The sequence below is a fragment of the Pipistrellus kuhlii genome, unplaced genomic scaffold (assembly GCF_014108245.1).
Source record: "Pipistrellus kuhlii isolate mPipKuh1 unplaced genomic scaffold, mPipKuh1.p scaffold_m20_p_2, whole genome shotgun sequence".
In the NCBI taxonomy this organism is placed as follows: Eukaryota; Metazoa; Chordata; class Mammalia; order Chiroptera; family Vespertilionidae; genus Pipistrellus; species Pipistrellus kuhlii.
The window spans coordinates 46,086,229-46,158,317 of NW_023425515.1; the positions used below are offsets into that span (position 1 = coordinate 46,086,229).

The window sequence follows — 72,089 nt, forward strand, 5'->3', positions numbered from 1 at the left end:
AGTTGTACAACAAATTGAGTTCATTAATGTAACTTTTCTAATCTAGAATCTGCAATTTACTTTTTAAACAAAAGTTACATATAAAGAACATATAAAGAAAACCATTGTTAAACAAAAAATAAATATATACTTATCATACAGAAAGTATTACAGAATTCAGACAACAAATGAAATTAGGCTGCCTCACCTCAAAGTTCTGAATGATTTAAAAGTGCTTAAATATAAAGGGTTTATATAAGCAAAGAAGGGCTTTATCTATACATTGTTCCTTCCTTTAGCCAACCCTCCTCATCCCTAGTGATTCTTCTTGGTCCAAATAGTCCTGGTGAGGAGTAAAATGAGATGCAGATCTGCCAAGAGTCCTCCATCCACACTCTGCCATCTGCATCCCTGCCACCCTCCAAAGTGTAGGCACATAAAACCCAGACTGGGCCAAATCAGAGTCCTTGGGATTTTTGCCAATCTGTAGGGAAAGAATCCTCTCTCTCTCTCTCTCTCTCTCTCTCTCTCTCTCTCTCTCTCTCTCTCTCTCATCTCATGCTTCTGAAAAATGCTGTGCAACAGGTACCAGCAGCCAGCTCTACCATTAGCTGGAGAGAATGAAGGCCAACACAGAGAGAAGTAGAGTCAAAATGTGGAGACAGCCTGGCCAAGAATTCAGCCATAGCTAACATCAGATCTACCTCTGTTACAGGAGGCATAAATTCTATTTTGATTAAGAATTTGGTTTCTGTCACTTGCACCAAATGTGACACTCTTGATATATATACTTTCTATGAAAGACACTCTGTTTTTCTAAGACATCTGCAATAGTCTGTGTCTATACAACATTCTTTATATAATGCTTCAAGAATTGGACATTTTTTAAAAAAAATCAATACTGACATGCACAATGAACAGATAAAAGCAAAAAATCTACTTTAAGGCACAGACTTTGTCAGTATTGTTGTTAGCCCATGTTTTCAAACCTACAGAGGACCTCATGCTAGTATTGAAGGTACCTTAAGAATGATCTAAGTCATGTCATGCTTTCACTGTATTTGTTACTATTTAGGAAAAATGACTTCAATTCCATGTAGAACCATGGCCGTGCTTTCTGCCATCTCTGTGTAACAATAAAAAGGCACCATCTGTTTTCAATAGTGCAATGTGCACCCATATCCACAAATCTACCATAGTCCATGTTTTTATAACTTCTCCCTTACTTTTAAAATATTTAGCAAAGCCTAATTTTTTCAGTTTGAATATAGGAAGGAAATTAGAGTAATGTGTAATTGAAGCAATCCAGGCTGAGAACAAAACTATTCTAAAACCCAGTTGCCAACCAGCTACTCAATCACCTACCTTACGTAATTTGTTCTTTTGGTATCGAATAGCAGCCAAAAACAAATTCTCTTCAAAACTGGATCAAGATGCATGTGGTATGGATTAAAAAATGCTATTAAATAAGTCTTCCCATATAAATAAATAGCTTAAAATGAACTAGGCAGAATAAAAAGCCCTGAGGATTTATGAAAATTTGGCAGAGATGTGTATCATTTAGGTTATGTAAGAAACTATCTCGATAATAAATAAACACAATGAAAAATTCCTTGGGTAAAGCACAGCATGTTTTACCACTTGAAAAAGCACGTAAAAATGTTTGTTTTTTATTTTTAACCTTTCTAAATTCAGGCACCCACTGCCTTCAATAAGCTATTTTTGGTGACAGTACAGTGTTCTGACACCTTTTCTTTGAATAAAATAGACAAATCTGCTGAAATTAACATTTAAATCTCCATGGACCCACACATCACTTAAAAATATAAAATATCATTGTGTTTTTCCTCTAACCAGCATTTGGAAGCAGGCGGCTGTTCCAGCCAAGCCTACTCCAATCCTGAGAGAGAGACCATGTCATCACTATTCCCTACCTCCACGGATTATAGCAAGGCCTTGCACAAGGTGGAAAAACTCAGCTCAATTTAAACTGAATAGATGTGTCTGCGGTAGCCCAAATCCATCTGTTGGAATCTGCATATAGATAATACCTTGAATCTGCATATAGATAATACCTGCTAGTTTGCTTGGTGTTCGAGATCTAGAGAAAAGAGGATGGAAGAGGCATGGAATTGTAATTTTTTTTTTTAATTTTTTTTTTACATCCAATAGAAAAACAGGTTCAAGGTATTAGAATCTAAGAAACCCTTCTTCTTGATCCCTCCACTTTTATCCAGCTGTAAACTGACTCTGGGCTCTGTCATTACAGATTGGTGTCACATACTAGTGCTTCACTCGTCAATATACCTCAAGACTCATAATAATTGAACATCTATTGTGCACCTTTGTATGTGTTAGAAAATATAAGAAAGATGTCATTAGTCCAGAGGAAGAAAAGACAGGTATACAAATAATTATAACATGGAGCAGAACAAGATAAGGGAGAAATAAGCATGCTATATACTGGGGACTCAACGGGGAATAACATATATTAGAAAGTTCGATGAAAGAGGTGGAATTTGACCTATAAGTCAGAAAAGATCATGATGGAGGGTTGATAAAGAAAAGGAAATCAAGAAAGTAAGAACTATGTTAGATAAAAAAGAGCAGTCTAATTTTAAATATATATACTTTTTTATTGATTTCAGAAATAAGGGAGAGTGAGAAAGAGATAGAAAAATCAATGATGAGAGAGAATCATTGATCAGCTGCCTCCTGCATGTCTCACACTGGGGTTGGAGCCCGCAACCTAGGCATGATCCCTGACCAGGAATTGAACCATGACCTCCTGGTTCATAGGTTAACAGTCAATTGCTGAGCCATGCCAGCCGGGCAAGCAGTCTAACTTTATCCAAACCCAGGGACATATAGAGGTTAGCAATATGGCTGGAAGGTGGACCAGCACCATAATATAAAGGATCTAAAAGCAAACTATTTAGATTTTATCCTGCAGGTGTAAAAGATCCAGGAGCTTCTGAACCAGGAATATTGCCTTTTAAAAAAATATTTTTTATTGATTTTTAGAGAGAGAGGAAGGGAAAGGAATAGAGAGATAGAAACATCGACGAGAAAGGAAAATTATCTGATGGCTGACTCCTGCACACACCCCTATTGGGGATTGAGCCCGCAACCCAGCATGTGCCCTGATTGGGAATAGAACCAGCAATCTCTTAGTTCCTGGGTCAGTGCTCAACCACTGAGCCACAGTGGCTGGGCTAAACCAGGAATATTGTAATATATTATTACATCTAAGAGGAAATTAACATCTAGGAACAGACTGGATGTGGCTTAGCAAGGGTAACAGAATCCTATTTAATAAAAGGCTAATATGCAAATTGTCCCCTCAGGAGTTCACGGCTCACTATGACATGTGCTGACCACCAGGGGGTGGTACAGAAAAAAGAGCTGGCAGCTGGAGAAGGAAGGCCCGGGCCAGCAGCCGGAAGGTCCCAATTGGCCCTGATCGTGGGCATGAATTTCATGCACCAGGCCTCTAGTAGTTATATAATAAAGGACAGATTTGCAGAGAATCTGTAAAAAGGACAGATAAGTGACATTTTGAAGGTAATATTGACAGCTTAGTGATTGATAAGATGTAAGGGTGAAGTCAAAGAGGGCATAAAAATTGAGTTCGCATGGTAACATGACAGGAAGACACTGCTTCACGACTTCGGTGTTGTTTAGTAGAGGAAGTTTATGTTTAGTTTTGTACACATTGAGTTTAAACAAAAGAATGTAAGCTTAAAATCTGCTTTTTCTCAGATATGTCTTTGAAAAAAATCTGCTTTGATTATTGAGTTCCAAAATGAGCTCCAAGCTTTATAGCTGTGCTCAAGTGTCTTGTTTTGGGTATATACTCCTTTCTCTAAGACCTGACACTTTTACTGTCCGAAACTTCATGTAACAAAAATAGGGGGTGGTAATTGTAAATGTTTTTCTCAATAGCCTTTTTTCCCCCCAACAGTAAATATTTTAATTTTAACTAAATTTTTGATGCAATAACTTTTGTTAATAAGATGTGTGAACAAAGAACCATAAAATTTGGGGTTCTAACTTAATATTATATACTAAAGCTTCTGACCCTAAAATTAATTTTTCAATTGTTGTGCCATCTGTTTAGAAACTAATTAATGGTTTAAAAATAGATGATCTTTTGAAGGCACACAACATGAAAAAAATGGAAAATATTAATAAATCTCATAAACCCACACTATCTAAAAACACTAAGTAAACCTGAACTGCATTATAATGTGCAATGGTAAGGAGGGAGCTACTTAGAAAAAACAAAAAGCAGTAAAGCAAGGTTATTGATTAGGTACTTTCAGAGGTCTCTTTCAAAATGTTATTGCTGATGATTAATTTTATGTATTTTTTAAAAAATGTATCTTTATTGTTGAAAGTATTACAGATGTTCCCATTTCACCCTTCCATTGACCCCTCCACCCCACTCTCACCCCCTCCCTAGGTCTTCACCGCACTATTGTCAGCGTCCATGGGTTATGCATATCCTAGATAATAAAAGCATAATATGCTAAATGTCCAACTGTTCATTTGACCATTTGTTCGATCATTCCACCAGTCACTATGACCACCAAGAGGCAGACGCTCTAACCTAGGGGTGTCGAACTCAATCAGAGAAGGGGCCAAAATCTAAAATCCAGCCTAAATCGCGGGCCGAATGGTTTACTGAACAGTCATAAACTGTCATTGTGATGGAAACGCAGCGGAGTGCAGTGATGACAGCGCGGTGCGGGCCACATTGCAAGGCCTGGCGGGACAGATTTGGCCCGCGGGCCTTGTGTTTGACACATGTGCTCTAACCGATAGGTTAGTTTGCTGCTGGAGTCCAGCCGATCAGGACTGGGCAAGATGGACTGGACATGCCCTGGAGCCCTCCCATGTCCCCCCCTAGCTGGCCAGCTCCAATTGGCCCCAATCACTGGCCAGACCTAGGGACCCCTCGGGTGCATGAATTTGTGCACAAGGCCTCTACTATGCATGTAAATTCTTTGGTTAATCTCCTCCTCCACTCTTTTCTCTCTAAAATATGTTAGTCTGTTGCATGCGTCAATGTTTCTAGATCTATTTTGGTCATTAGACTCCACCTATAAGTGAGATCATGTGAAAATTGTCTTTCTCTTACTGGCTTATTTCACTTAGTACATAATACTCTCCAGGTCCCTCCATGCTCTCTCAAAGGGTAAGAGATCCTTCTTTTTTATAGATGCATACTATTCCATTGTGCAAATGTACCACAGTTTTTTATCTATTCATCTACTGATAGGCACTTGGGCTGTTTTTAGATCTTAGCTATTGTAAATGCTGTTGCTATGAAAGTAGGTAGAGGTGCATATATTCTTTCTGATTGTGTTTAAGGCTTCTTAGGGTATATTCCTAGAAGTGGTATCACAGGGTCAAATGCCAGTGCCATTTTCAATTTTTTGAGGCGACTCCACACTATTTTCCACAGTGGCTTCACCAGATTGCATTCCCACCAGCAGAGTCAAGAGTTCCTTTTTCTCCGCATTCTTGCCCGCACTTGCTATTTGTTAATTTATTTAAATATATTTTTATTGGTTTTAGAGAGGAAGAGAGAAAGAAATAAAAACATCAAGGATGAGAATCATTGATTGGCTGCCTCCTGCACACCATCCTGCAACCTGGACATGTACCCTAATTGGGAATCAAACTGTGACCTCCTGGTTCATGGTTGATACTCAAACAATGAGCCACACTGGAAGGTTCTTTTAATTTGCATCTCTCTGATAATTAATGACATTGAAGATTTTTTCATATGGCCCTTGGCCATTTGTGTGTCCTCTATAGAGAAACACAATAGAGAGTGTCTATTCAAGTCCCTTGCCCATTTTTAAATTGAGTTGTTTTCCTTTTGTTGAGATGTTTGAGTACTTTATATATTTTGGAAATTAACACCTTAGATGTATCATTGGCAAATTTGTCTCTCATACAGTAGGTTCCATTTTCATTTTGATACTGGTTTCTTTTGCTGTGCAGAAGCTTTTCAGTTTGATGCAGCCTCATTGCTGATGATTAATTTCTAAACTTTATCTTGTAATGTGCATTCATACCTATATACAAGAGACAAAATTCCACTTCCTAACCCCTAAATCAATACTAAAAAATTTGTTAAATGTAAACATACAAATATCTGCTGAACTTCATCTATTTTCCTATCTCCATCTTTTCTTCTACAACTAAACTGCTTTTCTTTAATATGTTTTTTTAAAATTGATTTTAGAGAGAGTAAGGGGGTGGGGGTAGAATAAGGATGTGAAGGAGAAACATCAATCTGATGCCTCATGCACATCCCCTACTGGGGTTGGGTTTGCAATCGGCGCCCTGACTGGGAATCCAACCAGAAACCTTCTGATGCATGGGGATGATGCTCAACCAACTGAGCCACACCAGCCAGGCTATAACTAAACTTCTTAAACAAGTGCCTATATATGCAGTATCTGTTTCCATATCTTCCACTCATTCCTCAGCCCCTGCAACATAGCTTCCACCTTCACAAGGCCAATTAAGTTAATTCTCAAGGTCATCATGAGACCCTAAATCTAATGAAGACTTTGTCAAGTTAGCCCTTTTGTTTGGGGGAATTAAATGAGTTAATTTATGTAATATACTTAATATATTGTAGTATTTAAAATATTAAAGATATGTTCCAAACTGATCTTTAAAAAATATATATGCTGACCAATGTCACCCAATACATTAAAAAAAATTACACACTTCTTCACTTTAATATGAGGCTAATTCTATATTGAGAAACACTTTTTACTATATTATGGAGAAACACTTATAATTTTTGTTCTATTAAACTTGGAGAGATATATATCTTCACTGGGGATCAAACCTGCAACCCCTCAACCTTTTGGTGTATGAGAAAAAACTTCAACCAGCTGAGCCAGGGCAAAAATCATATTTTATTGGTCTATCAGCACCCCTGACTATAAGTAAATCAAGCAAATGGATCTTTTCATCTTTTAAAATAACTGAAAAGTAATCACATTTTTACTCACATTTACTACTAACTCAGAAAAATATCTAAAAGAAGAATTAGGGAGGTCATGCAAAGATTAAAAATGGCGGCAGAGTAGGTGGATGCTGCATGGATATGCTCTCGGGAACAAGCTAGAATTACAACTGAAATATTGAAAGGCTTCCTAATTCACAGCAGAGAACCCTGATACCCGGGGACTAAAAGTAGAGACCGCATAGAGATTGGTAGGAGGGATGGAGGCATGAAAGGGCTGGTCGGGCACCCACAGACAGAAAACTGAATTCCTGGAGAGATAGCTCACCTGTGGGAGGGGTGGGGAAGGTGCCACTGAGAAATCTGGGACCTAATCCCCAAGCTGGGCTCCCCAGCAGAGAGCACCAAATCTAAAGAGGGTACCCACATAACATCTAGCTGTGAAAAGCAACGAGGTGCAGTCTGCCAGGGAGTGGTAGCTGAAAGTTCAGGCACCCTCTTGAAGGGTCAATGCACAAAAATTCCCTGTGGAGCCACCCACCTTGTGTTCTGGCAGAGGAAGGGTGAAGTGGATTGAAGCTGTGAGAGCAGAACCCAAGACTTGGAGACTCGGGGAATAGAGCTCAGAAGGCAGACACCCAAGTTTCCTGAGCTGAGTCATTCCCTCCCACAGCAGAGGAGGACATCTTTCCTACATAGTCATTTGCCTTGCCTGGTGAAAAGACAGATGACACACCCTATTGAAAAACACCTAGACCTGAGGTCACTTAAATAACAATTAGCCTCCAGGCAGAGAAAATTGCTTCACCCTGTTAAAAAAAAAAAAAAAAAAAAAACAAAACCTCTCGCCACACCTGTGGATGATTGCCTGGGAACAATTCAAGTTGGAATCCTATTAGTCTATAGACAGAGGAAGTCTCTGGAGGCTTTGAGTCTTTGCCTGATCCAATTAGTCAGAAACAGCCTTTAACACTGACCTGCAGTAGATATTGAGAGGTATAGAGGACCTACCTAAAATATAGTCACAAACCCAAACAGACAACAAAAATGAGGAGACGAAGAAACAACCCCCAGAAAGAACTAGAGAATTCTTCAGAAGAAGAGATAAATGAAGCTGAGATAAGAAATTTATCTGAAACAGAGTTCAGAATAACGATGGTAAAAATGCTCAACAGTATGAAAAATGATACAATAACTATGAAAAAAAGAACAGTCTGAGATAAAATATGACAAACACAAATAAAGAACACATTGGAAGGAATATACAGCAGATTAGGCAAAGCTAAAGATTGCATAAGTGAATTAGAAGACAGAGTTGAAAATATCACTCAATCAAAGAACCAAAAAGAAAACAATTAAAAAACAGGAGGACAGCTTAAGGGAGCTGTGGGATAATGTGAAACATAACAATATTACAATAGCAGGTGTGCCAGAAGAGGCAGAAAGGGAAAAAGAAATAGAGTAGGTATTTGAAGAAATAAGCAGAAAACTCCCTTAATTTGGTAAAGAAAAAAGTCACACAAGTTCAGGAGGCACAGAGAACCTCAAACAATAAGAACCCAAATAGGCCCATGCCCAGATACATCACAATTAAAATGCTAAAAATTAAAGGCAAGGAGAGAATCTTAAAGGCAGCAAGAGAAAAGAAAACTGTTACCTACAAAGGAGTTTCCATAAGGCTGACACCTGATTTCTCATCAGAAACTGTACAGGACATAAGAGAATGACATGAAGTACTCAAGGTAATGGAAAGCAAGGATCTGAGACTAAGATTGCAATATCCAGCAAAGCTATCATTCAAAACAGAGATCGCCGAAACCGGTTTGGCTCAATGGATAGAGCGTCGGCTTGGGGACTGAAAGGTTCCGGGTTCGATTCCAGTCAAGGGCATGTACCTTGGTTGCGGGCATATCCCCAGTAGGGGGTGTGCAAGAGGCAGCTGATGGATGACTCTCTCTCATCGATGTTTCTAACTATCTCTCTCCCTTCCTCTCTTAATATATATAATAAAATATATATTAAAAACAAAAACAAAAACAGAGATCAAATAAAGAGCTTCCCAGACACACACATACACACACACACACAAAAGCCTGGATCTGAGACTAAGATTACTATATCCAGCAAAGCTATCATTAAAAATAGAGGTCAAATAAAGAGCTCCCCCCCCCCCCCCCCCACACACACACACAAAAAAAAGCCTAAGGAGTTCATCACACCAAGCCAACAATACAAGAAATGCTAAAGGGTTTATTGTAAGGGATTGCTGAGAAGAAGAAATATAGAAACCTAGACATACAAAATTAAAATGGCTATAAATAAGTATTTTTAAATAATAACCCTAATGGTAAATGAATTAAATGCTCCAATCAAAAGGCATAGGGTAGCTGAATGGATACAAAAACATGACCCAACTGTATGTTATCTACAAGAGAACCCACCTCAAAACAAAAGAAACACACAGGATGAAAGTGAATGGATGGGAAAAAATTTTCCATGCAAATAGAAAAGAAAAAGAAGCTTCAGTAGCAATACTCATATCTGACAAAATACTTTAAAATGAAGGCCATCACAAGAGACAACAAAGGTCACTACATATACTAAAGGGATTAATCCAACAAGAGGATATAAACCTGGTAAACATATCTGCACCTAATATAGGTGCACCTAGATATATAAAAAAAAACTTCTAGAGGACTTTAATGGAGAGATTGACAATAATAAAGTCATAGTAGGGGACTTTAACACTCCCTGTGACTTCACTGGACAGATCTTCCAGATAAAAACTTAACAAGGAAATGGAGACTCTATAGGACACACTGGATCAGATGGATTTAATAGACATTTATAGACTAATGCAGCAGAATATACATTCTTCTCAAGTGCACATGGATCATTCACAAAAATAGACCACAAGTTAGGACACAAAACAAGTCTACAAGTTCAAGAAGATTGAAATCATATCAAGTATCTTCTCAGATCAAAGTTGAATGAAGTTAGAAATCAACTACAGTAAAAACACTTCAAAATATTCAAACTCATGGAGGCTAAATAGCATGTTATTAAACAATGAATGGGTTATCAATGAGATCCTGAAAGAAATAAAAAACTTCCTGGAAACAAATGAAAATGAACACACAACCACCCACAATCTCTGGGACACAGAAAGCAATCCAGAGAGAAAAGTTCAAAGCACTACAGGCATACCTCAAAAACAAACATACAAACACACACACACACACACACACACACACACACACACACACACACAAAGAAAAATCAGAAATAAACTAACCCTACAATTTAAAGAACTAGAAAGAGAACAACAAGAAAACCCTGCAGTAAGTAGAAAGAAGAAAATAATAAAAATTAGAGCAGAAATAAGTAACATAGAGACTAAAAAAACAATACAAAAAAAAATCAATGAAACCAAGAACTAGTTCTTTGAAAGGATAAACAAAATTGATAAACCATTAACCAGACTAATCAAGAAACAAAGAGAGAGGAGCCAAATAAATAAAATCAGAAATGAAAATGGAGAAGTAACCATGGACACCACAGAAATACAAATTGTAAGAAAATACTATGAACAACTACATGCCAAAAAGCTGGACAATGTGGATGAAACAGATAAATACCTAGAAAAATATAATCTCCCAAAACCGAATCAGGAAGAATTAAAAAAACAAAAACAAAAACAAAAACAAAAACAAAAACAAAAAACAGAATAGGCCAATAACTACCAATGAAATAGAAGCAATAATAAAAAATAAAAAAACTCCGACCAAACAAAAGTCCAGGTCTGTACAGCTTCACAGGGGAGTTTTTCTAAACATTCAAAGAAGACCTAACACCTATATTCCTCAAACTATTTCAGAAAATCCAAGAGGACAGAACACTTACAAACTTTTTTTTTTTTTTTTATAAAGCCAGCATTATCCTAATTCCAAAAACAGTTAAAGACACTACAAAGAGAGAGAATTACAGGCCAATATCCCTGATGAACATTGGTGCTAAAATCCTCAAAAGTGTATTAGCAAATTGCACCAAGCAATATATTAACAAGATCATATGCCATGATCAAATGGGATTTATTGTAGGGATGAAAGGCTGGTACAATATTCACCAATCAATAAACATGATACATCACATAAATAAATTGAATGACAAAAATCACATAATCATTTCAATAGATGCAGAAAAAGCATTAAAAAAAAATCCAACATCAATTTTTTATAAAAACTCTCAGTGAAGTTGAAATGAGCAACCATATCTCAACATGATAAAGGCCATATATGACAAACCTACAGCCACATCATACTCAATGGGCAAAAATTAAAACCATTTCCCTTAAGAACAGGAATAAGACAGAAATGCCCACTTTTACCACTCCTGTTTGACATAGTATTGGAAGTGCTGGCCATAGCAATCAGACAAGAAGAAGAAATAAAAGATACCCAAATTGGAAAAGAAGAAGTAAAACTATCACTGTTTGCAGATGATATGATACTATACATAGAAAACCTCAAAGACTCCATCAAAAAACTACTAGACTTAATAAATGATTTTGGCAATGTAGCAGGATACAAAATTAACAACTAGAAATCTATGGCTTTTTTATACACCAATAATGAACTCACAAAGAGAAACTAAACAAACAATTCCCTTTACCATTGCACCAAAAAAATTAAGATACCTAGGAATAAACTTAATTAAGGAGGTAAAAGACCTATACTCGGAAAACTATAGGTCGTTGAAAAAAAAGAGAGAGGAAGACAAACAAATGGAAGAATATACCGTGTTCATGGATTGGTAGAGTCAACATCATTAAAATGTTCATACTACTTAAAGCAATCTATAGATTCAATGCAATCCCAATTAAGATAGAAATAGAATATTTCACAGACCTAGAAAAAACTCCAAAAATTTATTTGGAATAAAAAAGACCCCAAATAGCTGTAGCAATCCTAAGAAAGAAGAACAAAGTTGGAAGGATCATAATACTAGATATCAAGCTATATTACAAAGCCATTGTTCTCAGAACTGCCTGGTATTGGCACAAGAACAAAATAGACCAATGAAATAAAACAGAGAACTCAGAAATCAACCCAACTCATTATGCTCAATTAATATTTGACAAATGAGGCAAGAGCATAAAATGGAGTCAAGATAGTCTCTTCAATAAATAGTATTGGAAAAATTAGATACAAGCAAAAAAAAAGAAAGAAAGAAAGAAAGAAAGAAAGAAAGAAAGAAAGAAAGAAAGAAACTAGATCACCAACTTACACCATACACAAAAATAAACTCAAAATGGATAAAGGACTTAAACATAAGATGGGAAACCATAAAAATCTTAGAAGGATTCCTAGGCAGCAAAATATCAAACATATGTCATAGCAATATCTTTACCAATAAGCTCCTAGAGCAATGGAAACTAAAGAGAAAATAAACAAATGAGGCTATATCAAAATAAAAAGCTTCTGCACAGCAAAATAAACCATCAACAAAACAACAAGAATGCCTACTGCGTGGGAGAACGTATTGTCCAATGTTATCTCCAATAAGTGGTTAATCTCCAAAATTTACAGGGAACTCATACAACTTAACATAAGGAAGGTAAATAATCCAATAAAAAATGGGCAAAGAACCTAAATAGACACTTTTCAACAGAAGACAGAAGGAAGGCTAAGAAACACATGAAAACATGCTAAAGGTCACTAATTATCCAAAAGATGCAAATCAAAACAACAGTGAGGTACCATCTCACACCTGTCAGAATGGATATCATCAACGAATGACAAGTGCTGGTGAGACTACAGAGAAAAAGGAATCCTCGGGCACTGCTGGTGGGAATGCAGACTGGCATAGCCAGTGTGGAAAACAGAATGGCGTTTCCTTAAAAAATTAAAAATGGAACTTCCATTTGATCCAGTAACCCCACTTCTAGGAATATATCCCAAGAAATCAGAAATACTAATCAGAAAGACTATATGCATCCCTATGTTCATAGCAGCTCAATTTACAATAACTAAGATTTGGAAACAGCTTAAGTACCCATTAGCAGATGAATAGATTAAAAAACTGGTACATCTACACCATGGAATACTATGCTGCTGTAAAAAAGAAAGAACTCTTTCCATATGCAGCAGTATGGAGAGAACTGGAGATCATTATGTTAAGCAAAATAAACCAGTAGGAGAAAGATAAATATCACATGATCTCACTCATTTGTAGAATATAATGAACAACATAAACTGATGAACAAAAATAGAGCCTGGTGTGTGTGTGTGTGTATTTTATAACATAATAGAAATAATCCTGCCCTAACTGGTTTGGCTCAGTGGATAGAGTGTCACTGTGGACTGAAGGGACCCAGGTTTGATTCCAGTCAAGGGCATATACCTTGGTTGCAGGCACATTCCCAGTAGGAGGTGTGCAGAGGCAGCTGATCAATCTTTCTCTCTCATGATTCTAACTCTCTCTTTCCCTTCCTCTCTGTAAAAAAATCAATAAAATATATTTTTTTAAATAAGGAAAAAGAAGTAATCATGTTATTTGCAGAATATTTCCTACAACTTTTGTGATAGCATACTGTTAGTATAGTTTTGGTAATATTATACTTAAAATTATTTTTTTCTTGAAATACAATATTAATATTTATTGCATGTAATATATTTAAGATAGTTTTTCTTGAATTATCAGTGTTTAATGCATGTGACATTATATTTAAAATAGTTTTTCTTGAGATATTATTTATTGCATGTATTCATATATTTAAAATATTCTTAAAATATTAATGTCTTTTGCATGTAACATATTTAAAAGTTTTTCTTGAAATAAAAAATAAAATTTTAAAAAAAGGTCATGCACTTGAAGACCCAGAAAAGACAGAAGAGGAGAAAGTCATGTGAAGCTGGAAGCAGAGATTGGAGTGATGTGTCTACAAGCCAATGATTCACCGTGAAAACATCACCAGAAGCTGGGAGAGAGGCATGGAACAAATTTTCCCTCTGGGCCTCCAAAATAATAATGATAATAAAAAAAAAAATAATAATAATAATAATAATAGAAGAAGAATTAGGTAAGTATGTCCTTCCATTTTAATTCTTCATAAGAATTTCACCAACATGTGTAATTTTCCAGAATTTGGGCAGAAGAAAAATCTAATTGTTCAAAGTATTCCAAGTCTGGTTCTCAAAATTCATAGAACTTTTCTGACTCTGTTCTAGTTTGGCCACAGAACCTGACAACTGATATCTTCTCAAAAGTGTAAAGAGCTTCCTAAAACAAGCGGGGCTGGGAGTAGTTCAAGGAGTGCTACATAACCACCCATTCACCCTGGCCTGAGCTTTTTGGTAATTACAGCCAGAAACAAAGACAGGAAGCTGGAAATGAAAACAAGCTTCTTGGCGTCAAGCAAAGTCAGTCACAAAGCCCACATCCAGAGCTGGTAACACCCTCAGATGTCTTACTTTTGAAAAAGACTCAAGGGCTCTTGAGGATAAGACTGTATTTCAGACAATACAATAATCAATGGTCAGAGCAACCTGGAGTCAATAAGTTAAGATTATATCTAGGGTGAATGTTAGAAAATGCACCTTCTTTAACAAGATTTATTTCCAAAATGCTTAAAAGTAGAGATTTGATACTAGGGTTGTTTTGAAAATTTTACTTTCAAAGATTTTCAGATAATCTTGAATAATGAGTTCTTAACTCTCCACACTGAAGAAAAAAAACCCCACACACACAAAAACACCAAGCCAAGACAAGGTCACAGCTGTTCCATCCAAAGAGGGATTTATTGTGAAAAATAAGGAGTCAGAGAAACTAGATTCTAGTCTTTCCTCTGCCAAAAATCAGTTGGGTAATATTGACTTCTCTTTGCCTGGGGTGACTTCTTTGCAAAACAAGGACATTAGACTACTTGATTTTTAAAATCCTTTCCAGTTCTAGTGTTCAAACATTAAGTATGGATATTAAAGGGTAATAGGACAGAAAAGGTAAATCATATTATGCCAATTATCTTTTATGTATTCATTCAACCACCATTTATTGAGGCTCCTATTGAATTGACCCACACAAAACTCTACAAGTACTGGAATAAGTAAAAGAACTCCTCCTTCATGGAGTTTCCTATTTAGTGAGGAAGTCAAGACAATAGCCAAGCAAATAAAATAAGGAAACAAAAGCCTGAGAACACTAGGAAAGACATCTTTTTTAGGTAGGATGGGCAGGGAATGGTACCTTTGGAGAAGTTATGACTGTACCTAAATAATGAGAAGAAAAATATGAAGACTTTATGAAGAGCATTTCAAGCAGAGAAACTTACTAGTGTCTGGGTGCTAAACTGTGAATTTAAGAAACTGGGGGGGGGGGGGGAGATTGTAACAATAAAGCAGGAGATTAGTACAAGAATATTTGAAGAGTAGGTGGGGGCCAGTACAGTTTTGCCTCTGTAAGAATTTCTGGGCTCATTCTTAAGCAGTATAGAGATCACTGAAAGGCTTTAAGTAACACTTGTTGTTATAGAAAATGGACTGGAAAGGGATATATTGGGAGTGGGGAAATCACTCAGGAGGCTGTGACAGGAGTACAGGCAAAGTATAATGGAGGTTTGAGTAGGACACTGCAGTAGGAATTGGAAAAGGGGAGAGATTTAATATACCATGGAGGTAGAGTCAAAAAGGTTTACTACTGGGCAGTTTGTGCCTATTTGAAAGAATGAAAGCAATCAATGTTGAGAAATAATATTGTATTAAGTTATTGATTTGGGGAGAATGTTTTGAGGGGGGATAGAAGAGTTTAGAATAGCTGGGGGAAAACAGAATTGTTTTGGACACGATATTTGTTATCTGGGAGACATCTTATGTAAGCAATGGGCATCCTGAACCCTCTATTCTACTGCTCTTCTTTTGATTTTGGACAAATTACACACCTTTTTTCTAAGACCCACATTATATTTCTCTTTTTATACACACTGCCCAGCATATACCTGGGCATATAGTTGGTGCTTAATCAATGTTTAATAATTTCCTAAAAAATAAATATCTTTTCCCCCCAACGTTACATTTACCCAGGTGCCTTCATCTAGATTAGGGGTGTCGAACTCAATCAGAGAAGGGGCCAAAATCTAAAATCCAGCCTAAATCGCGGGCCGAATGGTTTACTGAACAGTCATAAACTGTCATTGTGATGGAAACGCAGCGGAGTGCAGTGATGACAGCGCGGTGCGGGCCACATTGCAAGGCCTGGTGGGACGGATTTGGCCCGCGGGCCTTGTGTTTGACACATGTGATCTAGATCATAAAATTCCAGATTATTTTAGTCTAGGTTTACATACAGAAACTTAAAAGGGAATACCATTTTGGGTCCAATTCATTGTGCAATCTGGCCAATTGTGTATGTGTGTATTTTCCCTAAGGCTGCTTTTAAAATTTCTAGATTGAATTCCACACTTTGTGATTTACAATGCAAAACTCAAGACACTTAAACTTGGGGAAGTAGGGACCAATTTGCTTGTCAAAGTTATCATAGAACCAGAACACATTACCTGAGTTTCAAAGTTGAGTGGTGCTCTCATTAATTGTGGTCTTGACCAGATTCTCTCTCCAACCCCCCCCAAAATGGTTTAGGGATTATTAAAATGACAGCAGCAGCTTAACTGGCAAAAATCCACAAATATGTTTCAACTTCTGAAAGCCAACATTTTTTATTAGGTTTTTTTGTTTGTTTGTTTGTTTTTTAAATCATTTGAGATTTCTGATTTTTGGGGGATCTACTTTGCCTACTAACAATTTTGTGGTAAATGACTAAAGAGATACTACCTTTTTTTTGGGGGGGGGGGGAGAACTACATAACAATCTGCTAAGTAACAAAGTCTTGCTAATAATTATCCCAGCTTTCCCTACTAGAAAGGCCCCAGAGAATGGCTGGAGAAAGTAAGTATATTGCTTACTTCTTCCTTGTTCTCCCAAAGCAGTACTATTTGCTTTGTATATACATGAAAGTTCGGTGGTGTCCTCCAATAAAGAGCTTACTTTTTTTTCCACTTGGGCATCTCATTCATGGGGAGATGAAAATATACTGTCTTTTAAGTAATTGCTAATGTAAGAGATACTCAGATACCAGGGAGTGCAACTAAGCAAGAGTATAACTCAACTTTCTTCTTTCTGTTTGTTAGGTTTATTATTGGTAATAATTTTTTAAGTTGAACAATTTTATTAGACTAAAACATGCTGCAAAGCTGCTTATAATCTCCTTTGCCTAAAAGTGAGGTCAAATGATATTAAGATACAAAAGATCAGCCTGCTCAATCCTCTTTTATTTCCAGCCAACACTGTCATCAATCCAAAAAGAATTAGAGGATAAAAATTTATAGGCTTTCTCTTCCAATTCCAGTAACTCCCAGCCTATATAGTAAAAGGCTAATATGCAAATTGTCCCCTCATGAGTTTAACCCAAGACCTGGGCTGACCACCTGGTGGTGGCATGGAACATGGCAGGTGACTAGCAGTGGTGGCAGGGTGCTGAGGGAGTGAGGGGAGGAGGAGGAGGGAAAATGCATGGTGATGATGGGCGAGGAGGCAGGGAACCTGATCGCCAGCCAGGCCTAGGGATCCTACCTGTGTATGAATTTTGTGCACCAACCCTCTAGTTGGTAATATAACTGAAATGCTTAACACTCACCTGGCAGACTTAACTGAAAAAAATTTCATGTTGGGCAGTTGAGATAAAATCATGACTAAATATTGGCCAATTCCACCCTCACTTATCTATTATTAGAATTACCTCCAATTAATTTTTCAAATAAAAAACTAGGTGAGTCAAATCCACATTTAAAGTGTAGAAGCCAAATCCCACACCCTCCAAACACTTTGGCTGGGGTAGTCACTAAGGCCTGCAGCTGTGATCCAGATTAGGGAGACTTGCTATCTGCTCTTATTTTCCCACTGAGTAGCAGATGCGCTCTTGTCAGCCAGTTATGCAAGAGCTGATGGGGAGGACAAGGCATTTTAGAAAATTGCTCCAAGCAGCAATTCTTTGCACAATACAGGCATACCTCAGAGATATTGTGGATTTGGTTTCAGGCCACTGCAATAAATCAAGTCACACAAATTCTTTGGTTTCCCAGTGCTGGTACAGGGTCTAGTCTTTAATTTGTAAAAGAAAAAAAAAGCAAAAAAAAAAAAGCAGTATCTGACAAAGTGCAATAAAACAAGGTATGCTTGTAGTCACAGCAAATACTAAACCACTGCAGCTTATATTAACCATTCTCTCATCTGTCCTGGATATATATTTTACAGTTTCTTGAATAATTTACTAAAACTAAGGTCTTATGCTTGGCAAATTAGGTACAATCCATAAATATTGTGCAGTTATTTCTATCACGTCTTCCCTCTTTCAATGGTAAACTCTTCTTATTTTAGGAGCTTCAACTTTCATAAGATATTGGAGACCCTAGTCTACCTTCCCTATTCCTATTTAGGATTTTACTTGAGGGGAAAAGGGAAGTGGAGTGATTATGGTGAAATATGTTTTAAAATTGCAAGTTTCAACCAAGTTTTAAACACATACTTTATGCAGGTTGTCTCAAGCCCTTTAATACGATGATGTGCATTATCATCAGTCTTCCAGGGGGTAGGAGAATAAAGTGTATAATATGTGCAAAGCTTATGTGCTCATGGAATCCTTTTCATGGAATGAATATGCTGTGGGACTGAAATTTTCACAGAATTCAGCAGTGATCTTTAAATCTAATAATAAAATAAAATGGTATAAATGGGATTGTTAAAGAATAACTTTAAACTGAAGATTAAAGCAAAGTGCTATTTTTCCTTAGATTTTTATTTTGTTTACATTTCCCCCTTTAAATTGGTACACTAAACACATTGTAATAAAGTACTGTGATGCCCTGGCTGGTGTGGCTCAGTTGGTTGAGCTTTCTCCCATGCACCAAAAAGTCACAGGTTAGATTCTGGTTAGGGCACATGCTCAGGTTGTGGGCTCAATCCTCAATAAGGAGTGTACAGAAGGCAGCCAATCAATATTTCTCTTCCCTCTCCCTTCCTCTATCAATAAAAACATTAAAAAACACAGTGATATGACATGCTTGTTTTTATAAGCTAGCTTGGTATTGATGAAAAAAATCCTGTTCTGAGTTTAAAACATCCTGCTTAGAAACAAACTTGCAGAATGAGCAAAATTACATGCACTTAGACATCCCTAGCCATAAAATATTTGTGCTTTTGAGATTTTTCCTAAATGGCATAAAATCCTCAAATAATTTCCAAACTTTCCTACTAAAAAAGCCTTCAAAAGCTTAAAAAATGTTACTACTAAAGCAAAGGATGTAAATCAATAATCCAAATAAAGTTTAATTTGTAAAGTGTAACTTCTAAAATGAATTTTCTATATAGAAAAAAGCATGGATAGAGTATAAAATTTATAGTTAGAGCTGAGATTAAACTCTAATTTAGCATGTTTGAGACATACATTGAGACTGAAAAACTTGGCCAAGAGCATTTTCCACATTTACAAAGTACTGGTAAGACTACTACTTGCAAAAAAAATAAAAAAATAAATAAAAATAGAATACTATTTGCCTTGGCTGGGTAGCTCAGTTGGTTAGAACATCGTCCAGTATGCCAAAGTTGACAGTTTGATCCCAGTCAGGGTATATCCAAAAATAAACCAAAGAATCCCATCTAATAAAGAGGTAATATGCAAACTGACTATCTCTCACACACAAGAAGGCTGCCCCCATGTGGTCAAAGATGGCTGTCCTCATGTGGACACAAGATGGACACCAAAAAATGGCCAGCAGGGGAGGCAGTTGTGGGCGACCAGGCCTGTAGGGGAGTTAAGTTAGGGGTGATGGGACTAGCAGAAGGCAATTAAGTGACTGGGCTGGTAGGGGAGGACAGTTACTGGTGACCAGGCCAGCAGATGGGGCAATTGGGGGGTGACTTGGCTGGCAAAGAAGGGCAGTTGGGGGCAACCAGGCCTGCTGGGGAGGGCAATTGGGGATGACCAGGCCTGCAGGGGAGGGCAGTTAGGGGCAACCAGGTTGGCAGGAGAGGGCAGTTAGGGGCAATTGGGCCAGCAAGGGAACAGTTAGGAATCGATCAGGTTGGCAGGGGGGTGGTTAGTAGGTGATCATGTTGGCAGGTAGAAGCAGTTAGGAGGTGATCAGGTTGGCAGGTAGAAGCAATCAGGCAGGCAGGCAAGCGAGTGGTTGGGAGCCAGCAGTCCTGGGTTGTGAGAGGGCAGTCAGACATCCCTCAAAGAGTCCCAGATTGGAGAGATGCAGGCTGGGCTGAGGAACACAGCCGTCCTCCCCACACCACCCCCAAATTTTGTGCACTGGGCCTCTAGTGCATATATAAATAAAATAGCAATTAGATGTTTTCTCTCTCAAATCAATCAATAAAAATCTATTTTAAAAAAGAAATAACTACTTTACATGGTTGGTGTGTTATATTAAAGACTTAGCAAAATGCTGGGCAAGAGCAAATAAAAGGCTCCCAATAATAGTATCTATTAATATTTTTATCACAATTAAACAAACTACCCCACCACAATGTAGTCCAAAATCCTCTCCTGTTATCCAGAACACTTGGCCAATGGAGCATGATCCTGAGATAGCTGAGTAGTAAAAAAAGTAAAATCTACAGACAGGCAATTGTCAATCACTGTATTTTATTACAATACTAGGGGCCCAGTGTATGAATTCGTGCACCTTGAAAGGAACTGTGGGCTGCAAGGCTGCAGTGGGCACAGGGACAAGTCTCAGTCTATCCCATGGAGGGCCCAGGTCCCGTCAGTCAGAAGCCCTCCTCCCGCTGATGCCACTCCCACACGCTGATGGTGCAAAGCGAGCAGGGCCAGCGCCATCAGTGGGTGTGAGTGGTGGCTGCTGCCTCAATTGCCCTGCAGGAATAGGGGGAGATAGAAAAGCCCTCAGGGAAAATAAGGACAGGTGCTGGGCACCAGCAGTGGGTGCAAGTGGCGGCTCCGGCTGCAAGTTCAAGTGGAGCCGGTGCCAGCAGTGGGTGTGAGCAGTGGCTCCATTGCCAGCAGTGGGTGTGAGTGGCGGCTGTTGGCTCTGATCGCCCCTGGGGGAGGTAGAGAAGCTCTGAGGGATGATAGGGGCTGGCAGCCGCTGCTCCCACCTGCTGATGGTGCTGAGAGATCGTGGTCGGTGCTGGATGCAGGCAGTCGGTGTGAGTGTGGCCAGCACCAGCAGCAGGTGCAAGTGCTGGGCGGGAGCAAAGAATTTTCAGTGAACACCAGAGGCTTACCTGAGTGACCGTGACCGGTGCCCCACCTTATTCTGGCACCCCTGCTCACCTGCTCCACCATCCTGCCACGGCTGACACCCACCATGTTCTATGAGCATCCCCAGGTGGGCAGGGCACATCATAGGGACTGGTTGTTTGGCCATTAGGTGTATTTGCATATTAAGATTTTATATGCTGGAAACCAAATCAGTTTCACTGAAAAAGAGATGTTGACAGGAAGCCAGGAAGGCTGGTCAACAACCTTAATTGCTCTAACCTTTAGTTGAAATTTTGTTAGCTGAAGCAGAATCTACAAGTTTCTGTTATTTCCTGCCTAAGGGCTACATGTAAATTTCTGTTTATGTTGCTTAAGATGTCTTCTCCAAAGCCTCAATAAAAGGGGATGGCAGGGCCAGAGCAGGGGTAGTTCTCCCACTAGAGTTGGACTACCGCCTGGCCCCCCAAATCGCCAAATTGAATTTCTTCAAGTCTCTTTTCATTTGTGTGCGGCCCTTCTCCAGAAGCTGAACCCTGAATTGGAACTCTTTCTACGCGGGCCGTGAAAGAAAGTCCTATATTTATATATAAATATATTTAGTGTACCAATTTAAGAGCAAAAATGTAAACAAAATAAGTCTAGGGAAAAATGGCTCTTCCCCTTAATCTTCAATTTATTCTTACTTTAATAATCCATTTACACCATTTTATTATTAAATTTTCAAGAGCATCACTGCTGAATTTCAGACTAAAGAATGAGTAGAAATGACACCAAAAGAGTTAAGCTGAGGAAGTAATACTGATTAAAAAGTTGAATGTAAAATCTACCTTAGCTGGAACTGAACATTGATAGGTAACTTTCTCCAAAGGGAAAATCTAACTTGAATCACAAAGGCTCATTTTTTATATAATCTAACACCATGTTAATTAGAAACTCATGATTTGATAAAAAGTTTTATTTAGTTATATTCAAATTCCAAAATCCTACTGGACATGCTATCTGCCATGTCTTATTTCTCTGAGATAACTATCTACGTTTCTTTTTTTCTTATTATTATTATTATTTTTTTAGTATTTTTTAAAATAGATTTGAGAGAGGAAGGGAGGAGAGACGGATAGAAGCATCAATGAGAAAAAATCATTGATTGGCTGCTATCTGCACACCCCCTACTGGGGATCAAGCCTGCAACCCAGGCATGTGCCCTTGGCTGGAATCAAACCTGGAACCCTTCAGTCCACAGGCTGCCACTCTACCCACTGAGCAAAACCACTAGGGTTCTACATTTCTTAAAAACAAGAAATGAGTTTGCCTGGGATTGAGTTTCAAGAAATAGTTTGGTGCTACTATTAGCTAACATATTATAGTTAGAATACTATACCTGCAGTTCAGAAGTGCTTTGATTGGATTCTATTTTAGAAAGATATTCAAAATAACATTCTTGTAACAGCAAACAATTTTCCCACTTAAAAAAAAATGTTTTTATTGATTTTTTAGAGAGGAAAAGAGAGTGAGAGAAACATTGATGTGAGAAACGTTTATCAGTTGTCTCCCGTAAGTACCCTCACCAGAGATCGAACCTGTAATTTAGGTATGTGCCCTGACTGGGAATTGAACCAGGTGACCTTTTGGATGACGCTCAAGCAACTGACCACTGGCCAGGGCTCTCCCACTTTTTATTTATTTGACATATTGATATTTCCATAAACTTGTAAGTGGAAGATAAGCTGTTCAATAAAAGCCATGTACAATATGTACAATATACAGAAATTATTTAAAAGTCTGTTCATATAATGAATTATTTGAGCACTAACAAAAAATTAAGATACAAATAATTGAATAAAAATAAAACTATCATTAAACCACGAAACACAGAACTGCACTTCATTCCAGGGGGGGAGGGTGGGGGTGGGGGAGTAAACCTCAATCTTACTGTGTTAGAAGAATAAAATACATTTGTCATAGTATACATTATCATATTCCCTTAAAGCAGAGAGTAAAATTTTTAATTAAAAAGTGTTCATTAAGAACTATCTTCATATCACTAGTTACACACCATTCTCTCATCATGCAAACAACTCAGTTATTTCCTAAGGTCTATTTAAGTCAAACAATAAACTAGTAATAGCAAATTAATTAGCAGGCTGTAAATCAGAGTGGTGTAGAAATTCTGCAGTTGCATTGTACTTCCTGTCTATAGTACTGCTATTAAATCAATTTTCTCCACATATTACAAGAAAAAAAAAAAAAGGCATTGGCCGGGACCAGTTTGGCTCCGTGGATAGAGCATCAGCCTGCGGACTGAAAGGTCCCGGGTTCGATTCCGGTTGAGGGCATGTGCCTTGGTTGCGAGCACATCCCCAGTAGGGGGTGTCCAAGAGGCAGCTGATCGATGTTTCTAACTCTGTCCCTCTCTCTTCCTCTCTGTGAAAAATCAATAAAATATATTTAAAAAAAAAAAGGCATTGATAGTCAAAATAAGATTTTCATTGTTGCAACAAATAATAAAATATGTGAGAGAAGGAAGAGTTCCTAATATTACGGAAATCTTTATGATCTATATATATAAAAGCCTAGGCAACCAATCGACCGGTTGACTAGTAGCTATGATGCGCACTGACCACCAGGAGGCAGATGCTCAATACACAGAAAACATGGAAGACTCATGAATCTCAGAGGGGAAGGGACAGGGGGCAAGGCAAAAAGAGATTAACCAAGTATCTTATATGCATACCAGAGGCCAGGTGCACAGATTTGTGCACTGCTGCACCCTCTCACAATCTGAGACCGCTTGGGGGATGTCGGACTGCTGGTTTGGCCCAATCCCCGCAGGCCAGGCCAAGGGATTCCACTGATGCACAAATCCGTGTACCAGGCCTCTAGTCCTTTATAAAGGTAAAGGATTACTGTATGCATATATGTGGAAAGGAGTAGGAAACAAAGGCAGGTGGTTAGGACAGACATATAAAGGGAATGCTGAAACTATACTATTATTATTTTTGTTAAAAAAAAAACTGATCTGAAGTCTTCCAATCAAGTGTACAAAAGAAGAGCTGACATTAGTGCAAGTTTAACCTGATAATTTATTTGTGAATAAAGCTAGTTTTCGTGAGGAAAAAGTTTAATCCTTTCCCTGATAACATAAACAAACTCAAAGGAATTTTAAAGGTAGTAGGCCAGAAAATGCAATAGTAATTCTTGTAATCTTTTTTATTTAAAGAGAAAAATCAAGTTGAAATGTGTTAAAATACTTTTCAGATTGAATATTTATCAGCCTATATAATCTGTTGTTCCAATTGTATTTTTACTTTAAAAAATTTTATATGAGCTATCACATCTAGAAGTGAAGAAAATAAATTAAGTCCCCTCCCACTTCCCAAGATATTATTTAACCTCTAAAGCATAAAGAGCTATGTGATATCTTATACAAATTAACCAGTGTTCTTAAAAAAGTAATGCAGTTTTGGACTGATGATATTATGCTGTATTTGTGGTGAAGTACTAGGCACAATAATATATATATATGAATATATATATATATATATATATATATATCAATTAGGCATTTTCAAGTCTAATTAGTCTCTAAAGTTATTTAATTCTTGGCAACATTGGTATGCATTTTGGTACTTAAGTCATGAATTGTAGATAACAAGAGCAGTATAGTAACGGGTTGTATCAACAATGAGTGTTGAACAAATCTCTTCTATGAACTCTGTGATTTGTTTTGCAGTTGGTCACCTGTAGTAGATCCTGCAAAGATAAAAAACAACAACAATCAATATAATTTGTTGTATATTATCAAGCTGGGAACTCCCTGAGATAAAGTTCCCTTCCACTACCATTGATGATTAACAAATAAAAAGATCTAAAAACAAATATAGTATATTTCATGTAGGTAAAATAGTTTGATATGAAAGAATCTGCATACCCCCTAAATATTCTAAAGAGCAGAACTGGAGTGTCAACTTGGTGACAAGACAAAAAGGTTTCAGACTGACATTTCTGTGAGTAAAGCATAGGTGGATAGCTGAGTTAATTATAACTCAAATACCCAAAGCTATAAAAAGATTAGCGTTTATGGTGTCAAAATTATAAAATATTTCTTCAGATTTTAAATGCCATTAAAAAAAATAAAAACAATAATAAAACAAAGGTCAAGGGAGAGGGAGAAGAATAATGCTAAAAAGTAATGGGTTCTATAAAATCTGGAGATTTTAAAAGCTGATTAATATTTTTTTTAAACAAAAAAAGGGTAGAGGATAAATAAGGAACTTTCTTCTCTGTTTTATTTTGTAGTCTTTTCTATCTTTGTGTACTTTATGAAGCTAGATAGAATATATTCCTATGTAAGTAGTACTTCATCTCCACTGAAGAAAAACAAAGCACTGAGCTAATACAAATTTAAACTGCTTTTAAATGATAAAATATATTTATGTACTGTATGTGTGAAATTTAATTTCTTACAACTAGAGAGACCAAAAGAGCTACTTTTCAAAAGCTGTGGTTTTAAAAAAAGAAATCCCTTTAACCTTTGGCACAGTGTTGCTGGTGCAAGTTCCCATAGGCAAATAAGGTAAGTGTTTGACCAGAGTCATTAAGAATTGATATTGAAAGTCTGAGCAAAACTGGAGTGTCAACTTGGTGACCAAAGAAACATTCATTTTTAATACATCAAAATAAATCACTAAGACATAGGTAAATGGGAAACAAAGGTCCATTAGGAGAAAGGCCAACTAAAAGTGGGTAATAAATTAAAAAAATATATAACAATTATCCAAATAAAGGTTGTTTAAGTCAAATATAAGCCAAGCAGAGTATAGTGTATAAACTGGAAATGAAATGTTGAATAAAGTAAACTGTATCATCCTGGCTGGATAGCTCAGTTGGTTAAGAGCACCAAACTGGTATGCCAAGTTTTCAGATTTGATACCAGGACAGAAATCAATCAGTGAATACATAAATAAGTGAGACAACAAATTGAGGTTTTTTTTCCCCCTCTCTCTCCATTCCTCTGACATCAATAAAAAAAAGTTAAAAAATAAAACAGAAAACCAACTACATGAAAGGCTAAATAAAGCCTAATATGGAATATAAAAAAAATATTGTAATATTTTTATTGTGACAGTTATCAGATTCTATCACAGAGTCACTTATATTTCACATATGCTCAGCAAAACAATATAATGGTTTACTTTCCTAAGACTTAGCCATCCAAAGCACAACAAATAAAGTTATGTCTCCACTGAAAAGCATGTTTGCAACTATAAAAGGTAGGTAAACAGGCACAACATCTACATTAGTGGTGTAGAAGATTCACCTTCATGGAATATCAAAATAACAGCTTGTTAAAAATAAATAAAATCTAGAGTTGGTAGGCTGCAGGGGCATACTGCCTGAGACTTAAAAAAACAAAACAAGCCCTGGCCTATGTTGCTCAATGGTTAGACGGGTCAGTCCGAACACTGAAGGGTCAAGGGCATTTACTTGGGTTGTAGGTTCCATTCCCAGCCCCTGTTCAGAGCATATGCAAAAGGCAACCAATCAAGAGACAAATGATGTTTCTCTATCTCCTCTGCCCCCTTCCATTCTCTCTAAAAAAAAAGAAAAAAAAAAAGGGAAAAATATCCTCAGGTGAGGATTTATAAAAAAAATAATTAGCCAAATAACCTGTCAATCCTACAGTCAAAAGAACCAACACTGAAAACATATCATACAAATTGCACCCAAAGGTATTATTAAAACAAATAGTTCATATTAAAAACTTCTTTTAAAAAGCTTAAACCTTAATTTAAATTATGAAATATCAAACAGGATCTAAAACATTAAAAATAAAATACAGCTTAATAAAAAGATAAACATCATTGCTTAAAATCAAGTAAACCAAAATACATAGTCATGTAATCTACACTAATAAAAGAGAAACATGCAAATTGACCATCACTCCACTATGCCCATCAGCTAATCAGAGTGAGTATGCAAATCAACCCAACTAAGATGGTGGTCGCCATGGAGCTGCAGCAAGCAGGAGGTTTGGGTTTCCCCCGGCGATGGAGGAAGCCAAGCTTCCTGGCCGGCCCTGGCCTCCGCTCAAGGCTACAAAATTTCAATTATAGAAGATAAATAAACCCCAGCCTTGGCCTATGCTTGGGTCACCGGAGGGGATGGCCGGCCTGCAAACCACCACAGGCCCCTCGCCCAGGCCGCCCCATGCCCCAAAGGAATACCCACCCTGATCTGGGGCAGCCTTCAGGGCAAATCAGCCAGTCCTGACTCATACACCAGGCCTCTATACTATCTAATAAAATAATAATATGCAAATTGACTGTCATTCCAACACACAAGATGGCTGCCCCCGTGTGGTCAAAGATGGCTGCCCCCATGTGGACACAAGATAGCCAGCAGGGGAGGGCAGTTGGGAGGCACCAGGCCTGCAAGGGAGGGCAGTTGTGGGTGATCAGGCCTGCAGAGGAGGGCAGTTAGGGGTGACTAGGCCAGCAGAGGAGGGAAGTTGAGGACGACCAGGCCTGCAGGAAAAAGCAGTTGGGGGGTACACTGAAAACATATCATACAAATTGCACCTGCAGGAAAGAGCAGTTAGTGGTGACCAAGCCTACAGGGGAGGGCAGTTGTGGGGAGCGGCTGGGGGGGAGGGAGGTTTTAACAGACCAGCTAGGGAAAGCAGTTAGGGGCAATGAGGCTGATAGGAGAGGGCAGTTAAGGGTGACTGGGTGGGCAGGGAAGGACAGTTGGGAGCAATTGGGCTAGCAGAAAACAGGCATCAATCAGGCTGGCAGGCGAGTCGCTAGGGGGTGATCAGGCTGGCAGGCAGAAGTGGTTAGGGGCAATCAGGAAGGCAGGCAGGTGAGCAGTTGGGAGCCAGCAGTCCTGGATTGTGAGAGGGATGGGGTCCCAGATTGGAGAGGGTGCAGGCCTCTAGTATAAAATATGGTCTTAAACCAACTCAGGGCATAAAAACCTTATTATTTTGAGATTGGTCACAGGTGTTTAAGTTTTAGAAACTTTTAGCATAATTGAATGCCAGCAAAATATTCTGAGGTTCTTCAAGTTTAAAGCAAAATAAAGTCTATTACTTAGGCACAAAGGATTACAAGAGTCTCAGGAATATTTCTTAAACATCTAACCTTGATTTGAGTCTTCCGAATTCATATTTTCTCCAAGTGCACTCTCTAACATTTCTTCATCTTCATCATCTTCATGTAGGTCTTTTGAAATTAATTGCCTAGCTAATTTCATATTCAGTCCTTCATTGTAGTGCAGCTTCCTTTTCATTTCAAACTGTCGCTTTTTTTCTGTAAAATACAAAAAATAAGCTTAGAAGTCTTTAGCTCAAGGACTGGCAAACTTTATAGGCTATATCTGTTGTTATTGCCGGAACAGTGACACTCGTTTTTAATGCTTAAGGTTGCTTTTTTGATCAAAGGCAGAGCTGAGTAGTTGCAATAGAATATGGCTTTTAAAACCTGAAATATTTACTTTCTAGTCTTTTCAGAAAAAGTTTGCCAACTTCTGCTTTAGATGGTTCTTAATTGGAATACAGGAATAAAGCCATTTAGTAGTTCTATTTGTGAAGAAAATTTAAAGATATTGAAAAACTTTCCAGAAAGAGTTGAATAGGGGGGAAAAAAGCAAACTATAATACCGTGTGTGTGTGTGTGTGTGTGTGTGTGTGTGTGTGTGTGTGTGTTGACAGTATGAGTAGAAATTGATGAGTATTATGTACAAGTATTATATTCAAAGCCTGCATATATGTGCATGCATAAACATGGAGAGAAAATAAGTAAGAGTGGCTAAGTCTGGGCCAAGAAACTATGGGATAATTTTAATATTTTTAAGTTTTTATTTTTAATATATATATATTTTTTATTGATTTTTTACAGAGAGGAAGAGAGAGGAATAGAGAGTTAGAAACATCAATGAGAGAGGATCATTGATCAGCTGCCTCTTGCACACCCCCTACTGGGGATGTGCCCACATCCAAGGTATATGCCCTTGACTGGAATTGAACCCGGGACCTTTCAGTCCGCAGGCTGACGCTCTATCACCTGAGCCAAACCGGTTTCGGCTAAGTTTTTATTTTTATAATTAAGAAAAAGATTTCTTTAAGAAATTCTTATTATTCATTAAGAAATTACTAGGATTTAAAACAATGTTGCTGCCCAAACCGGTTTGGCTCAATGGATAGAGCGTCGGCCTCCGGACTCCAGGGTCCCGAGTTCGATTCCAGTCAAGGGCATGTACCTGAATTGCCGGCATGTCCCCAGTAGGGGGTGTGCAAGAGGCAGCTGATCTATGTTACTCTCTCATCGATGTTTCTGGCTTTCTATCCCTCTCCCTTCTTCTCTGTAAAAAAAATCAATAAAATATATTAAAAAAATAAAATAAAATAAAAAATAAAACAATGTTGCCTAAAAATGCCCCGAGTAATTTTAAGAAAAATCTGTTATTACAGTGAAATAATATGGACTACTCTTTTATTTATATTCACCATAGAAACATTAAACAAGTAACAAATAAACATAGATGATCATATTTAATAGATAGCATTTTAAAGATCAACTGTTTATGGAGAAATAATTCTAAGATTTTAAAATTTCTTAGACCAGTAAATTAAAATAAAAAGGGAGTTTACATAAAATTGCCAACTATTTATTCAAACAAGAGAGCATTCAAACTCATTCACCATAGTTTTATTATGGCATTCATAAACATTTTAATGCCAAAAAGGCACCAAGAAATAAAAATCTCTCAGAATACTGCTATTCAAAGTACTTTCTCAATGTCCTCTAATTCCAAGTTTTTATCATCATGTATACTTATGTTTTACAGGCATTTATTGTTCATATCACACTCATCAATCACTTTCAAGAAGTTCTGAGACCAACATCCATTTCAGCATTCCATAAAGATCTTGCCAAGTATCTTTTCTTTTTCTCTGATTATAGATTATTTTGTAACTTGTTTTCACTCTTTCAGAGTACCATATTGTAATGAAGAATGAAATTAAGAGGGGGGGAAAAAAGGCCATTAAAAAGACCAAGTTCTCATGACTAAATTTTTAGTTATGCCTTTATGTACCTGGAGTACAAACTTAGGTCTGTCTGACTCCATAGCCAGTATCTTAACTGCTACCCTATCAGTTACAAGACATTTTTTTCTAAAAATTTCTGTCAACAAACAAGGCTTTTTAAGACATGTAATTTGTTTATAAGTAATTAACATCTATACATATATACATATCATTAACTCTACTAGTGGAAATTGAACATGTGAAATTGCCAACTACTCAATAGTTCCCCCTGCTGGCTAATTCCCAGAAGTACAATTTAAAGAAAAAATCCTTAATGAAAATTGTTAATAATAAATTCCCTGTTTTCAATAGATCATGTTTTTAGAGAATAATGAAGAAAACAAGATATAGAATTTCTATCTGAAACCCTTTTAAGGGCCTTTTAGGGTATATGGTGGGAAAATATAAGTCAGGAAGTCACTGTGGGTACAAAAAATATAATACAACTTGAGATTATGCTATTTGTAAAATTTCTATTTTGTATAACAATTAGGCTCAGGCCATCATGATTTCATTGAATAAACTATATTCTAAGGATGTAAGAAAGGAATAGCAAATTATACCTTAGCAGTTGCCTATGGCAACGATTCTGAACTTCTTTTACAATATATTATATTATAGGTAGTCCCCACATTTCAAAGCTCTAAGTACACTGCTACTCTCTTTTTTTCTATGAGGGTATGTGGGTCTTTCTTGCATCTTTTTCTTTGTATACATAGGCTTGTGGGTTTTTTCCTTTTAAAAATAGTTTAAATTATATAAACAATTTTGAATTCTTAGATTCTACATTCATATGATTCAAAAGGTATAAAAATCAAGGTGAAATATCTTCCTTCTCTCTGAACCTCCATACATAACCACTGTTACTGTAAAAACAGAAACAATGAGTAGATAGAAATGCCTTAACTGTATATGTGCTATATGGACTACAAAGGCCTTTCCATCCTTGTTGAGAGATTATCTTTATCTTTTTTCCTATGACACTATCATTCTTTGTATGATGGAACTTAATAAAAATCTTCTTACTATGTCTGACTATCTGGGATCATTAAGTTTTTCTGCCTTAAAACAGAAAAAGCACAAACAACTGGCAAATTAGCTTTTATTTCTATCCACTTTAAAACCACCCAAACACTCAATGACTCTAAAAGCATTAATCTGCCGAAACTGGTTTGGCTCAGTGGTAGAGCGTCGGTCTGCGGACTGAAGGGTCCCAAGTTCGATTCCAGTCAAGGGCATGTACATTGGTTGCGGGTACATCCCCGGTAGGGGGTGTGCAAGAGGCAGCTGGTCGATGTTTCTCTCTCATCGACGTTTCTAGCTCTCTATCCCTCTCCCTTCCTCTCTGTAGAAAAATCAATAAAATATATTTTTTAAAAAAAGCATTAATCTAATAAATATTTACTGAGCATCTACTCTATGCCAGGCACTAAAAAAAGTACAAAGGGACACCAATAATTACTTTAAAGATGGTAATATTTTCCCAAATTCTTGATATTGAGGTGGAAAGACTGTCAATACAATAAACACACATAAGTAGAATTTGAATTTAAAAATGTTGCTCCCAATCTCCCTTATCTATTATACTTTCCAAAAAACAACAACAACCATTTTACCATCTTCCAAATAATGGGTTTATTTTAAGCAAAAATTATTAGCATAATGCTGAAAGAAGAACAGGAAATAAACTACCTTGTTCTTCAGGTGAGAGGTCACTGTCTTCATCTTCACTGCTGTCTTCTACATGAACCTGATACCTTGGCTCCGAGCCTTCAGCAGCAGCTAATCTAAACAATCATTTGCAAAGAAATCAGCACTCTGATATTCTTACATTAACTCAGTGGCTTGTTCAACTTTTGAGTATCATTAAAACATCATTAACATTTGAGTACCATTAAAACATCACTAACTTACTAGCTATAACTTGATGAGGAAAGTAAAAAGCAAGAGAGTGAGCATGAGTGTAGAAACCAAAATGCAACAAGAAGACTGGAGGGTAAGAAACCAATGAACAGCAAAGAAATAGAGCTTTTGTTTAGAAATTCAGTTATTTTTGCCTTTCTCACATTCACCGTTAAAACGCAGGAGGCGGGATATTAAAAAAACAAACCACCATCAGTGTATTAGGCTCTGGTACTCTAATCGTTCTGTCACCTGCACACCTTGATTTTAATCTAGAAACAAGACTATAAAAGTTGTTATGAAAAATCCAGATATACTTAGCACATGCTTTTTATTTACACTTGTACAAGTAAAATGCCTTTAACTGCACAATTAAAAACAGCATAAGTGAAAATGCTTTATAGTCATCAGTACTTACTTCTTAGCTAAGGAATCTGGGGTCAGGGCATCAGTGTTTTCTGAATCACTCAATGCATCTTCATCATCACCTATCATACTAGGACAACAAGCAGATCATAATTAATAATAGAACTATAATTTCTCAAGCAGAAAAACAAGGTAAATATAATCCAATTGATTTACTTAAAATATCAAGGCATTTATAGGTCTGTTGTCATCTTTGAAGCTTTAGTTTCAATCCAATGCAAATATTTACAAGTGAATGATTAAAAAACAACACTACTGCAACCATGAAGATAAATACTGAAAATTCAAACCATCGGAAAAAAATACTTCGATTATTCCATTCAGTGGGGATGGGGGGACACAAATAATGCAAAAACAAACAAAACCACCTCACTGTTTTAGAATATATACTGTTATGTTTAGTGGGAAAAACCAAGATGGCAGCACAGGCAAACAACTGGTCTGCCGCCTCGCACAACAATTTCAAAACTACAACTAATATACAGGATGTGTATCACCCAAAAACACGGGAAGGCTGGCTGAAAGAGAAAGGAGCGCAAGCGCTAAAAAGCTGAGGAGCCTAAGTATGGAGGAACGTGAATCGGGCTGGTGGCAGGCAACTGGGCACGCGGCTTTTTTTCAACCAGAAGGGAAACAAGCTCCTGATCATTTTGAAATCCAGCTTCAGCCTATGGGGAGAAGCTGGTCTGTCGGCCATCAGGTCCGAAAGTGAGGGTGACTCTCTTGCAGAGGTGCGTGCAGCAATCATTGTTTACTGCGCTGGGTCACAGGGTCGCCAGGACTTGGAAATGCGGGGACTTGGAAACACGGTAGGGCAGAGAAGGCTGCCAGCAGCCATTGCTTTTTGCCACGTCCCAGCCTAAGACCCCACCCCACCCTGAGGACCCACCCCAAGGCCTTGCTCTGCACATTCTACAGACCCGCCCAGGCACCGCATAGCTGCTTTTGCATATAAATGGCCTGTATTGTGGCAGCTTAACAAAATAAATTGCAGCTCCATCAACAAAACCGCCAAGTCCCAAGCAAAGAGGACAAAACTGTAGTTCTTGTGGTAGCTATTGCTGGGAGGTCTCAGACAATAGCTGAACTGCACCCTATTGGAGATCCGGAAACTAGTGTATCTAGTGGTCGGTGTGAGATGACACCACATTTCAACTACTCTCATAAAGGACACATTCAAGAGACAGACTCAGTGAGCACCAAAGCCCTACGGGAACAAGTCCTCCCTCACAAACATGTCTCCAGCACAGCAATTCTTCCATTATAGACACAGCAGGACCCCATAGCAATTGGCCTGGATGTCAACTCCTCTCAGTGACACCAACAACAATCAAGACTTAACTACAACAAGGCTGTACACACAGTCCACAAAGGGGTGCACCAAGAGTGTCCACATCAGGCAACTAGAGGCTGACCCATTGAACCATATAGAACACCCAGACCCACAAAGCGACCCTACCAACTCAGGGAAACAGTGAAAATGCCGAGAAAAGGAAACAGATCTCAAACAAAAGAAATGGAGAACAAAAGACTGGATATAGAGTTCTAAACCACGATTATAAGGTTTTTCAAGAATTTCCTAGAAAAGGCCGATAAACTTAACGAGACCCTCGAGGATATAAAAAGGACTAACTAGAAATTAAACATACATTGACTGAAATAAAAAATATTATACAGAGACCCAACAGCAGACTAGAAGAACACAAGAAACAAGTCAAAGAGCTAGAATACAAAGAGGAAAGAGTCACTCCTCTGCAGAAGCAAGAAGAGAAGAGAATCCAGAAAGTTGGAAGATAGCGTAAGAAGCCTCTGGGACAACTTCAAGCATGCGAACATCAGAATTATGGGAGTGCCAGAAGAAGAGAGAGAGCAAGACACTGAAAACCTAATTGAAGAAATAATGACAGAAAACTTCCCCCACCTGGTGAAAGAAATACTTACAAGTCCAAGAAGCGCACAGAACCCCAAACAAAAGGAATCCAAAGAGGACCACACCAAGACACATCATAATTAAAATGCCAAGAGCAAAAGACAAACAGAGAATCTTACAAGCAGCAAGAGAAAAACAAGTTACCTACAAGGGAGCACCCATATGACTATCAGCTGATTTCTCAACAGAAACCATGCAGGCCAAATGGGAGTGGCAAGAAATATTCAAAGTGATAAATAGCAAGAACCTATAACCAAGATTACTCTACCCAGCAAAGTTATCATTCAGAATTGAAGGGCAGATAAAAAGCTTCACAGATCAGAAAAAGTTAAAGGAGTACGTCACCACCAAACTAGTATTATATCGGGTCTAGTAATAATTAATATCGTTTTTTAACATTCGTTTAAAATCTTGCTTGGCATTGACTTGTATTGACATAACCTTCAAACACGTGGTATCTACAGAACGTGTGAAGTGCAATTAACAAGTTTTGCTTGAAAAAGTTTGTGTTTGGTTTGGTTTTTGTTGCAAAACTAGGGCTAAGAAGATGGCGGATGAAGAGCATATTCGGCACTGCATGCTTTACGAGTTCCAATTAGGAAGAAAAGCAAGTGAGGCTGCAAAAAACATCTGTAGTGCTCTTGGTCAAGATGCAGTTAGCGCCAGAAAATGCCAGCGTTGGTTTGAGAAATTTCGCGAGGGAAATTTTTCGTTAGATGACAAGAGTGGTCGAGGCCATGTGTCCAATTTTGATCAAGAAGCTCTTCAAGCTCTTTTGGTGCAAAATCCTCAAATTACCAACAAGAGCTTGCGACAACTTTAAATTGTTCACAAAAAACAATTTCCAATCAATTGAGTGCTCTTGGCAAAGTCCAAAAGTTTGGAAAATGGGTTCCTCATGAGTTGACCAACAACAACCGTAATCAAAGAGTCACAATTTGCAGTTCGCTCCTCTCTCGTCAAAACCGTTTGCCGTTTTTAGAGCAAATTGTTACTGGAGATGAAAAATGGGTGCTGTATGTTGATTTGAAAAGGCGGCCTCAATGGTTGGACAAAAATGAGGCTCCGCAGCCCACGCCAAAACCCGACTTGCATGCGAAAAAAGTGATGTTGTGTGTTTGGTGGAATTTTAAAGAAATTCTTCATTATGAACTTTTACCATCTACCCAAACCATTACAAGTGCAGTGTATAGTGCCCAATTGGAAAGGTTAGCCCAAGCTTTAAGAGAAAAAGAACCCACGCTGATTACCGTATTTTTCGGACCATAAAGACGCACTTTTTTCCCCCAGAAGTGGGGGGAAAAAGTCCCTGCGTCTTATGGTCCAAATATAGCCTACACATATACTTTAAAAAAAAAAAAGTTTTTTTACTTGCCCGGCTCTGTGTGGTCTCTGTGTGCTTGCCCGGCTCTAAAATGGTTCTAAATGCTGCTGTTTACTTTACAGGGTTGATTACATGTGTTTATGACTGTGATGTTGGGTTTTAATGCACATAAAATATTTTAGGACACTATTTGTTTCAGAATCTTTTTTTCTTCATTTCCCTTCTCTAAAAACTGGTGCGTCTTATGGTCCGGAGCGTCTTATGGTCCGAAAAATATGGTAATCGGAAGGGCGTAATTCTTTACCACGATAACGCACGACCGCATACTGCAAGAATCACTGCTGAAAAACTGCGCCAGTTGGAATGGGAAGTTCTCCCTCAACCTGCATATTCTCCTGATATTGCCCCTTCCGATTACCATTTGTTTCGTTCTTTGCAAAACTTTCTTCTTGGAAAAAAATTTAATAATGAAGAATGCCTCAAAAATGCATTGACCGAATTTTTTGCATCAAAATCACAAGAATTTTAAAACAGAGGGATTAAAATGCTTCCTGAGCGTTGGGCACAAGTAGTAGAAAACAACGGCAACTATATTGTTGATTTAATTTTGTTGTATTGTTTAAATAAATTCGATTAAAAAAAAAAAAAGTATTGAAAAAGACATTAATTATTACTAGACCTAATATGAAATGCTAAAAGGTGTTCTTTAAAAAGAGGAAAAGAAGAAAAAAGTAAAGACAAAAATTATGAGCAACAAATACATATCTATCAACGAGTGAATCTAAAAGTCAAGTGAATTAAAAACCTGAGGAACAGAATAAACTGGTGAATATAATAGAATCAGGGGCATAGAATAGGAGGGGATTGATAATTCTCAGGGGGAAAGGGGTGTCTGTGTGGGGGGTATGGGAAGAGACTGGACAAAAATCATACACTTATGGATGGGGGAGGAAGGGGAGAGAAGGTAAGGGCAAAGGGTGGGGTGGGGACCAGGTGGAGGGATGCTATAGGGGAGAAAAAGGAGAAACAATTATAATAATCTGAACAATAAAAATAAAGGTTTATTAAGAAAAAAAAGAAAAAAAGAATATATACTGTTACATAACCTGAAGATGAGACAAAGGGATTTATGCAGTCATAAGTTTAGGTAAAAATAACAAAATATTTATTGTCTTATTTTCCATACAAACACTATAAGCCTACTTTTTTTTTTTTATTCCTCACCTGAGGATATTTTTCCATTGCTTTTCAGAGAAAGTATATGGGGAGTGGGGGAGAAAGAAATACTGATGTGAGACACATGTACTGGTTGCCTCCTGCATGTGCTCAAATGGGGCCAGGGATCGAACCCGTAATCTTTTGATGTGTGGGCCAACACTCATCACTGAGCAACAATGGCCATGGCTATAAAAAGTCTTTTCTTTTCCTCCATCTTAAAAACCAACAAACAAATAAAAACCTCTTCAAGAAAAAAAGAGCTAGTAAAACTGAGCATCAAGAGAACGTAAGCACATACATCTGTACACACACACGGCCTCAATCATTTAGGGACCAAATAACTTTTTTTTTTTTTAAATAAATCTTTATTGTTCAGATTATTACAAATGTGATCCTCTTCCCCCTCTCAATTGCTCCCCTTCACCAGGTTCCCACCCCACCCTCTGTCCTTTCCCCATCCCCCATTGTCCTCATCCATAGGTGCACAGTTTTTGTTCAGTCTCTTCCCGCACCCCCACTCCCCTTTTCCCTGAGAATCGTCAGTCCACTCCCCTTCCATACCTCTGATTCTATTATATTCACCAGTTAATATTGTTCATCAGATTTTTAAATTCCCTTGGTTTTTAGATTCACTTGTTGATACTACGTATTTGTTGATCATAATTTTTATCTTTATCTTCTTCCTCTTCCTAAATAACCTCCTTCAGCAATTCATATAATTTTGGTTTGGTGGTGATGAACTCTTTTAGCTTTTTTTTTATTTGTGAAGCTCTTTATCTGTCCTTTGATTCTGAGTGATAGCTTTGCTGGGTAGATTATTTTTGGCTGTAGGTTCTTGTTATTCATCACCTTGAATATTTCTTGCCATTCCCGTCTGGCCTGCATGGTTTCTGTTGAGAAATCAGCTGACAATCTTATGGGTGCTCCTTTATAGTCACTACCTGCTTTTCTCTTGCTGCTTTTAATATTCTCTCTTTGTCTTTTGCTCTTGGAATTTTAATTATGATATGTCTTGGTGTGGTCCTCCTTGGATTCCTTTTGTTTGGAGTTCTGCGGGCTTCCTAGACTTGTAAGTCTATTTCTTTCCCCAGGTGGGGGAAATTTTCTGTCACTATTTCTTCTAGTACTCTTTCGGTATCTTGCTCTCTCTCTTCTGGAATCCCCATAATTCTGATGTTGGTTCGCTTGAAATTGTCCCAGAGGTTTCTTACACTATCTTCAACTTTCTGGATTCTTTTATCTTCTCCCTTCTGCAGAGGAGTGTCCTCTGGCTCTTTGTGTTCTAAATCTTTGTCTTGATTCTTACGATCTTCCAGTCTGTTTTTAGGACTTTGTATAATATTTTTTATTTCAGACAATGTTTTCTTCATTTCTTGTTGATCCCTTATTATTTCTAGTTGCTCCCTTTTCATATCCTCATAGGTCTCATTTATTTTATCGGCCTTTTTTAGGATATTGTTGAATAACCTTATAACTGTAGTTTTGAACTCAATGTCCAATCTTTTCTTTTCCTCCATCTCCTTCCTTTGTGTCCTTCTTCTTGTCTGCATTTTAGTTGTTTCCCTGATTTGATGGAATAGCTTTGTGTGCTAGGTGTTCTGGTAGAGCCCAGTAGCACAGCCTTCCCAGTTACCTGCTGTGGACAGTCTTGGTGTAGCCCTTTGTGGGCTGTGTGTGCAGTCTTGTTAAGCCTTGCTTATTGTTGGTATCCAAATAACTTTTGAGACTCTCAGAGGAAGAATATGAGGAAGGTCGAGAGAGAGAGAGAGAAAAAAGTGTATCTAACTGTGGAGAGTGGCTGCAGCGTTCAGACAGAATCAAGCCTTGGACGAACTTGTGGCAAAGCCACATACAAGTCCCAGCGTGGAGGGCAAAGCCTTCCAGCACAACTATAGCCAAAAGGCTATGGCTGTAAACTTGACCTTATAGTCTGACCCTGAAATCCTAGGTAGCTAAGGGAAGTGGGCTGGGGGGCACAGCAAGTGCTACCTAAATAAAGCTTGATAGAGTTCAGAGAATGGTAACACCAGGAAAGAAGCAGATTTGAAATTCGCAAGAACACTGTAAACATCTTGCCCTTGTTTTGCTTTGTGTGATCTGACTATAATTTAAATAAAGCTTTGGCTTACAGGCTGTATCATTGTTTCCTCATCCAGGCACAGTGATCTACCTGGTCCCAACTATATTCTCTTGTCTGTCTTCTTCAATCCTTCATCGCCCCTCCTCAGGTTAACCACTAGCTATGCTGGACACGGTTCATCTAATACTCTGATTTATTATATTTTAAATATAAAGCCTAAAAATAATGAGTACAGCTATTTTTTTGAATAACAGATCTAAAGTCTTTAGGTATACAATATAGTGGTTAGAGAATCATACTTTACAAAGTGTTCCCCTGAAATTTCCAGTACCCCCTAGCACCATACATATTGAATATATTCCCTACACTGTACTTTTATATACCTGTGAAAGAAGTGAAGGGATTAAGATGTACAAATTGGTAGTTACAAAATAGTCTACTACTTTTATTGAAAAGAAAGAAAGCCCCGACTTTGGCTTCTGGTACAACAAACGGTTTAGACTTTAAAAACAATATAAACTTTTTTATAAAGAATATGTCTAGCCGAAACCGGTTTGGCTCAGTGGATAGAGCTTTGGCCTGCGGCATGAAAGGTTCCGGGTTCGATTCCGGTCAAGGGCATGTACCTTGGTTGTGGGCACATCCCCAGTAGGGGGTGTGCAAGAGGCAGCTGATTGATTATTCTCTCTCATAGATGTTTCTAACTCTATCCCTCTCTCTTCTTCTCTGTAAAAAAATCAATAAAATATATTTTAAAAAAAAGAATATGTTTATTTCTTCCCTCAAGTTCATTAGTATTAGTGTTTCAGTATCTGTACTTCCCATTTCCTTATTTCTTTCTACCCTTGCCAAAATCATGTTTATTCTTTTTACGGTTTTTGTTATCAAGTTATCTCAACTTCGCTTCTTCCAAAGATTTTATCCATTGATTCAAAACAGAATTTCTTAACTTTATTTTAACAATAACTTCCGGATTTATAAACTTAAACTTACACTTCAATGACAAAATATTTCAGTTCTGAAAATCTTTATTTTTTCGATACAAGTTAAGGCATACTCTGCGTTAGGTATTTCCACTTATTTAGAACGCAATCCTCTCAAAATACTTATTGGCACATTATTTTTGTTTTTATACTAATCACTGCCACACACTATTATTTTAAAAATTTTGGAAGACTCAAAATTGGCAACAATAACAATGCACTTATCTAAACCAGTGTTTTTCAACCTTTTTTGGGCAAAGGCACACTTGTTTCATGAAAAAAATCACGAGGCACACCACCATTAGAAAATGTTAAAAAATTTAACTCTGTGCCTATATTGACTATATATGAAGTAATTCTCTTGAATAGGAATCAAATAAACACAAAGAAAGTATTTTATAATTACTTTATTATGAAATATTAAGTAAACAAAATAGTGAAAAATTATAAAATTCTTGTCTTGTCTGCACCTACGGCACACCAGGCAACACTAGTGTGCCGTGGTACAGCGGTTGAAAAACGCTGATCTAAACTACAATATTATTTAAGTAAAAAAGAAAGACATCAAACAGTAGTAATGACCACTTGTCTTTGAATGGGTTAAAAAATAGTTAATATCTGTGAAGTTATTTTCAAAGAGAGACTTGAGTAAGTCACTGATTTCTATTTTGGAAGCAAACAAGCCCATTTTAAAGTTAAGTATTAGTTACATTATTATACAAAATTTGCAGTTGGATTATTAATTAGTGCTCCAGTAACACATATAAAAACAAATTCAAATCAGCTGTTATCCAGAAGTTCATATCAAATGCAAAATGTAAACAAGTAAAAAAAAGGAATGATGTCTACAAAACATTACCGGTGGTATGGAGTGCTTGGTTCATCTATTTTCATCAAACCATAGTCTTTGTCTGCTGGATGATATGTCGCCAGGATGTTCATTTCATCCCACTTCTGGGATTTTTTACTAAAATTAAAAGAAAAAGAAAGATATTTTCCTCAAAACAATAAAAGATAAAAAAATGTGCACATCTAAAATTCACAAACATCTAAAAATATGTTTGTATTGACTTTTAGAGAAAGGGAGAGGGATAAAGAGATAGAAACATCGACGAGAGAGAACAATATCAGTAGGCTGCCTCCTGCATGTACCCCTATACTGGGGAACAAGCCCACAATTGGGGCATGTGCCTTAACCAGGCGACCTTTTGGTTCCTGGGTGGACACTCAACCACTGAGCCATACCGACTGGGTGAAAATTCACAAACATCAGTTTCTAGTTGACTGCTAACTTCTATTTTTACAGCTACTTTATTGGAATAGAAACTGACTTAGGATAAAAACCATGTCATTAAAATAAAATCTTGGTAAATATTTTATAAAATACTCAGTGTCCACATATTAAAAACATATTATTCAGAATCTTAACCAGGCATTCAAAACACTGTGTGACATATGTAGTCTTCACCTGATCTACAGAATTAAAATAGTAAAAATTGAAATTTATACTTTGTTTGATCTCTCAATACTTTAGGATTTTTGTTACTATATATTAGAAACAGTGTGATTAAAAAAAAGCAAACAGGAATTTTTTGGGGCCCAATATTTTCATATATCCATACTAATAAAAAGAATCAGGCTTGCTCTCCCTCTCAGGAGCACACCCCCATGCTGCCCCTCCTTTTTCCCCCACAGGAATGCATCTCCTAAGCTCTAAGGGACCCCATGAGGCTTGCAACCAGGATAGCAATGGGCAGCTGCAGTTCACATTCCCTGAATCTATTCTCAAGGCCCCTTATTCTCTGAATTCTTAGTGAACCAAAGCAGCCTATCTAGGCTCATTTCCCCAGTCTTTGTTTCATTGTCACCAACTTTAATAAACAATCTCTATTATTCAACAAAAAATCAGAACATTAAATGATAGGGAAAACTTCATTAAATTCATATACCACTAAATAAAGATTTAGTTTGCAAAAAAATTAAGATTATAGTTCAATTTTTAAATCTAGAAAAATAAGGCTTTGCTCAGAAATGGAATACAGCAGTCCCCCTTTATCTCTTGAGGACACATTAGAATATCTGAAATTACAGATAATTCTGAACCTTATATATACTATGTTTTTCCCTGTATATACATACTTATAATAAAGTTTAATTTATACTAGTAAACTCGGCACAGTAAGAGAGTAACAATAGAATAGCACAATTATAATGATATACTGTGATAAAAGTTATGTGAATGTGGTCTCAATATATTGTACTCATCACCTTTCTTGTGATGATGTGAGATGACAATGCCTATGTAATGAGATGAACTGAGGTGAACGAACATAGGCATTGTAATATAGCATTAGGCTACTGTGCTTCAACAAAAACACTGTGATACCTGAACAGTTGATCTGATAACCAAATGGCTATTAAGTGACTGGAGGTAGGAAGTGTACTAGTACACAATGTGAATACGCTGGACAAAGGGATGATTCACACTGAGGTTTCATCATGCTTAGAGAGGTGCACAATGAATTATTGAGCATTTTTTCAAGTCTCTTGGCCATTTATTTGTACGTCCTCTTTGGGCAAGTGTCTATTCAGGTCCTCTGCCCAGCTTTAAATTAGACTGTCTTCCTTTTGTTAAGTTGTATGAGCACTTTATATAATGTGGAAATTAACCCATCAGATGTTTCACTGGCAAATATGTTCTCCCAACTGTGGGTTTCCCTTTTCATTTTGCTGGTTTCTTTAGCTGTGCAGAAGCTTTTCAGTTTAATGTAGTCTCATTTATTTATTTTTTTCCTTTGTTTCTCTTGCCCTAGGAGAGTTATTGGTAAAAATTCTGCTACAGGAGATGTCTGAGGTTTTGCTGCCTATATTTTCTTCTAAGATTTATATGGTTTCACGTCTTACATTTAAGTCTTTTATCCATTTTTAGTTTATTCTTGTGTATGATATGTTAGTGGTCTAGTTTCACTTTTTTTGCACACACCTGTCCAATTTCCCCAGCACTATTTATTGAAGAAACTCTTTACTCTCTTATATGCTCTTGCCTCATTTGTCAAATATTATTGACAATTGGCTTGGGTCGATTTCTGGGTTCTCAGTTCTGTTCCATTGATCTATATGCCTATTCTTGTATCAGTGCCAGGCTGTTTTGATTAACAATAAAACATGGTTTTGTAGTATAACCTGATATTGTCTTTTGATACTTCCAACTTTGTTCTCCTTTCTCAAGATATCTGCGGCTGTTCAGGGTTTTTTGTTCCATATACATTTTTAGAGTATTTGTTCTAGATCTGTGAAATATGTAATTGGTATTTTAATAGAGATTGCACTGAATCTGCAGATTTAGATTGCTTTGGGTAGTATGGACATTTTAATGATGTTACCTCATTTCAATCCATGAACATGGTATATTCTTCCACTTATTTGTAGCTTCCTCTATCTCTTTTTTCAAAGTCCAGTAGTTTTTTAAGTACAGGTCTTTTACCTTCCTGGTTAAATTAATTCCTATGTTTGCTTATTTATTTGCAATAATAAAAGGAATTATTATTATTATTTTTAGTTTCTCTTTCAGAGAGACCATTATTGGTATATAAAAATGCCATTGATTTCTGGATATTAATTTTGTATCCTGCTACTTTGCCGAATATGCTTATGAAGTCTAGTAGTTTTTTTGTGGATTCTGTAGGATTTTCCATGTGTAATATCATGTCATCTATGAATAATGACAGTTTTACTTTCTCCTTGACAATTTTAATGCCTTTTATCTTTTCTTCTTGGCTGACTGCTGTAGCTAGAACTTAACAGTACTATGTTGAATAAGAGTGGTGAAAACAGACATCCCTGTCTTGTACCTGGTTCTTAAGGGAAACACTTTTAGTCTTTGCTCCTTGACTATGATGTTGGTTTCAATGTCCTAATCATCAGAAAAATGCAATTAAAATGACAATGAGGTATCACCTCACACCTGACAGAATGACTACCATCAATAAATCAACAAACAACAAGTGCTGGTGATACTGTGGAGAAAAAGGAACCCTCATACACTGTTGGAGGGAATGCAGACTGGTGCAGTCACTATGAAAAACAGTGTGGAGTTTCCTCAAAAAAATTAAAAAATGGAACTGCTATTTGATCCTGTGATCAAACTTCTAGGAATATATTCTAAGAAGCCTGAAACACCAATCAGAAAGAATGTATGCACCCCTATGTCCATAGCAGCACAATTTACAGTAGCTAAGATCTGGAAACTGCCCAAGTGCCCATCAGCAGATGAATGGATAAAAAAGCTGTGGTACATTTACACAATGGAATACCATGCAGCTGTAAAAAAGAAGGACCTCTAACTCTTTCAGACAGCATGGAGGGACCTGGAAATTATTATGCTAATGAAATAAGCCAGTCAGAGAAAGACAAATATCACATGATCTCACTCATATGTGGAATCTAATGAATAGCATAAATTGAACTAGGAGCATGGAAACATGGAACAGACTGATGAATCTCAGAGGGAAGGGTGGTGGTGGTAGTGGTGGTGGGATGGCAGGAAGAGATTAACCAAAGAACTTACTATGTGCATATATGCATTACCCATGGACACAGACAATAGTGTGGTAAAAGCCTGTGATGGGGTGGGAACTTTGTAGAGGGGAGCAATGGGGGAAAACGGAAGGGGACATATGTAATACTCTCAACAATAAAGATAAAAAAGAAGTGAAAATAAAATAAAATTTATGAATTATTTCTGGAATTCATTTAATATTCTTATTTTAAGATTTTATTTTTCAGTTGTGCTGTTTACATTCAAAATTATTTTGTATTAGTGTCAAGTAAACAGCATAATGGTTAGTCTTTACAAAGCATTTCCCCAATATTTCTAGTACCCTCCTGGCACCATACAGAGGAATTACAATATTACTGACTATATCACTTATGCTGTACTTGACATTTCCATGCTATTTCATAACTACCAATTTGTATTTCTTTAAAACTTTTAAAAATATATATTTTTTTTATTGGTTTCAGAAAGGGAGAGGGAGAGATAGAAGTATCAATGTTAAGCATCATTGATTAGCTGCCTCCTGCTCAATCTCCTACTGGGGATTGAGCCCACAACCCAGGCATGTGCCCTTGACCAGAATCAAACCCAGGACCCTTCAGTCCACAGGCCGATGCTCTATCCACTGAGCTAGACTGGGTAGGGCCCAATTTGTATTTCTTAATCCTTTCAACTTTTTCAGCCAGTCCCCTAACCACCTTACCCGCTGGCAACCATTAGTGTGCTCTCTGTATCTGAGTGTTTCTATTTTATTTGTTTATTTTGCTCTTTAGACTCCACATGTAAGTGAAAGCATATGCTATTTGTCTTTCTCTAATGGAGTTAATTCACTATGCATAATACCCTCTAGGTCCAAATATGCTGTTCTTAAATGGTAAGGTTTCATTCTTTTTATGGTCAAGTAATATTCCATTATGATATATATGTACCAATCTTGTTTATCCACTTGTCTATTGATGAGTGCTTGGGATGCTTCCATATCTTAGCTATTGTAAATAACACTGCAATAAACATAGGAATGCATTTATTCTCTCGAATTAGTATTTATGATTCTTTGGATATATTCCCAGAAATGCAATTGCCGAGTCTCAAGGAAGTTCCAATTTTTATTTTTTAGGATCTTCCATACTGGTTTTCATAGTGGATGTACCAATCTGCATTCCCACTAAAAGTGATCAAGGGGTCCCTTTTCACCACATCCTTGCCAGCACTTGCTTGCTGATTTACTGATGATAGCCATTATGACAGGTGTAAAGTGGGGGTATGTCACTGTGGTTTATATTTGCATTTCTCTGATGATTAATGATGCTTAGCATCTTTTTATATGTCTATTGACCATCTGTATGTCCTCTTTGGAGAAATGTCTATTCAGGGCCTCTGTCCATATTTTAATTGGATTGGTTGTTTTTTGTATTGAGTTCTATGAGTTTTTTGTTGTTGTTTTCACCTGAGGGCATTTTTCCATTGATTTTTAGATAGGAAGGAATGGGGAGAGACAGAGACATTGATGTGAGAGAGACACAGCAATTGGTAGCCTCCTGCACGTGCCCCAACCAGGGCTGGGATTAAGACTGCAACTGAGGTAAGTTAACCGGAATCAAACCAAGGACCCTTCAGTCCATGGGCCAACTAAGCCAAATGGGCTAGGGTGAGTTATATATTTGTAAATTTTGGATATTAACCCATCAGATGTAACACTGGCGAATATCTTCTATTCAGTAGACTGTCTTTTCATTTTGTTGAGTTTCCTTTGCTGTGCAAAAATTTAAAGTCAATAAAATATATATTTTTAAAAAGATGTTCAATAATTAATGCCTTAATTACAAATCCTTACCCGTATTTTCCGGCGTATAAGACGACCCCCTAATTTTACATTTAAAACATAGGTTTAGGCCTATATTCACTGTATAAGACTACCCCCCACTTCAAAGAAAAGACTTACTTTGCCGTTAAGATGTGCAGGTAATTTTTGTGCAATTTTGGTCTTTTGCCCCCGATTTTCGGTTGACTTTTTTTCGTTTAAAAGTTGTCTTATACGCCGGAAAATACAGTATATACTCATTCACTGCTGACATTTTGTCACATACAGTTTATCACTTGGTTATATAATTTGAAAATACTACTACTTTAAAAAGAATCAATGTAGATTTTACACAGATTCAAATCATACTTTCTGCATTTGGTCCACACAGTTCAAGTTTAGATGTAGACAATTTTAATTTTCCCAAATCTACTAATACCCTAATCCTGAAATGCTCTTGGAAAATTACATACGTAAATTTTAACATTATACTCACTTCACTATGCTCTGAATCACCTTAAAAATTACATTTCTGACTTTATATTCTTTTGGTGCATTAATTCTAAGCACAGAAATAAAATTTCTTCTTTAAAGAGCTTTTATTCACTCAGCATAGAACTGAATTTTCAACTCATCAAATTTAAATGTTGTCAGTATTAAAAAAAAAAACTTGAATGAACTAAACTGAGTAAATACATCTTGCTTTATATTGACGTTTTCAGACCGTCTTAACAGTAATAGTTGGTCCTGTGACGGGGGAGGGGGGGGGTTTGAGGGGGTAAACACACACACCAAAAAATTTAACTGCAAAACAGAATTATTATTATTTTTTTAAAATATATTTTATTGATTTTTCACAGAGAGGAAGAGAGAGGGATAGAGTTAGAAACATCGATGAGAGAGAATCATCGACCAGCTGCCTCTTGTACACCCTCCACCGGGGATGTGCCCGCAACCAAGGTACATGCCCTTGACCGGAATCGAACCTGGGACCCTTCAGTCCGCAGGCCGATGCTCTATCCACTGAGCCAAACCGGTGCCGGCTGCAAAACAGAATTATTGAATCAACTGAAATATGCCCATGAAACCAAATTATAAAAGCACCTTATAAAATTACAAAAGCTCCTTATACAAAAATAAGAAGCTTTAATGATCTTAAAATCTAAAGCTTTGGGTTAAAAATCCTGAAACCAGATCTCACTTAGCACCATCAAGAATGTTTGAGATAAAGCATTCTGAAAACACAATTAAGTTGTTTTTGTACAGAATGTCTGCTACCTTTGCCCTCCAAGGCTCAATATTTAAGATCTGCCACTGAATGAGGTTTCTAAAAAGCAATCAGCTTTCTACTTAACTAAATCTACAGTTTCAAGCATTTTATTTTGGAAAGCAATCCCATTAACTACAGATTTCTATAAATTTAAACAGCAAATGATTAGGTTTGCTCATGGTAATATTCTACAAAAGAAAGCTTTCAGTGGAAAGAGATACATTTCTCTAAAGACTTTTTTTAAATATATTTTTATTGATTTCAGAGAGGAAGGGAGAGAGAAAGATAGAAACATCAATGATGAGAGAGAATCATTAATTGGCTCCCTCCTGCATGCCCCATACTGGAGATTGAGCCCGCAAGGGCATGTGCCCTTGACCAGAATCGAACCCAGGACCCTTCAGTCCACCTGCTGACGCTCTATCCACTGAGCCAAACCAGCTAGGGCTCTAAAGATTTTAGATAGAAATTATAAAGAAGCTTCTGATTAGAAGGATAATGAAAGAAAAGGATTCACGTTTTAAGAAAAGAGGATTAATTTTGTGAAGAAAGCAATTCGAAAGCAACGAAAGAAGGGAGACCCATGATCCAATAACTAAATGTTCCTCTCTGATAAGACAATGCCTCTGAAAGAGTTTAGAAGCAGAAAAGCACAGCTAAAAGTTGCATTAAACCTATGTAAATAGTCCCATAATGATTTCCAATTAAGGATACTGTAAAAGAAAACTAGCACATTTCTATGTAAAGTTCAAAAGCAGGCAAAACTAAAGTATGTAGGAATATATAATTGATTACCATAAAAACCAGGATAATGGTTATGATAGCAAGAGGAGAAAACAGACTGATTGGAAAGGGCAGGAGCATTTCTGAGGTAATGGAAACATTTTTATTTATTTTTTTTAATGATGGTGGTTACAGAGACGTTTGTTTTGTAACTTCTTAAGATTGAAAATATACTTTTCTGTACGTGTATAAAGTATTTAAAAAACAAACACATTAATTACCTTGTTGGTCTCAAAGTAAAACAGGTTATTTCCTAAATGAGCTAACAATATTAAATTAAAAATGGCATTTTATTGTTATTACTTAGGAGATAAGAATGAAGATGGACCTTTAGAGTATTTTTTAAAATATATTTTATTGACTTTTTTTTTTATAAAGAAAGAAGGGAGAGATAGTTAGAAACATCGATTAGCTGCCGCCTGCACACCCCCTCCCTTAGGATGTGCCTGCAACCAAGGAACATGCCCCTGACCGGAATCGAACCTGGGACCTTTCAGTCCGCAGGCTGACACTCTATCCACTGAGCCAAACCAGTTTTGGCATGGACCTTTAGAGTTTAAAAAGTATCTCTAATTGTGGGGGACAGGGAGACACCAAAATACCTTGCAAGCCTGTTATGTGAGCCAATTATAGAAAAATAACTGTAGGACACAAACAGAAATGTTTTCTTAAAATTAAGGATGAAATTTAAAAATTATAATCCTAGCACCCTATCCCATTAACAATTTTGATTTCTGCATACTTTCAACTGTGTATATGTAAAAAAAATACCTAAGCTTTCACTATATATAAAATGATGCAACATTTATAAAATACATATATGTACTGATATAAAATCTATCAGTGTGTGTGTGTGTGTGTGTGTGTATATATATATATATATGTATGATATACACACACACCTTATCTAATAAAAGAGCAATATGCAAATTGACCATCACTCTGCCACAACCACAAGCCACACCCACCAACCAATCAGAGCGAGTATGCAAATAAACCCCAATGAAGATGGCTGTGGCCACAGATAGCAGGAGGGAGGCTTGGATTTCCCAGGCAATGGAAGAAGCCAAGCTTTCCGCCTGTCCTTGCCGGCTTAAGCCTCCACTCAAGGCTACAAAGTTTCAATTATAGAAGGTAAACAAATACAAACAGAAATGGCAGCAGCCACAGAGCAAGGAGAAGGCTTGGCTCTGCTCCATGCTACAAAGTTTTAACAGTAGAAGGTAAATAAATCCAAGATACCAGGGCTTCCGCTTGGATCTCCAGGGGGCGTGGCCGGCCTGCAAACCACCACAGACAGGCCCCTCGCCCAGACCGTCCCACACCCCAAGAGAACCCCCATCCTGATCTGGGACACCCTTCAGGGCAAACCAGCTGGCCCCCACCCATGCACCAGGCCTCTATCTTATCTAACAAGAGTAATATGCAGATTGATCATCACTCTAACACACAAGATGGCTGCCCCCTACGTAGACACAAGATGGCCACCACAAGATGGCCACCACAAGATGGCCAGCAGAAGAGGGCAGTTGGGAGGCACCAAGGCCTGCAAGGGAGGGCAGTTAGGGGTGACCAGGCTGGTAGAGGAAGAAAGTTGGGGGCAAACAGGCTGGCAAGGGAGCAGTTAGATACCAATCAGGCTGGCATGGGAGTGGTTGGGGGGTGATCAGGCTGGCAGGCAGAAGTGGTTAGGGGCAATCAGGAAGGCAGGCAGGCGAGCAGTTGGGAGTCAGCAGTACTGCATTGTGAGAGGGCAGTAGGACATTCCTCAAGGGGTCCCAGATTGGAGAGGGTGCAGGCTGGGCTGAGGGACACCCCATGCTAGAATTCCATACACCAGGCCTCTAGTTTTATCATAAGCTGCTTGTATTTTCATTTATTTATTTATTTATTTATTTATTTATTTATATATTTATATTTATTTATTTATATTCACCTGAGGATATGTTTTTATTGATTTTAGCAAGAGAGATTTATATTTATTTATTTATATTCACCTGAGGATATGTTTTTATTGATTTTAGCAAGAGAGAAGGGGGGCCCTAACCGGTTTGGCTCAATGATAAGAGCACTGGCTAGTGGACTGAAGGGTCCCAGGTTCAATTATAGTCAAGGGCATGCACCTTGGTTGCAGGCACATCTCCAGTAGGGGGATACGCAAGAGACAGCTGATCAATGTTTCTCTTATCATTAATGTTTCTAACTCTCTATCCCTCTCCGTTCCTCTTTGTAAAAAAAAAAAAAAAAATCAATAAAAAACATATTTAAAAAAAAAATAAGAGAGGAAGAAGGAAAGGAACGAGAGAGGTGAGAAGGGAAGGGGGGAGAGAGAAACATTGATCAGTTGCCTCATACTCACCCCAATTGGGGATCCAACCTGCAATCTAGTATGTTTTTCAGTCTTTACCTTTTTAATAACTACACTAATATTCAACAATAAACTCTTAACCTAATGTTAGACATTTAGATGAAATCCAAGGGTTTTGTATTTAAAATAAAACAGAAATGAACATTTCTGTGCATATTTTATTCCATAACATTTTTAGGATAATTTGCCAGGACAGGCACATCTGGATTAAATTTCATCAAGAGCTTTATACTTTAAAAGTTGCCATACAGCTTTTTAAAGAGAGAGGACTATTTGTAATGTCCCCAATAATTACTAAAACTTTGCCAGGATCCGATGTGCATGTGTTTTCCACCTGAGCCGTATAAGTCAATATTTAAAAGCTGTTTTGTGTTTCTTTGCTTATTACCTAATAAGTAATATGAAAAAATATTTATTTAACTTTCTTGTATGAATTTAAATCCTTTGCCTACCTATTGGAATCCTCTTATAAATTTTAAGGGATTTAATTCATATTATACACAACCCAAGGTATTTACATAAGCTATAAACCACATTATATGTAACCCAAATTTTCCCCAGTGTGTTTGCCATTTAGTTTATGTTCCACTAGAAACAGAATTAAAGTTTTATATATTCAAAGCTTCACTCTACTTCAACACAATGCTAATAAATCTTTAGGATTATTCAGATCCGAAGATGATAAAAGTATCTTGCAAACACAGGAATTTAAATAAAGACATAAAACAATAGGCTCCAAACAATGATAGGCCTATTTCTTAGGTGGAAAGTAGTGAAATAGAAGAAATTATTAGAATACATGGGATATGGAAATTAGCATCTCTAAAATTTTGGCAGGTTAATATTAGTTGTAGAGTAACAAAACCCAAGGAATGACCTTGAGTTTAATCCCAACAGTATCAGGAACTGTTCCTGTGACCTTCTTTAGGTCTTTATCTCCACTTAACAAAAAATAGGGGCACCACCACATGCAATGCAGATCTATTGCGAGGGTAAAAGCACCTGATGGTTTCAGTTTCTTTTCTCACTCTGGCTGAGTAAAGTCTAAATCTGGTCCAGAAAAAGTCACCACTCTCACTTGCACTTTGATAGCTCATATGATGCCATCTCAAAAACTTACTCATACTTTCTTGTTGCTTGTGACTTGTTCCTTTGACAGTTTTAGCCACACTTGGAGTGGGAAGCAGGACTGTGCTCCAAGGTGTTAAATTTTAATTGCACATCTCATGAAATGGTTCTTTCTTTAAATGAAGATTCAACGTATGTAGGGTGACAAAGTACAAGTCTTTGAAGCCTGACACCATTACTGAACTATTAAAGTAAGACTTAACAATAAAAGCAATTAGTAAATAAAAATCACTTTTGGAAAACTTTACTCCCTTTATAGACAGAAAAAGAGAAAGTTAAAGCATGCTTATATGCCTGGCCAGTACTGTTCAGTGGTTGAGTGTCAAACTATGAATCAGGAGCTCAAGGTTCGATTCCCAGTCAGGGCACATGTCTGGGTTGCAGGCTTGATCCTCAGAATGGGGCATACAGGAGGCAGCTGATCAATGATTATCTCTTATAACACATAGATGTTTCTACCTTTCTCTCCCTTCCTTTTTGAAATCAATAAAAATATATTTTTAAAAAAGAAATTCAAGCACATTTCTTTCAAACAGAATTTGCCTACATTATTAACCCAAGACTACTATAGAATTTGAATTGAACACAGTGTTCCACTGAGATGTGGGAAAAATTAATTTTTATGTTTATTTACTAAAATAAGATTAACATTTGAAGTTGAGGTACTGGTTAAATACTTTACATTTATTACCTCATTTAATAATTAAACTAGGCATGAAGATAATGAATAACTTACTGGCAGTCACAGAACTAATAAGTAGCAGACAGGATCCAAACCCAGGTAATCTAGTCTCTAATCAATTACTAGCCTACACATTTCTCATAGGATAGAGTTAGTAATATTAATATATTTTCAACAATTCCAAATGCACATTCTTCTCTTTTTAATATCTCCGAAAACAGAATATATCTTAAAATAGATAGCATCTTATAAATTGGCAGTACTTTTTTCTTTCTTGGTAATACATAAAGTCATGTTACAGCTTAGAATAAATGATGTATTATTGTTTTTTATGAAATGCACATACTCACTAGATCTGTTACATTAAATCAGTGATTTTCAATCTTCTTCATTTCATGGCACACTAATTACTAAAATTCTGCAGCACACCAAAAAATATATTTTTTTTGCCCATCTGACAAAATAAAAAAGGTAATTTTGATTCATTCACACCTGATGGATACTGTTTATGTTGGCTATTGTCATTTTTTAATTTGACAATCTAAGGGAAAAGAGGTCAGTGCCCCTGACTAGATATTGCATTATCTTAAAATTTTTTGTGGCACACTGCTTGAAAATCGTTGCATTAGATCTTAATGAGTTATATAGTATATTAAAGGTATCCTGAAAGAATGGGAATTCCACAATCATAGGAGGTAACAGTAGAGTTCTAACTATTTGAACAGTGTGTTGCAATCTACTGAGATTTACCTATTCCTAATTATGTGGGTCTGCAGATTCTATCCAGTTTAATGGTACCTTGAAGAAATTAGTCACTGAAAATAATAGTACAAATGCAAAGTATAAAGAGAATATTAAGAAAATAACAGCAGTCGAAACTGGTTTGGCTCAGTGGTAGTGTCAGTCTGCGGACTGAAAGGTCCCAGGTTCGATTCTGGTCAAGGGCATGTACCTGTGTTGCGGGCACATCCCCAGTAGGGGGTGTGCAAGAGGCAGCTGGTCGATGTTTCTCTCTCAGTGACGTTTCTAGCTCTCTATCTCTCTCCCTTCCTCTCTGTAAAAAAATCAATAAAATATATTAAAAAAAAAGAAAAGAAAATAACAGCAGAGAAATTTAAAATATAATTTGATAAGAACTGTTTAAAAAAATTCTAAAGACCATTCAAATTATGGCATTATATGAACCTTACTTTAAGTGTATATTTGAGATATTATCTAATGATAGTAGTACATGTGTATATATTATAAACAAACACTTGGAAGTGTATTTGAAATTTTTCTTACTAAAAAGATGCACAACTAAAAGATTTAGAGATAAATGGAATAATAAAACTCAATTCTGGCCTTTTAAAAAAATCCCTTGGTAAGGTTTCTTTTTGTTAAATAAAATGTTATATTAAATAACATCATCTCACAACTGATGGTGGTGGTAGTGGGAGGGAAGTGGTTTGTGCAGAAAAAGGAAATTACAACTGCATTTTACACGATAAAGGCACCAATAAAAAGTATGGTTAAGATTCTGTATTTGCAAATAAGGGTACTTGCTGAAATTCATCTGTAATTTCAAAATAAACATTCAGAGGCACTTTCTCAGTCTCTCAAAGGTATGTGCAGAACAGGGAAAAACTTGAGTTGCCCAATGCAGTCCCAGTTGAGGTAAAACAAGGAGATGCTTTTACATTGTTTCAGTTCTCATACTGTAGTGTCCTTTTGGCAGTATATATAGTTCCATGTTATTTGCTTTTTGCTCTTTTTGTTAGTGACTTTGCTGTTTAAACTGGCTCCCAAGTGTAGTGTTGAAGTGCTATCTAGTGTTCCCAAAAACAAGAAGGCTGTGATGTGCCTAGAGGAGAAATTGTGTATTACATAAACTTCATTCAGGCATGAGTGACAGTGCTGTTGGCCATGTGTTCAATGTTAATAAAACAATATATATTAAATAAGGTGTCTTTAACAGAAACAAAAATTTTAAAAGTGATATAATGACTAGAGGCCCAATGCACAAAACTGGTGCAAGAGTAGGCCCTGGAAGCTCCAGGTGCCTCAGCCCTCGCAGCCCAGCTGCCTTGCGGCCCTGGCCCCCACCTACCAGTCGTTCTACCATCCAGTCTAATTAGCATATTAGCTCTTTATTATACAGGATTGGTTTATTAAATTGTGACAAAGGCTTGCAGAAACCTAGCTTTGTATTTCACCTGAGAGCTATGATTCAGTATTCACTAACTTAGTGTTTATGGTGACTTTATAGAACGTAACTACTGAAAATAACCAGAATTAACTTACATCCCTGGCCTTTTTTATATTAATATGAGATTTGTTTGCCTTATACTCTGTTCCAACATTTAAGTTAGACCACTACATTACACTTATTAGTTTCTGAATTTTAAGTGCATTGTAATTGAGTTATTTATTTTCAGTCCTTTTATATAAGAGGGGAAATATTGGTTGTATTAAAATTACACATTACAAAAAGTTTGTTTCAAATGTGCTCAATTATACTTTATTGTTTCAGCTCAAAGAGGCTCTCATAAAGTCACTAATATTGTTTGCATAGGCTGTGACATAAATATATAATAATGTATATTGTACAGCTGACTCTTGAACATTGTTGGGGTTGAGGTGCCAATTCCCCCAAAACTTAACTACTACAATCTTACTGTGACCAGAAGCCTTTCTAATAACATAAACAGTATCTTGTATGTTATATGTATTACATACTGTATTCTTAACTTAAGCTAGCGGAAAGAAAATGTTATTAAGAAAATAAAAACTGGGCCTATGTAGTTCAAACCCATGTTCAAAGGTCACCTGCATTACCAATATAATCGGTTTCTCTGCTTTACCGTCATGTAACATTGATTATTACTTGGAGCCAAACATCACGAACCTCAATGAATTAGGCAGCTTCTTTTAAAGACAAGATTACAATCCTCTAACTAGAACAATCAAAGTCACCCATCTTGTAAAAGGCCCCTTTTGAATGAAATCTCCCCAGATAGGAAGCAGCTTCTACAGAAGAAGTAACCCTATGTAGGTGAGTCAGTCTAGTACAGTGACTTTCAAAGTAGAAAGATCTGGAGGTAACCCCAATTATATGAGGCCAATCCATACATAGAGTGGGGCTATGTATAGGATTTTATGAAAGATCAAAGTAGAGAATAAATAGAAGCTAAGAAAACAGGAGAAAATTACAAGCCACTTGGTAGCCAAACAAAAAGTTCACACTGAAGGATATCTAAAAACATAAATGCCAGTGAGAAATGTATTCCTGCTGCATAAGAGTCTTCTATAGTTTATTTTGACTTTTTTTTTTTTTTTTTTTTTTTAACTATCTTGGTATTCCTGAAATACTTATGTTCTGGTGAGATCCTGCTTTTTAAATCCCATGACCTACAACCATCAACCACTACTCCTCATCCCCTTTTGAAATAGCTTATCCCAAACAGAGGTTGGAAAATTGTATTAGAGAATGAAAGAATCAAGCATTCCAGAGTGTGACTGGGGGAGTTGCTAGACAAACTAGGGTCCTTTCTAACCCCAAAGTCATGATCCTACTTATGCTTCCTTTAACACAAGTCCACATAAATTTACCATCACCAAGTAGTAACTCCTTTTATAGACCCAAAATGGTCCTTTAAAGGAGTGTGCCCTAGTTCCAATACTCTTAAGTTTTCCTGAACATCCTCATTTTAACTTTATGACTTTACAGATTTCAGTAAGTTTTCTTAAGTCTTATTTCCAAAATATAACATCTTCATATTTTTTTTAGTATTTTATATCAAGCTCTCTAGCACTGCTAACCCAGTGGAATATTTTATAGCACATATACTGCATTGCAATTTTTTTTCTTTTAAAATATATTTTTATTGATTTCAGAGAGGGAGGGAGAGGGAAAGAGAGAAATATCAATGATAAGAGAATCATTGATTGACTGCCACCTGCACACCCCACACTGGGGATGTGAGCCCATTATGTGCCCTGACTAGGAATCCAAGATGCTCAACCTCTGAGCCACCCCAACCAGGTTGCAATTTTTGTTTTTTCATTGAGCACTGCTCCTTGAGTGTCTCTCTCTGTACACAAACATCTCATTCCCTTTAAAAGGCTGGTATGTTGTTCCATTACACAAATGTATCACAATTATTAATGGACTGTGGGTGGGTTGCTTCCAATGATTTATTATTACACACAATGCTATGAGTCAACATCTTTTCACACGTGTTACCTGTAAGTATGCAACAGTAGCTGCGTTATTACTGGATTATTTTAAATTGCTACTTTCTGAGCTTAAGTATGTCTGGAAAGAAGAACCAAGACTAGAAAGCACTCAAACTCTCGCAGCGGATGCAAATATATTTAGCAATAAGTAACTTTCCACTAACTATAAATAAAAGACTTGGAAATTTTTCTGTCCTCTCAGGTGCAGAGGCAATGACCCACCAGGACCGGAGACTTCGAGCATGCCTTTGATAATGTGCACGTAAAATTTAGAAAGGACATTTAAAAAAGATGAAGAAGTTGTTGGTGGTGGTGGCTGTTTTTGTTTTGTTTTGTTTGTTTGTAAATTAGAGTTCCCAGGTCCAGGGCTCCCACGCCAGGAAAGCACTTCAATTATTGAAGCATTTTAGAAACCTCGGGTACGAGATTAAGAAATAGTAAACGCTTAAGAGGTGACGCTTTGAAACTTGGGTGTGATTCCTGAATATCCCCAATATCCGAAAGTTCAAAGGTTATTGATGTGTGCTTTAAAAAAATATTATATATGCGTATGTACTTAAAAAAAAAAAAAAAGATAAACACTCCACAGCTCCTTGGACTCACCCCACTCTCCGGCCGGCCGGGAGGGGACTCGAGCGGCGCCCGAGCAGCATCCTCCCAGCAGCCCCGCCCGCCGCCCGCCGCCCGCCATCGGGGCCGGGGCCGGGGCCGGGGCCGGGGCCGGGGCCGGGTCGGTAACCGCCGGGCGGCCAGCGGCCGTCCCGGGGGACTCACCTCAGCTCTTCGTCGACACTCTTGCTGGGCTGCTGCTCGGCGGCGGCGACCACAGAGGACGTCGTAGAGGTCTTGTTCTTGAGGATCCCCTTAATGGGCCGGTGCGAAGCCGTCGAGGCCGCCATTTCCCGCCCCTTCGGCGGTAGGCTCAGGGTCGCTCCTGGGCGTCGGGTCCGAAAGGAAAGGGGTGGGCGCGAGCCGAGACGCGCCCGGCTGCCGCCGAGCCCGCCCCGGGCTAAAGCGGCCGCACCTGCTGTCGCGGAGGCGGCCACCGGCGTCGTTCCCACGACACAACGACCCCCGCGTTTCGGCGTCCAGCCGGCGACGCGCGGGCAGGCGGTTCTACGCGCGCCCCCGGCCACCGATGCTGCACCGCGGGCGGCGGGGAGAAGCCGGCCTACGGCTCCAGCGCGGGAGCGACGCCGACGCCGAAGCCGGGCGAGCCCGCCCTCTCGCGATATCTAGGGGAGGCGGGGCGGGGCGGGGCGGAGATGGGCGGGGCTAGAACAAAGCCAACCTACTGGTCCCGCCCCCTCCGGGGCCTCTCCGTGGGCTGGCCGGTACCACGGGCGCGGGAGCCCAGGAGCCGCTTCAGAGAGCCTCCGGAGAGGTCCCCGGCTGCCTCTGTGCAGAGCTGTACATCTCTCCACGCACCCGCAGCCCCACCAGCGTAGGAAGTCCATGTTGTGATCTCTGTGTCTTACAGGTGGGGAAGCTGGAGCTCAAAGGTGACATCATTCCTCAAAGAGCCTGGGTGACTTTCAGAGAAAGAAACCTCACCTCTTTCCTGACACTGAAAGTTGAACACTGTTATAGGCCGAAACCGGTTTGGCTCAGCGGATAGAGCGTCGGTCTGCGGACTGAAAGGTCTCAGGTTCGATTCCGGTCAAGGGCATGTGCATTGGTTGCAGGCACATCCCAAGTAGGAGGTGTGTAGGAGGCAGCTGGTTGATGTTTCTCTCATTGATGTTTCTAACTTTCTATCCCTCTCCCTTCCTCTCTGTAAAAAATCAATAAAATACATTAAAAAAAAAAAAAGTTAAACACTGTTATAAAACCGTGGCATGTCAGCTTTGAAAGGATCCTTGGGGTCCTATTGTGAAATCACAGAATACTGACTTTTATGAAATCATAGAATATCAGCATTGAAATAGTCTAATTTACTTTTAGAAATAAACTTGGGAGAAATCGAAGGACAGAGAGGGGCAATGACTTGACCACTCTGTCACACTGCCCATCCACAGTGCATGGTCATAGAACTTCAGGTTTGTAGTCTGATGTTTGCACACTTTACCACATTCTCCTTCTGTCTTGGTAATTCCAAGGAAGGTATTACTGGCAAAAGTTCCTATAATTGTGGTTTATAATGTCTTCCCCCCAAAATCTAGGGAATGCAGTGTTTCCTAAAGTGTGGTACGCGTACCCCCAGGGGTACGGGAAGAGTTTGGTGGGGGTACGCATTGCACCGGAGTTTGGTGGGGATGTGCACTGCACCGTGCTTAGCTGCGCCTAATTCTATGTTCTCATGAACGTACTCTCATGAGTACGAGGGGAACTCAGCATTACGAAAATTATAGAAGGGGTACACATATGTCAAAAGTTTGGGAAATACTGATGACACTATGTGAATTAAGGTAAAATAGGCCAGAAGCCTTGGAAGCTATCTAGGTTTCTTTGTGAAAGTCTCAAAGAAGAAAAACAAAAACCAAAACCCTCATACACTCTCTCCAAGTTTTTCTGTGCCTGGGTGTAAATAAAAGATCCCAAGGAGGACTTTGATAAGAGAGAAGGAAAGCGCAAGGCTCTAGGGCAGGGGCGGGGAACTTTTTTCTGTCAAGGGCCATTTGGGTATTTATCACATCATTCGTGGGCCATACAAAATTTCATCTTAAAAAAATTAACCTGCTATATTCGGTCAGACATTTAATCAACTCACTCCTAAGGCCTTGTCAGGGCCAGACCAAATGATTTTGAGGGCCTTATATATAGCCCCTGGGCCAGATGCTCCCCACCCCTGCTCTAGAGTGTGAGGATGTGAGGCATGTCCAAGTTGGGAGTGGTGTGGATGTCATGAGGGGAGGCGGTGCTGTGGAGAATAGGGAAGGGCAGAATTTCAAAGCCCTGGGAACAATCTCAGAACTAAATGTTGTACCTAAAATTAAGCATGGGCCAGCAGAGGGAGTGATGTCCACTATAGCCACCCAGCCTCTCTTCATGCAGTGTCAGTACTGGAAATGCATAGTTGGGAAAAGAGGAAGTCTCAGCCATTAAGCAAGTTGCTTCCTATTATGTGTTGAATTACGTGTCCCCCTAAAATTAAGCTATAGTGAAGTCCTCACTCCCAGTACCTTGGAATATAACCTTATTTGGAAACAGGGTAATTGCAAATCAAATTAATTAAGTTAATATGTCACACTGGAGAAGGGAAGGCCTCTAATCCAATATGACTAGTGTTCCTAATAAGGTGGACATGTGGAGACAGGTGAGGAGGACTCCATGTGATGACAGCGGTTCTCAGTGATGCATCTGTAAGCTAAGGAACACCTGGGCTACCCACGGCTGGGAGATGCATGAAGCAGATTCTCCTTTAGGACTCTCAAAAGGAACCAGCTTCGTTGATACCTTAAGTTTGGACTGTGAGACATCAAATTTCTGTTGTTTAAGGACACCCAGTTTGTTGTATGTTTGTTATGACAGCCCTCTACACCTCCTCCCCTTCTACTCCTACCTCGGGTCCCCACCTGCCGCACCACCAGGCTTTTTCTCACCACTCTTTCCTGGTCAGGCCTCTTCATCATCCTTATGACAGTCCAGAGCAGACTAGTCCACCCAGACCTGGCTCCTCAGCGCACCCGCCCCCTGTGAATTCACAGACTACCAGGTCTGGAGAGGGCCTTGTCCATCCCACCAGGCAGCTATCCAATCCCCTCTCCGACAACCCCGGTGGCCAGGGGCTCACCACCCTACAACACAGCTCATTCTGTCTTTGGACAGCTCTGACGAAGAAAGCTTTTCCTCAGGTTGAGCTGACACCTCGCTCCCAGCAATGTCTAGCCACGGGTGCCAGCGGTAGGAGGAGAGAATGAGGATGGGGCAGGGCTATCTCTATCTTACCCCCCTGGCAGTGTTCTCACTCACGTCTCCTGTTTCTAGGCCCCAAATCTCACCTGCCGGAACTCCGTATCTGTGCCTGGAGGAGCAACATTTAGTTCATCGGCCTTAGGGCTCTGCTCCTCAGGAACAACTTCAGGGTGCATGAACACAATTCTGTTTTTGTTGCCTGGCCCCCAGCCTGTAGCTGAGTTTCTGGCCTCGGGAAAGGGATGAATGCCAAACGGAGATAACAGAGGAGGAAGTGAGCAGGCAGGATAGAAGAGCAACCGCTGTTTACCAGTCAGAGCTGCTGTTTTCCTTGGCGATTTCCCCAAGCAGAGGCCTTCACAGCCACCTCCTGGCACCTCCCTCTCTCGGCCTCACTTCTGTTTCTGGCCACAGCTTTCCCACCATGTGGTGGGTCTCACATCACACTCTGACAGCCCTGCCCTGCCCTGCCCCGGAGGCAGAGAGAGGGTCCTCCCTGAGGGGTGAGCAGGATGGTCCCCTCCCTCCCTGTGTCCTTTCTACCGCAGGTTACAGCACATGCCTCCTTTGCCCTGCCAGCTGGAGCTCCAGTCAGCGGTGCTCATCCTGTTTGAAAGGGAATACGTAAAACTTCCCTCCGTGTCCTAAATTATTGGGCTGCTTTGCTTTGCTCCTTCCTGGGTGTCACCACCCTGGACCTAGCCTTGACAGGGCCCTTAATTCAGCACCACCTTGCTGTCTGTCAGACACGCTAATGAAAAGGACTGCCACAGCATGACACCCTGTGTTTTATTACAGTTAATAACACACTGGAATGGGAGTTCTCTGAAACATTTTGAAAAACGTCTCCCTTATTAAAAGTCAAACTTTTGCTTCTTGCATTATTTCTTCCACTCTGAACCCCACTCAAAGTGCATGCAGATGAAGAGGGCTTTCTTAATTAAAAAAATATATATATTTTATTGATTTTGTACAGATAGGAAGGGAGAGAGATAGAGAGTTAGAAACATCGATGAGAGAGAGTCATCGATCAGCTGCCTCTTGCACACCCCCTACTGGGGATATGCCCGCAACCAAGGTACATGCCCTTGACCGGAATCGAATCCGGGACCCTTCAGTCCCCAAGCCGACGCTCTATCCATTGAGTCAAACCGGTTTCGGTTGTTTTTTTTTGTTGTTTGTTTGTTTTTTAAAATAAAATATTAGTGTGACTAAATTTGTAAGTGCCCGTACAGCTTGTCTTTATTTTATAGAATCATGGAACCACTGTATTCCTCAGTATAACCCAAAGAAAATTGCCAAATGCTTCTAAACAGAGCTCTCCTTCGATGCCTCGGCTGAGATCTGCTCTTGTAGGAGGTCATCTCACCCACGCCCTGGACGTTGCTGTATTTGTGTTATGTTTCCTGTGTGTCCAAGAGATGGATTGTGAACAGAACCTTCATTCTGCTTTCAGTTTTCGGAAGTAGCTATTGAGCTCAAGGCAAATCATATATTTAAAAACACATACGCATTTGAGGCTTAGCTGACAATTATTTCTTCTCTCTTTTTGAAGACTTCATCGGTTGTCTGATTCAACACTGTTTACAGGCAAGAGAAGAGGAAACACTTTTAATGTACCCCCTGAAGTGGCTGAGCCAGTTGGCTCTCTGCTCATTGGAACAGGCTACTGAGGTCAATGCTACTTGATTTCTCATGAGAAGAGAATTCCAAAGCTGGAAATAGCTTCTCTGGCTGGCTCCACCCTGCCAGCCTAAATCATCCACCAGGGTTCACGGACCGGAGACACAATAGTGCCCACCCCCACCTCTGGAAAAATACCCACAGGTTGTGACTTAATGACCAATGAGTCAGCTGCGTCTCTTTCTTTGCCAAGAATAGCACATTGTTTTTTCTTTTTGTTTTTATTTTTTAATCAGATAATCCCTCCATGAGACTAGGAAATGACAGATTTTATAGTGCATGATAGAAGTTCATGGTAGCAGGGGCAAGATTATTTGAACAAAATACAGAAAGTAAGAGAGAAAGAGAGAGAGAGAGCGCGCGTGAGTGAGCACGCACGCTAAGGACAAAGATTAATCATTTTCTGTTTACAAAATGGCTATGATTTGTAATTGTGGCACTCTCCACCTTTCTCTTTTCCTCTAAGACAGTGGTTGGCAAACTCATTAGTCAACAGAGCCAAATTTCAACAGTACAATAATTAAAATTTCTTTTGAGAGCCAAATTTTTTAAACTTCTAATGCCACTTCTTCAAAATAGACTTGCTGAGGCCGTGGTATTTTGTGGAAAAGTCACACTCAAGGGGCCAAAGAGCCGCATGTGGCTCCAGAGCCAAAGTTTGCCGATCACGGCTCTAAGAGATCTCCCAGAAAGATTCCTTGGCCTCGTCACAAAAGCCTCCAAGTTGCCAAATTCTTCCTGAGACTGCACATCTGTCGGGTGTACAAAGATTTCACTAGTTTCGAAGTATTTCCTAACCTTTTAAAAACTAGTTAAATCAAGGGAAGCTAGAGAAATACTTACTCTTTTCCAAAGCCTATCAGACAAAAAATGGAAAGGAAAAAAGAGGCAGGACATGTAGTGAAAATAGCTTTGGAATGATAAATAGGAAATGTCCAATATTTTCTTGGCTAAGCTACAAACTTCTCTTGTGCCTGCTAGAAATCACTCTGTTTTTTTGTGACTGTAAATTTTCCATGTGTCAGCTGATCTGATGTGCAAATCTTGTGAGAAACAAGCAGTGCCCTTTATTGTAATTTTATTGTGTTAATTTTGCCAGCTTCTAATGCATTTTGTTATTCTGTGAACTCATAAAAGGATAAGGAGTATAGGCTGTGACTCAGAATACATGTGATGTAAAAGCCTATATAGTCATTGTTTACAATAGGAAGACTTTTGGCTTTAATTTTGTTTTTACATCCCTTGCATTTATTCTAGTGTGAAATTTCTCCAATATGTAATAATATTATTATTGATCTAGGCACCAATCTCCTTTTTTTTCTCTTCTGTCTATTCATCTTCACACTGCTCTCATACTACAAAAAAAATTTTGCTACATAATGAATCTTAATTTATTAAGTTTAATTCCACTTTGCCAGACAAAGGGAAAACTATTAGACCTTTCTCTCCTTTTGTCTTTTGCTCTAGGAACTCAGTCTTCAGTGACCGCTCATTGCATAGCATACATTCCAAACTCCTTGGGTCTTCACAATCTGGTGCCATCTGCTTTTGCAGGCTCCAGTCTTTTCATATCCATTTCTTTTCTCCCTATGTTCTTCACACCAGTCAGGCTGCCCTTGTGAGGTGCTAGAGTATCCTGTAGTCCTTCCTGTTTTAATGCCTCTACCAATCTGTGTGAAATGCCACCCCCTATTCTTTCACTGGAATTATCCCAGATTAAAGGTCGCCTTCTTCCCTACTTCTCTCATGCAGAGTCAGTCTTTGAACACACTGAGATCCTGAGAAGCTATTTGCATTCCTCTATCTCATCTATAATAATAAAAGGGTAATATGCTAATCAGACTGGATGTCTGCTGGACAAGGCAACAGTGGCTGTGAGGGCTGAAGACAGGCAGCCATGGTGGCAGTTGTGAAGGCCGAGGGCAGGCAGCCGCAAAGGCCAGCAGTGGCAGCAGCGGGATGATGGGGACTTGCCTTCCCCTGATCAGCCTGGTTGCCTCCCATAGAGGGAGGCCAGAGGCAGCAGCAGTGGCCAAGGTGATGGGGGTTGGGGGGACAGCACCTTCCCCTCATCGGCCCAGTCACCTCCTGCAGAGGGAGGCCAGACTGTGGCTTAGGCCCGCTCCCCGCTCCCATCAGTAGGACATCCCATGAAGGCTCCCAGAATGTGAGAGGGAGCAGCCCGGGCTGAGGGAAACCTGGGTCCCAGGTGCTTAGGGATGATCAGGCAGGCAGGCAAGCAGTTAGGGGCGATCAGGTAGGCAGACAGGTGAGCAGTTAGGATCCAGTGGTCCCAGATTGCCAGAGGGATGTCCGACTGACATTTTAGACATCCCCCAAGAGGTCCGGGATTGGAGAGGGTGCAAGCTGGGCTGAGGGACCCTTCCCCTCCTGTGCACGAATTTTGTGCACCAGGCCTCTAGTAGTAACATAATTCTCTAAGTGTCTACCTTCCATGGCGGCCTCTTCGGGAGCAGGCACATTTCTTCTAACACCCCAACAGCATCACTTAATGAGCGCAGTGTCTGTCCATGAGAAGCCCTTGGTAGGTGTTGGTTGAATTAGTGAATAAATGAATGAGCTGCTCTAAAATTTCCTCACCAAATAATGGTGCCCTTAAAAAGGCATTAAAGGAGGAAGTCATTATTTCAATAGTCAGTTAAAAATCTTCATTGAGGGCCAGGCCCTTTTCTAGGTCCCAACTATTGCTTGCTTTCATAAGTTGAACTACAGCATTTATTTTTCTTTTAATTTTATGTTCAGAACACTTACTAAAAAATGATTCTTTGTTGTTAGAAAGACACACACACACACACACACACACACACACACACTCACACACACACACCTAGTTTTAATTTGGTCTCTCCAAGCTTTGGTTCTGTGCTCTGCGAGAGCACTGTTGCTGTTTTCAAGACGTTTAGCTTATATTTGCGTCAGTTAGGTGTTCTTATTGCGTGTGCTGGTGCTCTAGATAGGATTTCAGACCTGTGTTCTCCTGTGGCTAAGGCAGTTGTAGGCGGTCAAAGTTCCTTTGTAGGAGCCAAAAAGCGCTCGTAAGAGCAATTAGTGTCTGGTTGTTCCTGCCCCCATGGACTGGGGGTCAGGAGAAAGCAAGGTAAGGGAGGCTGCAGAGAAAAGCTCCTGCTTGGGAAACTAGCAGCAGGGCCAAGTAGGTCAGTGGAATATGCAAACGTTCTAATCTGTGAAACAGAAAGTAGGAAATGCTGAAGGATTCCCATGATCGTGTTTTGTTTTGTTTTGTTTTTAATATATATCCTACCAAGAACATTCTAGGGCACAAAAGAATTTGCTTCTAACTATTTCTCATGTATGGGGTTTTCTAGGCAGCATCTTTAACTGACTTGAATTAAAAATAAAGCCAAAGTGAAAACACTAGCTTTTTCCCTAAAATTTTTTCTTTTAAACTGTGGCCCCAATAGTGTTGCTTTATAGGTTACTATGTTCTTTCTAATTATGCCTGTCACTAATGGTTACCTACTTGGAGACCCAACTCTGTCCAAGATAAGCCCTTAGGTGATATTAATTTCATCTGAATTTTATGAAGTTCCACCCTACCCCTAATATTCTGACATTCTTAAATACACTGCTCAGCTGCACTTGTCAAAAGCAATTGCATTTGCCGCATTTCAGATCGGAGACCAGAAGCATGTTTGATCTGTGCTAGGACTGACTCAGCCCAGGATTGTGGAGCTTTATGGGTGACCATAGCTGAAACTCACCTTGATTTTTACTACAGCCCTCCAAATAGGAAACAATGAATTAAGGGATACATTCCCTCAGACTTTTATAGGGCCAACGAGAACACACAAAAAATGTTAACTGCTCTTGTTACATGCTTCCTCTCTTTTCATAGGGAGACATAGAAATAAAGAACATTTACAGAGAGTGGATAGGAATTAAATCTTCCGGTGACTCAACCTAGCATACATATTAAACGTGGTAGTGTACTTCTTGAAGGATTAGAATAGAATAAAACTTCATCAATACTAAAATAACTCTAAGCAAAATTCAGCACAAATGTGTTTTGTCCCACAAGCACTGAACTTCACTTTTAATCTTCCCAGGCCCTGGGACCTGACCAAGTCCTTCCCTCCTTTCAGGAACAGCTGCTTTTAGGAACCCACAAAGCTCATGGAGCTTTGTTCCCAGCTCAGCCAACCCTCAGAGAGCTCCAATGGCGTGGTGGACAAGCCCTTTCACACCCAAGGCCAGTTCCACTCACGGGGCCTCCCGTCCCTGTCACCATCAGTCTTGCTGGACGTCGAGCTTCCTTATCTAATGTCATCTTCAGGCACCTCAGTGTTCTTCTCCTCAGCCCCATCAGCTGGACACTCCAGCCACCATCCTCACAAATGGCTTATCCTCTGGGCATAATCAGAATATTTGATAACCAAAGCAGTGTGGGCTGGTTTCAACAAAGCAAAAAGGAAAATAGCCATCGTGGAAGTGTAGGTTCATGTAATTCACAGAGGACTCTGATGTACCAAGTGTTACCCCTTTCGTTTCTGGGATAACTAGGGGGACCTAAGGGTGGTTAAGTGATGGGGAACACTCTGAAGGCTCAGACAGGTGTCTGCTTACCAAGTGATATTGTGCTAGTACAGGCCTGCTGAATATCAGGCCATCTGAGACCCCAGATGACTTCCCAAAAAGTTACCTGCTTTTCACATTTACGTATTTTCCGGCGTAAAAGATGACTTTTGAAACAAAAAAAAGTCAACCGAAAATCGGGGGCAAAAGACCAAAGTTGCACAAAAATTACCTGCAGATCTTGACGGCAAAGTAAGTCTTTTCTTTGAAGTGGGGGGTAGTCTTATAAAGCCAATATTGGCCTAAACCTATGTTTTAACTGTAAAATTAGGGGGTCGTCTTATACGCCGGAAAATGCAGGTAACAGAATTCTGGTTTTTCTCTCCCAATGTGGCTTTACCAATCGTGGCTGACAGTTCACCCTGGTGTCTTAGAGCACAGAGCTGGGAGGGGTGGGGCATTCTCTTTGATTCATCACCAGTCCCTCTATCCTGACCCAGACTCACCAAAGTAAAAACTCCTTCTTGAGGCTCATGTCAGCTACTATGTATTCCTGACTGCCCATTCCAGTCACTGTCATCTCATAATCCTGCCAATTTCTACATTTTGTCAAGAACTTTGGCTCACTTTTTCCTCATTTGATAAATATTTATTAAGTAATCGCTGTGCCAAACAATGATGTACAAGACATAATTCTTGTCCTCAAAGACAAGCTCATAGTTTAATGAAGAAATATAAAACAAAGAATTACCAGACTAAATGGTAAATGTCTACATGCACATACAGTATTTGTAAACTTGGAAACATGAACACAGGGAAATAGTTGGTGTATTAGTTTCCTGTGGCTTCTGTAAGAAAATACCACCAACTGAACGGCTTACAACAATAGAAATTTATTACCTTGCCCTGGCTGGTGTTGTCAAGTGGTTAGAACATCTGCCCATACACTGAAGGGCTGCAGGTTAGATTCCCAGCCCTCGTCGGGATGTGTGTGTGAGGCAACCAATCAATGTGTCTCTCCCACATTGATGTTTCTCTCTCTCTCTTTCCTCTGCTCTCCTTCCCTTCTGCTCTTTCTAAAAACCAATGGAAAAATATCCTTCAGTGAGGATTAACAAAAAAACAAAAAATAAATAAAATTATTCTTCAGTTCTGGGGCTAGAAGTCTGAAATCAAGGTATCAGCGGGACCATGCTCCCTCTGAGACCGGTTAAACTCCTTCCTTCCTCTAATCCCCCTTATGGTTTCCCCACCACCTTCTATATCCAGTTGGTCCCTAAAGTCCACCTGATTGTGCCTCCTACAAATTTCCTAAATCTACCTTATCTTTTGCATTCAGGCTGTCATCATCAACCGTTAATTCAATATTGACCTCATGGGTCTTCTCACTTTGATGCTCACCCAGCCTCTCTCAATCCTTCTCTGCTGCCAGAGTCATTGTTGAATATTATCAGCTCCACCCAATGGGAAGGTTGTTGGGCAGGTGGTAAGGGGATTCCTACTATGCAAAGAATGAGGTTGTACCCAGCTGGTGTGGCTCAGTGATTGAGCATCAACCTATAAACCAGGAGGTCACAGTTCCATTCATGGTCAGGGCACATGCCCAGGTTGTAGGCTTGATCCCAGTGTGGGACATGCAGGAGGCAACCGATTTGTGATTCTCCCTTATTATTGGTGTTTCTACCTCTCTTTCCTTCTCTGTAATCAATAAAACTATATTTAAAGAAAGAGTGAGGTTTAATGAGCCTCACCAACCCTGGGAATCTATGTCAGACCCTGGAATCACCTGCTGTGACCTGAAGGCAGAGCATTTGTTTCCCAGAAGACTCCAGCCTCTGATCTGCTTTTCAGGCAAGTTTTTTCACCATGAATTAACAAGTTGGCTTTGTGATTTTTATTTTTTAAATGCAGGTTCAATTACTTCTGAGATTTAAACCCTTCACCTTCAAAGTAACAGCTGAACTCCTTGTCACGGTTTACAAGGCTGTAGGAGAGAATCTGACCAGGGCTTCCTATCCAGCTTCATATTCTTGGCTCCTCCTCAGACCCTGGACCCCAGAGGCTCCTGAATTATTTGAGTTCTCTTGCATGACAGTTGTTCTTCTGCTTGGAGTGCTGCCTCCTCACCCTTCTATTTCTGGAAACCAGTTTTTTCTCCCAAAAGCAGCTCAGGATTTGTTTCTGAACAAAACCTTCCCTGACTCTCCAGGTAACCTTCCTCTGTGTTCCCATAATTCCCATTCTAATGTAGATGTTAGCTTCCCAATCCTATGTGAACTTCGAATCCTACATTGTTAGGGATGATTTTCTTATCTATCTTTCCCTGCAGACTGAGCAATCAAGCAGGCTCGAGGTCAATTTTCTGAAAAGCAGTGTACTTAAAACACTGTCCTCTTGGTATCTGTAGGGGTACCCTGTGTCTTTTTACTTTTTAATATAATTTTTGGCATTTATATTTTGTGTGGGTGTTCTTTTTCTTGATGGAATAGCTGGATTTTCACAGACATTAGGTGTGAACTGTAAGGCACCTCCCTTCAAAGAGGTCAAGTTTGCTGTTACTCATGATGGAGGCTGAGCAGTCAAGCCTGAATGAGGTGCCACTGGAGACATCAGAGAGGCAGTGGAAAAATTTCTTTTCTTTCTTTCAATCTTCACTGGATGATATTTTCCCATTGATTTTTAGAGAGAATGGAAGGGAGAGAGAGATAGAGATAGAGAGAAACATTGATGTGAGAGACACATCTATTGGTTGCCTCCAACACATGTCCCAACTGGGCCGGGGATCACTCCTGCAACCAAGGTATGTGCAAATGACAGGGAATTGAACCCATGACCCTTCGATCTGCGGACAATGCTCTAACCACTCAGAAAACCAGCTTGGGCTCTTTTTAAAAAAATGTATTTTATTGATTTCAGAGAGAGGAAGGGAGAGGGAGAAAGAGATAGAAACATCAATGAGAGAAAAACATCCATCAGCCGTCTCCTGCATGCCCCCTACCAGAGGATACTAGCCCAACCCGGGCATATGCCCTGATCCAGAATCCAATTGGTGACTTACTGGTGCATGGGACGACACTCATTCAAATGAGCCACACCAGTTGGGTGGCAGTGGAATCATTTCTGTGGATGAGATGTTGAGATTATATAGAGATTCTGAAGACTATTGTCTGTAGGTGGATCCCAATTGTAAATGCTTGAAATAACTTGCTTTCAGTCACCCATAATATTTGGTACAAATTTGTGTCTGTATTTGTGGTATTTAAATTAACATTTTAGAATCTGATATAAATTTAGTGATTTTCAGATCTTGATTAATAGTAAACAAAAGAAAAATAACAGCCACAAGGGAAGTAATAATATCATATATAATGTTTCAAATCTATGATGAGCTAATTGGAAATATGAAGTCTGGGGTACTTTTGGGCAAATTATTTTTAAAAAAAAATATTTAAAATGCCAAAAAGACAGGAATAAAGAATAGAACAGCTTTTTAAAAATGTTCTCAAAATTAAATTGACTTTTGAGCCAGGCTTCACACCTAATTATGTGTTCATTTCACTCCTTTCTACTGTAAGGGGGGAAACAAAAATGAATAAGACAGGGTTTCTGCTCTTAAGGTTCTTGCCATCTATCTAATGGAAGAGAGAGGCTGGCCAACCAACAGCTAAGAGTCAAGGAGATAATTTAGAGTTGGCCATTGGATTTGTCTTTGTAGGCAGTCATTCTAAGAATAAGAATAGTTGCCTTCCTGCCAGAGATAATATGTGAGCTGTTGGTGTTCCTATGCATAATTCAAATAATGAGTCAAACCAACCCTGAGAACAGGTAACTGAAAACAGTGCATTGATTGCCAGTCTTTGTTCCTCAGACAGAAAACTACCATACTATTTCCTTCCTTCCTTCCTTCCTTCCTTCCTTCCTTCCTTCCTTCCTTCCTTCCTTCCTTCCTTCCTTCCTCTCTTTCTCTCTCTCTCTCTCTCTCTCTCTCTCTCTCTCTCTCTCTCTCTCTCTCTCTCTCTCTTTCATTGAGAGAGAGAGAGAATTTGTTGTTCCACTTATTTATGCACTCATTGGTTGCTTCTTTTATGTCCAGGGATTGAACCCAAAACATTGGCATATCAGGACATACTCCAACCAACTGAGCTACCCAGCCAGGGTGCTATTTCTTCTCTGTATTGAATTTGGTAACTCCAAGTGGTGTTTTCTGGAATCTTCTGTCAATTCTGTTTTTAGAAAGTTGCTCTACTACCTGAATAGTTTCCTTTTATTATTCTGAAATAGTAATTATTCTTTATTTTTATTGCCTTGTGATTTTTTTTTCCAGTTTCATGTTTAACATTAAGGGAACCATCATTCTGTATGGGAAATTGTCTCTTAGGAAGCCACCCATTAATTGCTCCTTGTGATTTTAAAGGGAGATGCCTTCCTTTATGATGGCTGTGGAGGTTAGCTTAGACATAAATAATGGCAGTTAATGATGAGGTTAGTTTGAGAGCTAAGAGTCTCTAAGATAGGCTATTCTTTAATAAATCACTGATCTTTATAGAGTATCTCATTACTGTGGTAATTCTTTCACTGCTGCGGGTTCAATCCCCAGTCAGGGAGGGCACTTACTTATGAGAAGATATGGCACCTCAATGCTTTTATTTGTTAAAACAAAAAAACAAACAAACAAAAAATCTCCTTTCAGTGACAGACAGTGATATTTGGCTAATTACAATTCAAATCAGTTTTCAGAGCTGGTTATATTTTCAAGGAGAAAGAAGTTAGAAAGGATGAGCTAGGATATACTTTCTATAACATAAAAAGAGAAAATGAGAACTGGATACAGATAAACATTGAGACTTATTAAGAAACTAGGAAAGTTTCTCAATCAATGTATTAAGTGCATGCACTCAATATTTGCCTCTCAAATGACTAGAAGGCAGATAGTTTCATGGGAGAATGGAAAGTGGGTACTAGAAGCTCCTGTTCTTCATGCTTTCTGT

At 38.7% G+C, this 72,089-nt stretch overlaps 1 protein-coding gene, 1 long non-coding RNA gene and 1 pseudogene across 5 annotated transcripts; all 3 read right to left on the minus strand.

Annotated features, from left to right (window-relative positions):
* Window positions 1-1,592: 1,592 nt before the first annotated feature.
* On the minus strand, window positions 1,593-19,532 carry LOC118723565. The gene is made up of 2 exons (XR_004989301.1): window positions 18,551-19,532; window positions 1,593-2,080 (listed from the first exon to the last, which is right to left on the minus strand). It is a non-coding gene; the product is annotated as an uncharacterized LOC118723565 (long non-coding RNA).
* Window positions 19,533-24,313: 4,781 nt separating this feature from the next.
* Window positions 24,314-58,233, minus strand: PPP1R2 (protein phosphatase 1 regulatory inhibitor subunit 2). 4 transcript variants are annotated; one of them, XM_036446012.2, is made up of 7 exons: window positions 57,784-58,232; window positions 41,064-41,171; window positions 32,662-32,739; window positions 32,034-32,128; window positions 30,134-30,238; window positions 28,396-28,563; window positions 24,314-25,003 (listed from the first exon to the last, which is right to left on the minus strand). In XM_036446012.2, the coding sequence occupies exons 1-7, from the start codon at window positions 57,906-57,908 to the stop codon at window positions 24,957-24,959; spliced, it is 726 nt and encodes a 241-aa protein (XP_036301905.1). In that variant the 5' UTR covers window positions 57,909-58,232; the 3' UTR covers window positions 24,314-24,956. The 4 variants fall into 4 exon arrangements, with proteins under 4 accessions (XP_036301905.1, XP_036301906.1, XP_036301907.1 ...); XM_036446013.2 differs by lacking the exon at window positions 30,134-30,238 and having other exon boundaries at window positions 32,031-32,128; window positions 57,784-58,230; XM_036446014.2 differs by lacking the exon at window positions 30,134-30,238 and having other exon boundaries at window positions 57,784-58,228.
* Window positions 31,218-31,325, minus strand: LOC118725185 (annotated as a pseudogene).
* Window positions 58,234-72,089: the final 13,856 nt, after the last annotated feature.

What these genes read in the sequence shown, in the direction of transcription:
- PPP1R2 (XM_036446012.2), bottom strand. Translation starts at nt 57,908, where the DNA reads ATGGCGGCCTCGACGGCTTCGCACCGGCCCATTAAGGGGATCCTCAAG. An exon ending in GGTCTCAGAACTTCTTGAAA is followed by an intron (nt 28,564 to 30,133) that starts GTGATTGATGAG and finishes TGTATTTTACAG; the next exon opens with AAAAAAAGCGACAGTTTGAA. An exon ending in TTCGGAAGACTCAAATCAAG is followed by an intron (nt 25,004 to 28,395) that starts GTTAGATGTTTA and finishes TTATCTTTGCAG; the next exon opens with GATCTACTACAGGTGACCAA.